Below are 72089 nucleotides of genomic sequence, written 5' to 3' on the forward strand. Positions count from 1 at the left end.
GGCTGAATGTGAGGATGTGGTATGTGTGTGTGTGTGTGTGAGATGAGTATGTGTGAGTGTGTGCGTGTGTGTACGTGTAAGATGGCACTCACTCTGTAACTTGTCCAGGAGTTTAGTGCGGGAGGCAGTGCCTTTTCCCTCCCACTCTGCCTTTGCTCTCAGATCCTCTGCATGGCTGCACATCAGGTACCTTGGAAAGAGATGACATCAGCATTAGGCTGCCCTGCAGTACTCACCCCCAGCACCGCGGAGACAGTCAGACAGGGAACCCCATTATTCTAGCTCACTCAAAATCAGCTAAAATTCAAAGAGGTGCAAAAAATGTGTCATTAACAAATCCATACCATTGACCATACTGAACAAGGATTGGCCATACTCCAACACAAACACTCCTCACTGATTTAATGGTTAGTTGTCACACATTGCAATGGACATGGATCAAGTTTTAAAAGGCACTACAAGTGACAGCGGTTTCAATTTCAAAAGAGGCTTAGCTATATCTCTGTGATCTAGGCCATTTCTTTAGAGTGGGATAGGGCATTATGACTGTTGATCGGAGGTAGCTACCCGCTCAGGATGTGGATGCGCTCTGTGTTGTACTTGAGGGGAGTGAGCTCAGCTCTCAGGACCTGCAGCGCCTCCAGGATCTTGGCATCCTCCAGATACTCCAGGTACTTCTGCTGCAGGAGCAGGAACTTCATCCGCTATGGAGGAGAAAATAAGACAGAAGGGAGGCGAGGAAATATACAAATATGAGTGCATTACGAGTTAAGCACATGGATCTTAAAACATATCAAAATGGTTGTCTATGAGGAAAATGTAGCCTACACATACTACTCTTTTACTCTGACAAGCAATAGTTGTCAATGTCTTGTCCGCATTCTACTGTAGCTAGTGCTGTGCGATTAACCGAAACGTCGGTTATTTTTCGCTTTTTAAACAACTAATTGACCGATGTCAGTTCACTTATTTGAATTCCATGTTATTCAGGTTCTTTCTGTGCACACAATGCACAGTTTCTCTAGAGATAAATCAGATCAAGCCCGAACTGTGCGATGTAGTAGGGAGTTGTAGTTTCCAACAGGCCAATATTCTACATAGGTTTGTGCAGAAAACATGGTAATTAACTACAATGACCATAATAAATTGCGCGCCTACTTGTCCGGTCTGAGACGGAGAGAAGAGACAGAAGAACGCGCGATCAAGAGGGATAGAGAGCAGTTGCTTCGTGAGGTATCGCTACCTGAAAATACATAATCTAAGATTGATAGTTGGTATTCAGCAGTCATAAAAGTATGCCTTATTTACTTTGAAGAACTACTAAAATAGGGATTTTGTCAGACAGCATAGGCAGCAGCTCTATAGAGATGAGATGATGACATGGAATTAAATAATGTAAAACAAATGTAACATACACAACAACTGAAATATTGTAAAGCAATGTGAATAAATTATGGCTAATAAGTGATAAGCAGTAATTGGCAGTCCTTACCATCATGGGACTTTTATTAATTGTTTTATTATGTGTAGTTACAGCATTCAACCCACATAATGCTTAGTGCATTTAATGTTAAAAACAATAATCAGTGATTTTTTTTTATAATCGAACCGAAACCGACCACTAACTGTAGCACTGTTGGGCTTACCACAATAGCACTTGGAGAATGCATCAACGCTTTCAGCTCATTCAGGTCACTTTCAGCCTATATTCAAACAAAGAAATAGACACTGGTTATTTTCTATTTTCAAACTACTGTACATTTAAACTTAATAAGTGACATTTTTGTTTAAAAAGTTTGAGAGAAATTAATAAAATAAGTCAACAAGTAGAATAGATGTGTTGTGTACCTCTAAGGTTAGATTACAAATAAAAACATCTAAAATGATTTCATCACCTTGTCCCACTCTCCTTCCATCACATGGTTGCGGAACTTTGTGGCAGAGGGATGCTCCAGTCTGCAGCCAGACTCCTGCATCAACAGGTCCACTGTCTGACTGTAGATGAGAGGGGGAGGGTGAGCACTTGCAAAGGAGAAATACGAAGTATTTGCAAAAGGAGAGTCAAATAGCATTACTTTATGTACAGGTATTCAAAAATAACATATTTGTTAAATTTCTTATTTTGTCAGAGCCCAGACCAGGTTATAAATAATTAATTTGAATCATGTTTACTAACTTATTACTTGGTCAAGTACAATATCACAATGCCTGATAGGGTGATTCATTGTATCTTTATCAATGACTTGCCAAAGTCATAAACAATTTGACTTGTGCTGTATCAAATCTGTAGACATATTTTTCAAAGTTGGAGGCAAATGTGGTGACTGTTCGATTTTCAAAATTCTTCATGAAAACAGATCGATTTCATGTGATCTTGTGGCTTGATTCACATGCAAATACTATCAAGTAACCAAACATTCTCAAAGCATTCTGTACTAGATTTTCCAGTTTCCATGGTCTTGGCAACTCCCAAGAGTAATGTCATTATAGGCATCTTTTGAATTACACTTAAAAAATATATATATATATAAATAAAAGTCTGCATATGGCTGATGATTAGGGAAGTGTTGTGTCTTTAGGCTACTTAACAAGAAACCTGCATGTTCTTGTTATTTCATGAAGTCCCATTTCTGGACCCCAAAGTAACAGTTAGCTAGCTTCCTACCAAGACTAGCTCAATTGTGCAATAATGGGCCATCTTTCTCCCTTCATACATTTTCTAAAGGACCCATGTTGTATTCAATTTTCCCTCTACAAAACTCCTCTGTTTATCTCACCGAAATAGTCGCTGTCAACATGATGACTTGCTTTATTCGCGGTTATTATGAAGTACATGATTTAGCATCAGCTGACAGCTAGCTAGGAAGCTAACGTTAGCTACTTACTTAAGCCCTAAATCGTGTAAATGTTGCCCTATAAGTCTAATGACATCTTCCTCTGACTGAGAAAGACGTTTCTTCTTTTTCACGGAGTTGGCATCCGAAGACACGGTGTTGTTGGATGCCGCTGGGGCTGTGATACCGTTGTTGTTACTGACAGAGTTCCCATTGTTTGTTGTGGATAGTCCATTAGTGTGAGCTCCCCCCGCGGAGGACGACTCTCCGTTTTGCGCACTGTTGTTTAGGCAGGACAGCTCCGAATCTTGACCCTGTCCTGCCCCGTTGGCCTGCATGTTATTAATGTTGATATGGGCTACACTGTGCGGATTTAATCGAATGACAGGAGCAACGGGTGAATTCGGAAAAGTTAAAAGCCCCACAATAACTGCAGACAGGGCCTCTGACCCAATTGCAGCCCCGAGCTCCCCTGCTCCCTCCGCCACCGAAGCTCGGTATTTCTTCCGCGGTGGCGGCGAAGCTCCGCCGGTTTCCGAGTCGGAGGAAGCGGAGGCCAGAGTTAATTCGCAAAGAGCGTTGGTGACAGAATGATGTCAAGTAGGGGCTAGCAAAGGTGTCAGAGACGAAACAATAACTCGTTTTTATCGCTGAGCTTCTCCTGTTATTGTTGCTCTCCAGACAACTGAAGACCCATTATGGATATTGAGACGCAGTGACGTCACCGGAAATTCCGACACTACCTTGTGTCCGGGTAGTCCATATGTGGCGCCCTTGATGTTCATCCTGAACTTTGTTTGTTTCACAAGTTAATACACCTTTTTATATTTATTTGTTTTATATTTTAATTGATTAATTATCTCTCGGGAAAATGATACAAGTTGTTTACGATAAAAGGGTACATCTGCAGTTCTAACAATAACAGTGACCGTCCCGCTGCTGTATGTAACCACTGTAACCACTCTCAAATTCATAGACGAGCTATGGATGCAAGGATTGACCATCCGTGACGTCAAAGTTATAGAATTAACCAAGTTGAGGCTATACAGCTTTTGTTTCAAATTACATTGTTTACACACATTGGAGTAAAACAGCTTATATTTTCAGTTCTGATGGGGTACGACAGTTGAACTAAGCTCATGAGACAATATGTTGTATTCTTCAAGAATCAATGAGTATATATCATTAATTTAAAGGCTAAAAATGGAAGTTGCAATTGCAGATTGCCCCTTAAAATTTTTTTCAAGCTACAACAAAAAGGGGATCTCTACTCAGCGAGCAAAATTGGTTGAAACGTCTTTTCAACGTCTTGTGCTCATAAGGTTCTGCAACTTCTGCATGAAATGGATCAACGTCACACTATCAACATATGCGACAACTTTATGTTTTTCCAATGAGGACACAACAGACTTACTCAAAACACACTAAATAAAGAAAGTATTGGGGACCATGGTTTAATTTCTTTTTTTAATCAATACACTTGAAAATGACAAATAATTTAAATGAAATACATTAAAGATAAATTAAACTCAAACACAGATAGTTTACAGACCATTCAAAGTGCCATTTTATTCCCAAGCCTGAGGTTCTTTAAAATACAAATCGAGAAACTGCAAAGACCTGCATTTCGGCCACATGTACAGCGACCAAAGCCATTCCTTCAACATTGGCACTTTTACATTGGTTTAAAAAAGGAAATCTGTCCCTGACATCTGCAATAAATTAATTTCATGAACAGTAAACTGTATGTACAACTTATAGACTCATTAGTCCTGTATCCCTTCACTTTAAATAGAATCTCAGCATGAATGAAACTTAGTTATAAAAATATTAATTAAAGGGCTAGGAATGTTTTAATTTGTGTAAGGGGCAAGCGAGGACAGAGGGTTGTAGAAGAATAAACTATTGCACTTTCATCCAATTTCGGAGAAAAGACGCTGATGGGGATACAATATGAGCAAAATAAACTCACCCGCACCTGCAATACTGTCCACATATCCACCTTACATACACACAAACAAACATACAGTGCTATGAAAAAGTATTTGCCCCCTTTCTAATTCTCTACTTTTGCATATTTTTGATAATGAATGTTATCAGATCTTCAACCAAAACCTAATATTAGATAAAGGGAACCCGAGTGAACAAATAACACAACAATTACATACTTATTTCATAAACAAAGTTTTGCAACACCCAATGCCCCTGTGTGAAAAAGTAATTGCCCCCTTACACTCAATAACTGCGTGTGCCACCTTTAGCTGCAATGACTCTAACCAAACGCTTCCTGTAGTTACTGATCAGTCTCTCACGTTGACTAGGCAATTCAAAAAATTCAAATTTGTTGCTTTTTAGCCATTTTCATGTAGACTTGATTGTGTGTTTTGGATTATTGTCTTGCTGCATGACCCAGCTGTGCTTCAGCTTACAGACAGAGAATTCTACAGGAGAATGTCAGGCTGATACAGCAAGCATTTTGCTACACCCACAATAACATCTGCTAAATATGTGTATGTGACCAATATAATTATATTTGATACAGAGCATAATTTATGGTTCCTTCTATTAAGAACAAGTTGTCCAGGTCCTGAGGCAGCAAAGCATCCCCAAACCATCACACTACCACCACCGTGGAATGCAGTGTTTGGTTTTTCACCAGACATAATGGGACCCATGTCGTCCAAAAAGTTATACTATCTGTCCATAGCACATTCTTCCAAGAGCCTTGATGATCATCCAGGTGCTTCCAGGTGGTTTTTGGCAAACTTGATTCAACTTTAATCCAAAACACACAATCAAGTCTACATGAAAATGGCTAAAAAGCAACATATTCGAAGTTTTGGAATGGCCTAGTCAAAGTCCAGACCTAATCCCAATTGAGATGTTGTGGCAGGACTTGAAACAAGCAAATGTCGCTGAGTTAAAGCAGTTCTGCATGCAAGAGTGGGCCAAAAATCTTCCACAGCGATGTGAGAGACTGATCAACAACTAGAGGAAGCATTTGGTTGCATTCATTGCAGCTAAAGGTGGCACAACCAGTTATTGAGTGTAAGGGGGCAATTACTTTTTCACACTGGGGAATAGGGTGTTGCATAACTTTGTTAATTAAATAAATAAAGTAGTTTTCTTGTTGTTGTTATTTGTAAACTCAGGTTCCCTTTATCTAATATTAGGTTTTGGTTGAAGATCTGATAACATTCAGTTTCAAAAACATGTAAAAATAGAGAAAATCAGAAAGGGGGCAAATAATTTCAGGGCACAGCCTTTCTACCCACCGGAATACCCATATGGCCACAGGTGTCAGCTACTCACAAAGACCTGATGACCACAAACTCTAAAATACCATGAATCACTCTTGCTTGACAACATGTATACACCCACACCTGCAACGCCTCCAAAAACCACAAAAACATTCAACCTGTCTCCAATTTTACACCTGAGCACTCACACCTGGGTTCTGTACCCATCATAGCGCTTGATGGTTTTTTGCGACTGCACTTGAAGAACCCACACCCACACACACACTTAACCTTCAAAACACACTACCATCTTATCTCAGGTCATCTTCATCTCCAAGCAGTTTGGAGATACTGTAACAAACACAATGAAATCCATTATTTTCCAAATATAACGTTTTTTGTAAAAGGGGGAAAATATTCCAAATTAGGCATTTAGTCCAACAGCCATGATGCATCTGGCTTGAGTGTGTCGTAAGGATGACATTGTAGTGAATACATGAATATGTGTTTGTCAGACGGTGTGTGTCTGAATAAGAGTGTTTGTCTAAGACTGTGTGTAAATATGTGTGACTATACAGTAGTGTGATATGTGTTCATAAGTCTGTAGTGCAAGTAGCTGAGCACTATTTTGAAAAGCTTTGTAGTTTGCAAAAAAAGTATTTGAACAGGCAAGGTGGGGGGGGGGGGGGGGGGGGGGGGGGGGCATTGCGAAAATCTTCTCTCTTTGCAAGATGTACATATCCTCTTACATACTTTGCAATTCTGAAAGATGGAGTGTTGGTATAAGCGTTAATTCAGATCTCACTTATACATTAGAATGTATATTTCTGATTATGTGTGTGCGTGTGTGTTTCTGTGAGCGTTGACACGCAGGTCAGGAGTTGTCCACCACTTGGTGTGGCAGGGTGACCGAGGAGCCGTTGATGAAGGAGCCCTGTTTTTCTCGACCCTTCAGAAAGTAGGTGAGCAGCTCTCCTTTCCCCTTCACAAAGATGGGTCCCCTCCTCACAAAACGGAATCCGTACTCCTTCAAGATGTGGTAGCAATCTTCCACCACCTGGTGGCAGCAGAATCACATTGAATTTTAGGTGATTAATCTCAGCATGCACACATGTGTTTTCTGCCCAGATTTGGTAATCCACTTAAAGCTATTCCCTGATGTAAAACCCCACAATCTAAATAGTAATCAAACAAAGTAAGATTATTCTTGTGTTATTATAGCCATCTGGGAGAAAATGCCTGCATTCCAGGGTAACTACATTGCAGTCAACCAATGGTTGCATGCCACATCATTGACTGCACGGTCGGGTATCAGTTTGCTATATCTGGTTTTGAGATCTTGCAGGTGACTGCAATGCCACTATCACTCATTGTAGGCTATCAAGTGCTCCTGCTCAGTCCTCACCAGAAATCAGGTACATCAACGATCTTACAGGCCAGCGCTACAGCTATAACGGATTGTCACCTCACTACTTATCACATCCTGCATCTCATCGCACCCTGTATGGAGAGGCCTTACCTGGACGTTACCCATGACCCCTGTGGACTCCATGCGACTGGCCACATTCACAGTGTTGCCCCAGATGTCATAGTGAGGCTTCCGGGCTCCAATAACTCCAGCCAGCACCCCCCCTTTATTCAAACCTGAGGAGAGGAGGAAGTATGGGATATATGATATGCATGCAGTACAAAACTAGGATACGCTCTCCATTCTCCTCTCACCTTAAAATATATGGCTGAAGGTTAGCACTGACCTATGCGTAGCATAAAGTTGTTGAAGGACTGGTAGTTGATGTTCATGAGCGTGACCTTCATGGCCAGAGCAAAGTCAGCCAGATCTGCCAAATGCTGCCAGCGCTCTCTGTCAGTCAGCTCCTCTTTCTGCACAACAGATCACTCTACCTTAACCATCTTCATCAAGTTAAGTGAATTAATTTGATCATCACCACCGCTACGATCATCATCACCCATAAAATTAACATATCCTCTGTAGAAGATCAGTCCTAAAGCTCTTGAATACATTTCTGACCTGCTACCACAAACAGTATAAGATGCTCTAGACTGAGTTCATCAGGAGTTTTGGTAAGGAGTTTACATGGCTTAGTGTTATTCAGGAGTTATCTGCTGTTAACTATAGGAGTTCACATGATTATGTCATATTATAGGAGTTTACAAGTTTATCTGATGCTATTGGAGTTTACATGATTATCTGATGCTATAGGAGTTTACATGGCTAGTTTAAGCCTCCTCTGACCCAGACCCAGTGGCTGATGACCATGGTAATGAGCTAACCTTCAGACAGGCGTAGCCGTTGCTGACGTCGGGAGTGACCCCTGACGCTGCCATGTAGGTGCTGCCAATGGTTTTGATCTTGGTGATGCAGCGGAACTGAGACTCGTCCAGGAGCTGTCAGAGGTTAAAGGTCACGGTTTGAAAGGTCAAGTCTCAAAGTGTTAGGCAGCAACTTTATTTCCTATATAGTGGGAATACATGGGGAATAGGGAGTCATAACATACAGTACTTCCATTGTTATAGCAAGCTAGTTTCAACATTTGCATGACTGTTACAATTCACAAAACGAAATTATGGATTTATGAGCTTCTTACACTGTCAAAATCGGAGATGATTTCGTTGAGGAACCTGAGGCACTCAATCCCCCCATTGTTGATGCTCTCCTCTGTGTAGAAGTCAGAGAAGTTGGGGATGGAGGCGAACATCACCCCAATCTCATCATATGACTGGCTGTACAGCTCCTGGAAGGGGTATATATTTCAGATTAACAGATGTACAGAAATAGATAACTCAAGAGTATAACTCCAGCTGTAACCTGTGCAATAGCTGAACAAACCTTACCACTGTGATAACATGGGGGCTGATCACCGCTGCTGATACCTCTCTCAACTCCAGGAACTATACATGTATTGGTCCCACTTCACAGTGAGTGCCCTAAAACCTATGTATTTACTAGGGCTGGCACAAAACTGTCATAACAGTATACAGTTGAAGTCGGAAGTTTACATACACTTAGGTTGGAGTCATTAAAACTCGTTTTTCAACCACTCCACACATTTCTTGTTAACAAACTATAGTTCTGGCAAGTCGGTTAGGACATCTACTTTGTGCATGACACAACAATTGTTTACAGACAGATTATTTTACTTAATCACAATTCCAGTGGGTCAGAAGTTTACACAATTCCAGTGGGTCAGTATACACTAAATTGACTGTGCCTTTAAACAGCTTGGAAAATTCCAGAAAATGATGTCATGGCTTTAGAAGCTTCTAATAGGCTAATTGACATCATTTGAGTCAATTGGAGGTGTACCTGTGGATGTATTTCAAGGCCTACCTTCAAACTCAGTGCCTCTTTGCTTGACATCATGGGAAAATCAAAAGAAATCAGCCAAGACCTCAGAAAAAGAAAAGTTGTAGACCTCCACAAGTATGGTTCATCCTTGGGAGCAATTTCCAAATGCCTGAAGGTACCACGTTCATCTGTACAAACAATAGTACGCAAGTATAAACACCATGGGACCATGCAGCCGTCATACCGCTCAGGAAGGAGACGCGTTCTGTCTCCTAGAGATGAACGTACTTTGGTGTGAAAAGTGCAAATCAATCCCAGAACAACAGCAAAGGAACTTGTGAAGGTGCTGGAGGAAACAGGTAACAAAAGTATCTATATCCACAGTAAAACGAGTCCTATATCGACATAACCTGAAAGGCCGCTAAGCAAGGAAGAAGCCACTGCTCCAAAACAGCCATAAAAGAGCCACACTATGGTTTGCAACTGCACATGGGGACAAAGATGGTACTTTTTGGAGAAATGTCCTCTGGTCTGATGAAACAAAAATAGAACTGTTTGGCCATAATGACCATCGTTATGTTTGGAGGAAAAACGGGGGACGCTTGCAAGCCGAAGAACACCATCCCAACCGTGAAGCACGGGAGTGGCAGCATCATGCTGTGGGGGTGCTTTGCTGCAGGAGGGACTGGTGCACTTCACAAAATAGATGGCATCATGAGGAAGGAAAATTATGTGGATATATTGAAGCAACATCTCAAGACATCAGTTAGGAAGTTAAAGCTTGGTCGCAAATGGGTCTTCCAAATGGACAATGACCCCAAGCATACTTCCAAAGTTGTGGCAAAATGGCTTAAGGATAACAAAGTCAAGGTATTGGAGTGGCCATCACAAAGCCCTGACCTCAATCCTATAGAACATTTGTGGGCAGAACTGAAAAAGCGTGTGCGAGCAAGGAGGCCTAAAAACCTGATTCAGTTACACCAGATCTGTCAGGAGGAATGGGCAAAAATTCACCCAACTTATTGTGGGAAGCTTGTGGAAGGCTACCCGAATACCTCATTATGACAAAGCAAAAACTGATTTTTATGAATTTTTGCACAAGTATTAAAAATAAACTGAAATAAGTATTCAGACCCTTTACTCAGTACTTTGTTGAAGCACCTTTGGCAGCAATTACAGCCCCAAGTCTTCTTAGGTATGACGCTACAAGCTTGGCACACCGGTATTTGGGGAGATTCTCTCATTCTTCTCTGCAGATCCTCTCAAGCTCTGTCAGGTTGGATGGGGAACATTGCTTCACAGCTATTATTCAGGTATCTCCAGAGATGTTCGATCAGGTTCAAGTCCGGGCTCTGGCTGGGCCACTCAAGGACATTCAGAGACTTGACCTGAAGCCACTCCCGCGTTGTCTTAGCTGTGTGCTTAGGGTCGTTGTCCTGTTGGAAGGTGAACCGTCGCCCCAGTCTGAGGTCCTGAGCGTTCTGGAGCAGGTTTTCATCAAGGATCTCTCTGTACTTTGCTCCGTTCGTCTTTGCCTCAATCCTGACTAGTCTCCCAGTCCCTCCCACTGAAAAATATCCCCACAGCATGATTCTGCCACCACCATGCTTCACCGTAGGGATGGTGCCAGATTTCCTCCAGACGTGACACTTGGCATTCAGGCCAAAGAGTTCGATCTTGGTTTCATCAGACCAGAGAATCTTGTTTCTCATGGTCTGCGAGTCTTTAGGTGCCTTTTGGCAAACTCCAAAAGTTGTCATGTGCCTTTTACTGAGGAGTGGCTTCCATCTGGCCACTTTACCATAAAGGCCTGATTGGTAGAGTGCTGCAGAGATGGTTGTCCTTCTGGAACGTTCTCCCATCTCCACAGAGGAACTCTTGAGCTCTATCAGAGTGACCAAGGCCCTTTTCCCCAGATTGCTTAGTTTGGCCGGGCGGCCAGCTCTAGGAAGAGTCTTGGTGGTTCCAAACTTCTTCCATATAAGAATGATGTAGGCCACTGTGTTCTTGGGGACTTTCAATGCTGCAGATTTTTTTTGGTACCCTTCCCCAGATCTGTGCCTTGACACAATCCTGTCTCAGAGCTCGACGGACAATTCCTTCAACCTCATGGCTTGGTGTTTACTCTGACATGCACTGTCAACTGTGGGACCTTATATAGACAGGTGTGTGCCTTTCCAAATCATGTCCAATCAATTGGATTTACCACAGGTGAAGTCCAATCAAGTTGTAGAAACATCTCAAGGATGATCAATGGAAACAGGATGCACCTGAGTTTAATTTTGAGTCTCATAGTAAAGTTTCTGAATACTTATGTAAATACGTTATTTCTGTTTTAAAAATTTTATAAATTTGCAAACATTTCTAAAAGCCTGTTTTCACTTCGTCATTATAGGGTATTGTGTGTAGATTGCTGAGGATTTGTATTTATTTAATCCATTTTAGAATAAGGCTGTAATGTAACAAAATGTGGATTAAGTCAAGGGGTCTGAATACTTTTCGAAGAATATATATATATATATATATATATATATATATATATATATATATATATATATATACACAGTGAGGGAAAAAAGTATTTGATCCCCTGCTGATTTTGAACGTTTGCCCACTGACAAAGAAATGATCAGTCTATAATTTTAATGGTAGGTTTATTTGAACAGTGAGAGACAGAATAACAATAAAAAAATCCAGAAAAACGCATATCAAAAATGTTATAAATTGATTTGCATTTTAATGAGGGAAATAAGTATTTGACCCCCTCTCAATCAGAAAGATTTCTGGCTCCCAGGTGTCTTTTATATAGGTAACGAGCTGAGATTAGGAGCACACTCTTAAAGGGAGTGCTCCTAATCTCAGTTTTTTACCTGTATAAAAGACACCTGTCCACAGAAGCAATCAATCAATCAGATTCCAAACTCTCCACCATGGCCAAGACCAAAGAGCTCTCCAAGAATGTCAGGGACAAGATTGTAGACCTACACAAGGCTGGGATGGGCTACAAGACCATCGCCAAGCAGCTTGGTGAGAAGGTGACAACAGTTGGTGCGATTATTCGCAAATGAAAGAAACACAAAAGAACTGTCAATCTCCCTTTGCCTGGGGCTCCATGCAAGATCTCACCTCGTGGAGTTGCAATGATCATGAGAACGGTGAGGAATCAGCCCAGAACTACACGGGAGGATCTTGTCAATGATTTCAAGGCAGCTGGGACCATAGTCACCAAGAAAACAATTGGTAACACACTACGCCGTGAAGGACTGAAATCCTGCAGCGCCCGCAAGGTCCCCCTGCTCAAGAAAGCACATATACAGGCCCGTCTGAAGTTTGCCAATGAACATCTGAATGATTCAGAGGAGAACTGGGTGAAAGTGTTGTGGTCAGATGAGACCAAAATCAAGCTCTTTGGCATCAACTCAACTCGCCGTGTTTGGAGGAGGAGGAATGCTGCCTATGACCCCAAGAACACCATCCGCACCGTCAAACATGGAGGTGGAAACATTATGCTTTGGGGGTGTTTTTCTGCTAAGGGGACAGGACAACTTCACCGCATCAAAGGGACGATGGACGGGGCCATGTACCATCAAATCTTGGGTGAGAACCTCCTTCCCTCAGCCAGGGCATTGAAAATGGGTCGTGGATGGGTATTCCAGCATGACAATGACCCAAAACACACGGCCAAGGCAACAAAGGAGTGGCTCAAGAAGAAGCACATTAAGGTCCTGGAGTGGCCTAGCCAGTCTCCAGACCTTAATCCCATAGAAAATCTGTGGAGGGAGCTGAAGGTTCGAGTTGCCAAACGTCAGGCTCGAAACCTTAATGACTTGGAGAAGATCTGCAAAGAGGAGTGGGACAAAATCCCTCCTGAGATGTGTGCAATCCTGGTGGCCAACTACAAGAAACGTCTGACCTCTGTGATTGCCAACAAGGGTTTTGCCACCAAGTACTGTCATGTTTTGCAGAGGGGTCAAATACTTATTTCCCTCATTAAAATGCAAATCAATTTATAACATTTTTGACATGCGTTTTCCTGGATTTTTTTGTTGTTATTCTGTCTCTCACTGTTAAAAAAAACCTACCATTAAAATTATAGACTGATCATGTCTTTGTCAGTGGGCAAACGTACAAAATCAGCAGGGGATCAAATACTTTTTTCCCTCACTGTATATATATATATATATATATATATATATATATATATATATGAACGACCAGCTGACTGAAGACTGAACGGCCGGCCATTCGTGCGGTTGAGTCAGTTTCTGCTGTTACATGGACACTACAACGTGATGAAACGTTGTTGCTCCTTGCTGAAACACGCAAGGTGTTGTAGTAAACAAGTGTTTCGGTTGCCTAGGCAACACCCCGCTCCCTGCAGAAGCAGCACATGCAGTCAGGAGCAGAGGAGAGGACTGACCAGGTGAATCCAGGTGAAAGCTATGATCCCTTATTGATGGCAGCAGTTAAATCCACTTCAAATCAGTGTAGATGAAGGGTAGGAGACAGGTTAAATCATTTTAAAGCCTTGAGACATTTGAGACATGGATTGTGTATGTGTGCCATTCAGAGGGTGAATGGGCAAGACAAAAGATTTAAGTGCCTTTGAACGGGGTAGTAGGTGCCAGGTGCACCGGTTTGAGTATGTCAAGAACTGCAACGCTGCTGGGTTTTTCATGCTCAACCTTTTCAAGAATGGTCCACCACCCAAAGGACATCCAGCCAACTTCACACAACTGTGGGAAGCATTGGAGTCAACATGGGCTAGCATCCCTGTGGAACACTTGACACCTTGTAGAGTCCAGGCTGTTCGGAGGGCAAAAGGGGGTGCAACTCAATATTAGGAAGGGGTTGTACATGTATTATAATTGTTTTGCTATTCAAACGGTTATAATGGTGAGCACGGTCATTTGGCTGACTAATAGTAGTTACATTGTAGCTACATGGTAGGTAAGGTCAGGGCTATAAAGTGTTGGTCTCATATGCTCCTAAATGCATTCACAGGGTTACATATTAGTTTCAAGGACACAACATGTGCTTCAGAAGTAGCTAGAAAACATATAGGCCCAATATACAGTATCTCAATCAATAAAAAAAATATTTTCAGTGCTACCAATAATTCGTTTTAATTTAGAGCCCTGGGTTCGGTGTGTAAAGTGCCATGGAAACGTATTTTCCCCCTTTCTGCTGTTCAATATTTTTGCATATTTTTGTACTGCATCTACATTAGTGACACTGTCTCACCTCGTCCCTTTTCTTGGAGCCCAGGAAGTGCCGTGCTACGTGCTCTGGCAGCATGTTAGTGACCAGCGCCTCATTCCAGCGCCTCATCTCATACACCTTCTCCTTCTGCTCATGGACCTCAATCTTCCACAAGAACAGAGTTCGGGCTAGCTTCTCCACCTACAGTCGGGGACAGGGTGTCAGGAGACAGGAAAGAGGTTCAAATAGAGGTGGAGAGGTTAACAAGGATGGAGGAGAAGCAGAGAAGGCTGATGTGGAAAATAGAGAAGGTGGTGATGACTTAGTGAGGTTGGAAGGTAGATAACTAGTAGACTTCTGCCACAGTAACTTACATGTCGAGAAAAGTAGTAGAAGCTGATCATCATGATGAAGATCATCACGGTCATGGCATATTTAGAGGGAACCAGGTAAGACCTAAAAATAGAGCACAGAGATAATCAGAAATCACAGGCATGCGCACATTGTTAACAGAACAACAATATCACACTAAACAAGACAATCAGAGTTGGGGTCAATTTCATTTCAATTCAGTCAACTGAAATTCCAATTTCAGTTTTACTAATTGAAAATAAATTATGACCACACATCCATAAACTGATGACCACCACCTATAACACCACAACAGCCTATAACACCACAACCACATCTACCTGTAGTCCTGGAAGCGGGCCATATCGTAGCGGTCAAATATGTCCCTCCAGCTGTAGATGTTGACGATGCCCGTTGCTATGGTGATGAGGAGCATGAGTGTGACCTTGACCATGTGGCTGACCTGCACCAGCATGGTGGTCGCCATGAGTGCCAGCACGGCGATGTAGCTGTAGTACTTGGGGTTTTCCAGACAGCCCTCGGCCCCGGATTGGACAACAGAGGAGGGAGGGGCCATTGTGGCATTTCCCGAGGGACGGGGACAGCTTAGCTACAGGGCATGGACAGAGAGGGGATAGAGGCCAAATGTCAACGCAAGATCCGAGCCACCACTCAATCGATTTCTAGTGCTTCCTCCAAACTTACCTGGACCCCTTTTTAAAATCCTTGGTTCACTCCCATCTTGTTGCTTTATTATGAATTTAAAACATTCAACTGCAATGTGTGCTGTTGCATTTGGACAGTGTGCATGCATGTCAATACCAAAAACAGACCCTTAAGTCAAACCCAGGTTTATGGGAAGTCTTGTGTGTTCAACACCAGAAAGCCACTGTTCTTATTGTTGTGATTGATTCTACTGGACTAACGATGAGCGTTTCTCACCATGTCCACAATGTCAGCCATGGTGAGGATGAAGATTGCTGCCATGGCCCATGTGTTCCGTGCCCAGCGGGTGTGGTCGATCCATGTGGAGAAAGACACCAGCCTCTTAGGGAAAACCTAGGAAGAAAAATAACATGTTGGTCATCAACAGTAATATCATTAACCAGTCACCTGAACTACCAGCAATATCTTTATCATCATCATCAACATCTTCACCACCATTGTTGTATTGATGTGGTTTTGAGTAATGTTTTACAACAATCTTTTACGACACCTGTGGTATATGTGGGGCAATGGTGGAACAACATTAAAAACTTGTTAACTCTGATTGATGGTGAGGGTCGTCCTTGCTAGCTGTAACCAACAAAGTAATACAATTGTAATCATCGTAATCATGTTCAGTTTTCAAATGCATCATCAGATGGAAACCATAGTAGGTCAGGGTATTTGTCGTAGTGAGTTTGTATAGATGAAGGATATTAATATGCGCCAGTTTGCTACAGCATGAAAATAATCCTGCAGCAACAGGAAATGTGAATTATTATGTGGATTATAATTAGTGGCCATTTTTGTAGGGGTTGATACATTTCTCATAAGGGAAAATCAAGTCTGAAATTTCAAAGTGGAAATTACAAACTTCAGAAGCCTTTCTGAATCTTAAATACACCAGAAGTTTTACATTTCCTGGTGATCAAATTAAGATTTTCCATACATAAAGAATAGTTACTGGATTGGAACTACTGTCACGTGAGGGGACTCAGATCTCCAATGGTTAAATCTGATCTCATTGGGTATAGTACATTCTCTCAGCAGCTGAACAATAATCTGGTCCATACAGCTTCAAGTAAAAGCATTTCATTATGTAGCACTAAAAGCTCTTGCTTATAGGCTCTGGGTTGAAGTGTATGTGTGAGTGTGTGTGGTTTCTGGTGTTTGTGTGGTTGACATTGTACTGTGACAGGCACAGACAAATATCGACATGGACATGCATTTCGCCCTTGATACAGTAGTTGTTTCGTAACAGTGAATCAGTTAATCTGTTTGTTTATGTGTGTGTGCGCACGCACACACAGTGCACAGATACAGTACATGGGGTTCAAAACCCTTGTGGGCAATGTGGGGATGGGGGAGGAGTGTTGCTGTTAGGGTGACAGTAGCAGTCGATAGTGGTAGCTACATAACTGTCTGTAGCAGTCAATACATTTGACTTTCCATGACCTGGCTCATGAGGTTAGATCAAAAGTGTTGATGCGTGACAAAAGAACGAACGTATGGGGTGCTGATTAGACACATTTTCTACCTCATTCAGCTTACGTAACATTGGGAGTGTACTGTATGTACACATCAAATGCACAGCATCATGAGATGCTTACCACATCTAAGTTACTTAACTACGGTATGCTGATCCACTATCACAACTACGTTATTTTTCCTCAAGAGTACGCCACAACAAATATCTTAATATCTACGGATTTCTTATGTTGTGGAAAATGTTCTATGATAAATTATGATTTGGCTGTGGGTTAACTGTTGCTCGCGCTGAAAGGATAGCTGCTCTCTGGTTGGATGTTGAGCGAGGTGTGATAGTGGAGCGGGGGGAAGGGGCACTCACTCGAGGGAAGATGGCCGCCAGAGAGCAGACGGTGAGGACGAGCAGCAGGACCTCTCCCACAGCTAGGGTCACGTAATTTGCTATCATCCTGTCAACCGCAAGAACACACAGAACATAAGGAACACGAGACTGAGAGAGAGAGAGAGAGAGAGCGAGAGTTTAGGTAAACTCACCGTGGGTCTATCAGGACCTCCATGGCTGCAGTGAACAGGAGCACTACACAGGAGCAGCTGAAGGCAGCCCCGCTCTGCTTCTCCTTTTCTACAGAGTAGCGGGTCTCCAGCTCAGGGTCCACAAAGCGCAGGGACAGACAGTTGGTGCGTTTCCCCTTCAGACTGACAGGGCAGATGGAGACAGGGTAGAGGGAGGGATCACACGGTCTGTCTGCTCACATAACAGAGGATTCATACCTGGCTGCACATGGCTCACTCACACACCCTCTGCTACTGAGGTGTTTCTCTATGACTATCACACACACACATACATACAGTTGAAGTCGGAAGTTTACATACACTTAGGTTGGAGTGATTAAAACTCGTTTTTCAACCACTCCACAAATTTCTTGTTAGCAAACTATAGTTTTGGCAAGTCGGTTAGGACATCTACTTTGTGCATGACACAAGCAATTTTTCCAACAATTGTTTACAAACAGATTATTTCACTTATAATTCAATGTATCACAATTCCAGTGGGTCAGAAGTTTACATACACTAAGTTGACTGTGCCTTTAAACAGCTTGGAAAATTCCAGAAAATGATGTCATGGCTTTAGAAGCTTCTAATAGGCTAATTGACATCATTTGAGTCAATTGGAGGTGTACCTGTGGATGTATTTCAAGGCCTACCTTCAAACTCTGTGCCTCTTTGCTTGACAACATGGGAAAATCAAAAGAAATCAGCCAAGACCTCAGAAAAAGAAAAGTTGTAGACAAGTCTGTTTCATCCTTGGGAGCAATTTCCAAATGCCTGAAGGTACCACGTTCATCTGTACAAACAATAGTACACAAGTATAAACACCATGGGACCACGCAGCCGTCATACCGCTCAGGAAGGAGACGTGTTCTGTCTCCTAGAGATGAACGTACTTTGGTGCGAAAAGTGCAAATCAATCCCAGAACAACAGCAAAGGACCTTGTGAAGATGCTGGAGGAAACAGGTACACAAGTATCTATATCCACAGTAAGACGAGTCCTATATCGACATAACCGGAAAGGCCGCTCAGCAAAGAAGAAGCCACATGGGGACAAAGATCTTACTTTTTGGAGAAATGTCCTCTGGTCTGATGAAACAAAAATAGAACTGTTTGGCCATAATGACCATAGTTTGGAGGAAAAAGGGGGGACGCTTGCAAGCCGAAGAACACCATCCCAACCGTGAAGCAAGGGGGTGGCAGTATCATGCTGCAGGAGGGACTGGTGCACTTCACAAAATAGATGGCATCATGAGGAAGGAAAATGATGTGGATATATTGAAGCAACATCTCAAGACATCAGTCAGGAAGTTAAAGCTTGGTCGCAAATGGGTCTTCCAAATGGACAATGACCCCAAGCATACTTCCAAAGTTGTGGCAAAATGGCTTAAGGACAACAAAGTCAAGGTATTGGAGTGGCCATCACAAAGCCCTGACCTCAATCCTATAGAAAATGTGTGGGCAGAACTGAAAAGGCGTGCACAAGCAAGGAGGCCTACAAACCTGATTCAGTTACACCAGCTCTGTCAGGAGGAATGGGCCAAAATTCACCCAACTTATTGTGGGAAGCTTGTGGAAGGCTACCCGAAACGTTTGACCCAAGTTAAACAATTTAAAGGCAATGCTACCAAATACTAATTGAGTGTATGTAAACTTCTGACCCACTGGGAATGTGATGAAAGAAATAAAAGCTTAAATAAATCATTCTCTCTACAATTATTCTGACATTTCACATTCTTAAAATAAAGTGGTGAACCTAACTGACCTAAAGACTAAAGGATTAAATGTCAGGAATTGTGAAAAACTTAGTTTAAATGTATTTGGCTAAGGTGTATGTAAACTTCCGACTTCAACTGTAGATACACACAGGCTGGCAAAATTCAGGGAAGTTTTAATAAATAAATTCCCTGGTTTCCCCAAAATTCCCAGTTGGAGGTTTCCCCGAATTAGGAGGCAATAAGCATGAAATCCGGAATCCTCCAACCAGGATTTCAGGATAACCAGGGAATTTATTTAAAGTACCTGGAATTTTGCAACCCCACACACACCCTCACTCTCACTCTTTCTCTACTCACGCTTGTACGGTTTCTCTCTCCAGCAGTGCCTCATTGAGCAGTTTGTTGAGCTCCTGTTCGTTCTCTTGGGCATCAATCACCCTCTCAGCCAGGTCCCGCAGTCTTAGCCTCCGCCGAGGGTTGGGGAACGAAGGGTTCACCACCTGGTGTCACAAGAAGGTGGCATTCCTGGTCTGTCATTACACCACACACTGGATGCACCCCGATTCTCCACACTTCTTCTAAAGTGTGCACTTGCACACTCTCTCTCATGGATGTAACAATGGTCGAAACTCTCTCCAGCCAATGCTTACAACAATTCAATGCTTTTAGATCTATGATGGGGAGTGTGCAAGTGCACACTTAATGAGAAGGGGGGAGAATCTGGACGTAGCCACTCTTCATTCAGGTTTGAAGTGGAGAAGGTAGCACCCGTTGGAGCAACTCCTGTCTTGGAGACAGCAAAAGTATTTGGAGGTTTTTGTACTAGCCCAGCGCTAACACCCCTGAATAAACAAATCGAGGTCTAAATATAAGACAATGATTAGTTAATCTTTTGAATAGGTGTGCTAATCCTAAACTGGAACAAAGGCCTGCACACACTGTGCACTTCTAGGACAGAGTTGCAATCCTGTGTGTTAGGGGTTACAGTAAAGGTCATACGTTACCCGTGTGTCCAGCTCCTCTGGCTCGTCTGGTGTGGTGCAGGCTGTGTGGACACTCCCATTACACTCAGTGGTGTTGATCAACAATGGAGAGTTCCCATTGGACGACATCACAGACAACTTCTGATAGGAAATGAAGAGACAGGAAGGAGGAGAGAAGAGAGAATGTGAGGTGTGTTACAGTTACTGTGGTGTGTTGACCGGAGGGATCTGGAGGAAAAAATATTGACATTTTTATAACGCTTTCTTTTACAGCCTGTTGTAAGCTGTTACTTACCTGGTATTTTCACAGTATTAACTAGGAAACTATGCTGGTAATTACCTCAAAATGTAACAAAAGTGGTGACTGGTACCAAAGTTTGTTAAAGACAAAAGTTATTTCTTAGTAACTTCTACCTGGTTGTAGAATAAAGGTTTACCGAGGTTTTATCTCAGTGAGACGAACCTGTAAGAATAAAGGTTGAATAAAACTAGGTATTGAGGCAATACTCACCACCCCGTTGATGCCGTTCTTTCCCAGGGGGCCCTTGGGCACCACCACCAGGTAGGAGTCGATGCCCCTCTCCTTCAGGTACTCACAGCGGTCGCCTCCGTTCCCCGGTTCCATATCAAACTCCCCGTGCAGACACTCCATGGTGGCCTGGGAGATGTGCACACGCCTGCCGCAAAGGTCAGGTGTTATAGATTTGAGGTCAGAGAGCCTGGCCTATCAATGGCAGGCTGGGTGGGAGCTGACCCTATAACCTCCCTATTGCAAACTTTAAATGATTCCTGCTGTCACCCTCTTTTTGATATACAGAACATCAACATTTCCTTACCTACTTCATAATTCATGACTTATTGCTAGCAATAATTAATTTTGTATAGGTATATAGGGTTTGTATTGGGCACAAAAATATATGACAAATATGAGTTCATGAGGCAGGTCAATCTTGCCTGTGCATCATCTAAGGTTGTAGTAAAGATCTATAAACAGGGTTAGGGAAAATGTAATAACTTAAAACTAATGTACAGTGGGGGAAAAAAGTATTTAGTCAGCCAATTGTGCAAGTTCTCCCACTTAAAAAGATGAGAGAGGCCTGTAATTTTCATCATAGGTACACGTCAACTATGACAGACAAAATGAGAAAAAAAAATCCAGAAAATCACATTGTAGGATTTTTAATGAATTTATTTGCAAATTATGGTGGAAAATAAGTATTTGGTCAATAACAAAAGTTTCTCAATACTTTGTTATATACCCTTTGTTGGCAATGACACAGGTCAAACATTTTCTGTAAGTCTTCACAAGGTTTTCACACACTGTTGCTGGTATTTTGGCCCATTCCTCCAAGCAGATCTCCTCTAGAGCAGTGATGTTTTGGGGCTGTCGCTGGGCAACACGGACTTTCAACTCCCTCCAAAGATTTTCTATGGGGTTGAGATCTGGAGACTGGCTAGGCCACTCCAGGACCTTGAAATGCTTCTTACGAAGCCACTCCTTCATTGCCCGGCGGTGTGTTTGGGATCATTGTCATGCTGAAAGACCCAGCCACGTTTCATCTTCAATGCCCTTGCTGATGGAAGGAGGTTTTCACTCAAAATCTCACGATACATGGCCCCATTCATTCTTTCCTTTACACGGATCAGTCGTCCTGGTCCCTTTGCAGAAAAACAGCCCCAAAGCATGATGTTTCCACCCCCATGCTTCACAGTAGGTATGGTGTTCTTTGGATGCTACTCAGCATTCTTTGTCCTCCAAACACGACGAGTTGAGTTTTTACCAAAAAGTTCTATTTTGGTTTCATCTGACCATATGACATTCTCCCAATCCTCTTCTGGATCATCCAAATGCACTCTAGCAAACTTCAGACGGGCCTGGACATGTACTGGCTTAAGCAGGGGGACACGTCTGGCACTGCAGGATTTGAGTCCCTGGCGGCGTAGTGTGTTACTGATGGTAGGCTTTGTTACTTTGGTCCCAGCTCTCTGCAGGTCATTCACTAGGTCCGCCCGTGTGGTTCTGGGATTTTTGCTCACCGTTCTTGTGATCATTTTGACCCCACAGGGTGAGATCTTGCGTGGAGCCCCAGATCGAGGGAGATTATCAGTGGTCTTGTATGTCTTCCATTTCCTAATAATTGCTCCCACAGTTGATTTCTTCAAACCAAGCTGCTTACCTATTGCAGATTCAGTCTTCCCAGCCTGGTGCAGGTCTACAATTTTGTTTCTGGTGTCCTTTGACAGCTCTTTGGTCTTGGCCATAGTGGAGTTTGGAGTGTGACTGTTTGAGGTTGTGGACAGGTGTCTTTTATACTGATAACAAGTTCAAACAGGTGCCATTAATACAGGTAACGAGTGGAGGACAGAGGAGCCTCTTAAAGAAGAAGTTACAGGTCTGTGAGAGCCAGAAATCTTGCTTGTTTGTAGGTGACCAAATACTTATTTTCCACCATAATTTGCAAATAAATTCATTAAAAATCCTACAATGTGATTTTCTGGATTTTTTTTCTCAATTTGTCTGTCATAGTTGACGTGTACCTATGATGAAAATTACAGGCCTCTCTCATATTTTTAAGTGGGAGAACTTGCACAATTGGTGGCTGACTAAATACTTTTTTTCCCCACTGTAATAACTTAGACAGAGGGGTTTAAACCAGTTCCTTCTTACCCTGGTATTCCTCCCGCCTCCATCTTATTGGCCACGGTGACGTCAGTGGACCAGACGTCATACTGCCACCGCTTCTGTCCCAGGACGCCCCCCAGGACAGTGCCAGTGTGCACCCCCACACGCATGTCCACATCTGTCCCGGTCTTCTCACGAACATACCTACAGGACAACACAGTCACCGTGACACAGAGCCAAGAAGAACCACCCTAGCCAGTGTTTCCCCTACCATTCGATTTGCCTCCAGCACACCACATTATTCCTACTCTGTGCAAATCTCAAATGACACCCTATACACCACAAGTACAGAAAGACCTCAGATGTGAACACGTCTGAAAAGGAGGTCATTCGGAATACTGAAAGGTTTGGACTTAAAAGCGCATCAAACCTTGGTAAAACATATTAATTGCGTACAGTTTCTTCAGTCCACATTTCCATTGGGTGCTACTCACGAAATGGCCTCCACCATGGCCAGGCCCATCATGATGGAGCAGGCAGCGTGGTCCTCTCTGTAGTCTGGCAGGCCACAGATACAGTAGTAACAGTCGCCCAGGATCTTTATTCTCAACTGGTGGTATTTCTACACAGAAACAGAAACACACACACAGTGAGGTAGGGGCTGGAACATTCAAATTAGTGATTTAATCTGTATGTGAAATGATGTGACTACTCATGTAAATGAACTTTAATCTATAAATAAATCTATGTTTAAAAGATGAGTATGAATACATGTCAACCAACATACATTTTCAGTCAGTAAGTAATATATTTATGTCTGTGTGTGTGAATGACTCACGGCAGCCAGCTTGTCAAAGCGGGCAAACAGTTCATTGAGGAGCTTGACCAGCTCATGGGCACTGCATGATGATGACAGCTGAGTGAATCCCACAATGTCTGCAAACAAAATACTGCCGGAGAGAGGGGATACATGCTGTCATCACATCATCCTATTGGATATCCTGCCTCTTTGTTATATAACATAGTATACTCTATAAGTTATGTTCTCCTAGCCATAGGTCTATAGACTGTATATATAGTCTGGCTACTGAGTCTTACCTGACATTTTCGTGGCGATACATGTACATGGTGTTGAACTGCTGCATCTCCTTCTGTCCAGTCTGACTTGCTTCTTTCTTCTTCATGTCCTGTAACATCTCATCTGCTATGTGCTTGGGCAGGATGGACAGCAAGAGACGCTCCTGCGGAGGACAGGGAGAGTGGTGAGGTTTCAGTGGATATGAGGAGACTCTAAAGAGCCTCAATAGAAGCACGCACAGCTTACAATAAAGACACTTAATTGTGTGTGATTGGCAGCAGAATCAAATCAATGACTCAATCAGAATCAATAAATATTCAATGACCTAATCAAACCACTTTCTATAGCAAAGGAAACTGTCCATTGCCATCCCAAAGCATCCACTTCCAAATTGTATCTACTTCTATCACCTTTCAACCAATAGATCTTGGAAAAATAAATACCATAATGAAATAAACATGGATGACTGACTAACATGTGCTCAAACAGCACATTTGGAAAGTATTCAGACCCCTAGACTTTTTCCACATTTCGTTACGTTACAGCCTTATTCTAAAATAGATTACATTCTTTTTTCCCCCCCTCATCAATGTACACACAATACCCCATAATGACAAAGTGAAAACAGGTTTTTAGACATTTTTGCAAATGTATTAAAAAACAGAAATACCTTATTTACATAGGTATTCAGACCCTTTGCTATTAGACTCGAAATTGAGCTCAGGTGAATCCTGTTTCCATTGATCATCCTTGAGATGTTTCTACAACTTGACCTGTGGTAAATTCAATTGATTGGGCATGATTTGGAAAGGCACAAACCTGTCTATTTATGGTCCCACAGTTGACAGTGCATGTCAGAGTAAAAACCAAGCCATGAGGTCGAAGGAATTGTCCGTAGAGCTCCGAGACAGGATTGTCTCGAAGCACAGACCTGGGGAAGGGTACCAAAAAGTGTCTGCAGCATTGAAGGTCCCCAAGAACACAGTGGCCTACATCATTCCTAAATGGAAGAAGTTTGGAACCACCAAGACTCTTCCTAGAGCTGGCCGCCCGGCCAAACTGAACAATCAGGGGAGAAGGGCCTTGGTCAGGGAGGTGACCAAGAACCCGATGGTCACTCTGACAGAGCTCCAGAGTTCCTCTGTGGAGATGGGAGAACCTTCCAGAAGGACAACCATCTCTGCAGCACTCCACCAATCAGGCCTTTATGGTAGAGTGGCCAGACAGAAGCCACTCCGCAGTTAAAGGCACATGACAGGCCGCTTGGAGTTTGCCAATAGGCACCTAAAGGACTTTCAGACAATGAGAAACAAGATTCTCTGGTCTGATGAAACCAAGATTGAACTCTTTGGCCTGAATGCCAATCGTCGCGTCTGGAGGAAACCTGGCACCATCCCTACAGTGAAGCATGGTGGTGGCAGCATCATGCTGTGGGGATGTTTAACAGCGGCAGGGACTGGGAGACTAGTCAGGATCAAGGGAAAGATGAACGGAGCAAAGCACAGAGAGATCCTTGATGAAAACCTGCTCCAGAGCACTCAGGACCTCAGACTGGGGGGCGAAGGTTCACCTTCCAACAGGACAACGACCTTAAGCACACAGCCAAGACAACGCAGGAGTGGCTTTGGAACAAGTCTCTGAATGTCCTTGAGTGGCCCTGCCAGAGCACGGACTTGAACCTGATCGAACATCTCTGGAGAGACCTGAAAATAGCTGTGCAGCGACGCTCCCCATCCAACCTGACAGAGCTTGAGAGGATCTGCAGAGAAGAATGGTAGAAACTCCCCAAATACAGGTGTGCCAAGCTTGTAGCGTCATACCTGAGAAGACTTGAGGCTGTAATCGCTGCCAAGTACTGAGTAAAGGGTCTGAATACTTATGTAAATGTGATATTTCCATTTGTATTTTCTATAAATTTGCAAACAAATCTAAAAACCTGTTTTTGATTTGTCATTATGGGGTATTGTGTGTAGATAGATGAGAAAAAAACAACAATTTAATCCATTTTAAAATAAGGCTGTAGCGTAACAAAATGAGGAAAAAGTCAAGGGGTCTGAATACTTTCCAAATGCACTGTACATGTGACAATCACATCCCATGGTATGTATTAGAGATACGAAACCGCAAAATACTAATCCTTGTTGAATTAAGATACATTTGTTTTTTTAAAGTTTCCTCCTCAAGGGTTTTTACATGCTCCTACTCTGATTTAGCCACTGTCTCCTTTATTCCTGACCCAGAGTTGGCTCTAGAAAATGTCTCCTCCATATTTATTCCTCAAACAGATAAACAAGCCCCTTTTAAACAATTCAGAGTCAAAGATAGAAAATCAAGGGTTAGATCTTCAGAGCTATCTGAGCTCATTCAGATGAGAAATCAGGCCAAAGCAAGGAAAACGGACTGGCAATCTCTCAGACAATTGCGAAACAGATGTACTATCTCGATTAAGAAAGCTAAAATCAAGCTACTTTTTAAACTCTATCTCCGACTCTGCTGGTGATCAAAAATTTTGGAAAACAGTAAATGCACTGAAACGTACAAATTCCCCTTCTTCCCTGCCTAAGCAAGTCCTGTCTGACTCTGGCATCATAGTTGAGAAGAATGGGATAAGTGATGCTTTTAATCATAATTTTATCTTGGCAGGCTTATTATTTGCGAGAAATGGTGGTTTAATTGACCCTGGTCAGTCAATCAACTACTCTTCCTCTGCCAGCCTCTAGCTGACTTGATGGCTAACCCATCAACTTCTAGTGAATCTTTGTTTTCATTTCAACAATTTACTATCTGTGATGTGCCCAGATGCCTTGCTTAAGACTGGTTTTTAAAAAAAATCCACTGGGGCTGATATTCTTGATCCATTTTTGCTGCAGCTCTCTGCCCCCGATTACTGAATCATTAACACATATTTTTAACCTGACAATTATATCTGGTACTATCCCCAAGGTTTGGAAGGCGGCCCGTGTACTCCCCCTTCACAAAGGTGGTGACCCTTGTGACCTAAATAATTGATCAACCTATTTCTAAACTTTCTTGCCTAGCTAAAATATTAGAATCCTTGATTAATTCTCAGCTAAGATCTTTCTTATTTTTGAAATGTATTCTAAATGTACATCAGTTGGGTTTTAGACCAGGTCATAGCCCTATCTCTGCAACATCCCTTGTTATAAATTATGTGGTTAACTGTATGGATAAAAGGCAACATTGACCTGTCAAAGGCTTTCGATACTGTTGATCACTCATTGCTAATTCAGAGGCTTTCCTCAATTGACCTAGACCAGATTGCATGTAACTGGTTTAAAAAATACTTGACAGAAAAAACTCAATGTGTATCTACTGATGGTGTTAAATAAGGTTTCCTGGATATTACTAAAGGTGTCCTACTGGGGTCGATTCTGGTCCTGTACTTTTTACATTAACAATACCGACAAAAAAAAAATGTACCTGCATTTGTATGTCGATGATACTGTTGTGTGCTATTGTCCCCACAGTTGACCAGTGTGACACTCTGGCTCCATGGACTTTGATTATTGAGCCAGGGTTGTTCATTTTCATTGTTTGGGTGTATTTCTATGTTGGGTATTCTAGTTGTTCATTTCTATGTTTGGTGATTGTTCTTGATTAGTCATATGACTCCCAATCGGAGGTAACGAGTGTCAGCTGTCGGCTCGTTATCTCTGATTGGGAGCCATATTTAAACTGTGTGGTTTCTCCTTGGTTTGTGGGTTTTTGTTCCTTTTCAGTCAGTGTTACTGTTGGACTTCATTGAGTCGTCTTTTGTTTTGGTTACGTTATTTAAATAAAGTCATGTTTCTTGGACACGCTGCGCTTTGGTCCGCTTCCTCTATTAACGACGACCGTGACAGAAAAACCCACCTTAAAAGGACCAAGCGGCGTGTCAAGCGGCAACAGGATCCACCTACACAGGATTTATATCCACCCATAAAGGATTCATGGACATGGGAGGAGATTCTGGATGGTAAGGGGCCTTGGGCACAACCGGGAGAATATCGCCGTCCTCGTGAAGAGCTGGAGGCAGCTAAAGCCGAGAGGCGGCGATATGAGGAGGCAGCACGGAGGCAAGACTGGAAGCCTGTGGGTACTACCCAAGAATTTCTTGGGGGGGGGCTAAGAGGGAGTATGGCGAAGTCAGGTAGGAGACCTGCGCCTACTCCCTGGACTGACCGTGGAGAGCGAGAGTACGGGCAGACACCGTGTTACGCAGTTGAGCGCATGGTGTCTCCTGTACGCAGGCATAGCCCGGTTCGGTACAGTCCAGCTCCACGTATCGGCCGGGCTAGATTGAGTGTTGAGCCGGATGTCATGAAGCCGGTCCCACGCAGCTGGTCACCAGTGCGTCTCCTCGGGCCGGCGTACATGGCACCAGCCTTGCGCATGGTGTTCCCGGTTCGCCCACATAGGCCGGTGCGGGTTATTACACCTCCCCGTACTGGTCGGGCGACGGGGAGCATCAACCCAGGGAAGGTTGGGCAGGCTCAGTGCTCAAGGGAGCCAGTACGCCTGCACGGTCCGGTATTTCCGGTACCACCTCCTCGCTCCAGCCCAGTACCACCAGTACCTACACCACGCACCAGGTTTCCAGTGCGTCTTCAGAGCCCTGTGTCTCCTCCACGCACTGGCTCTATGGTGCGTGTCTCCAGCCTTTTACCACCAGTGCAGACACCACGCACCAAGCCTCCTGTGTGTCCCCAGAGTCCTGTGCGTCCTGTTGTTGCTCTCCGCACTAGCCCTGAGATGCGTGTCCTCAGCCCGGTACCTCCAGTTCCGGCACCACGCATCAGGCCTACGGTGCGTCCCCAGGGCCAAGCATGCCCTGTTGCTGCTTCCCGCACTAGCCCTGAGATGCGTGTCCTCAGCCCGGTACCTCCAGTTCCGGCACCACGCATCAGGCCTACGGTGCGTCCCCAGGGTCCAGCATGCCCTGTTGCTTCTCCCCGCACTAGCCCTGAGATGCGTGTCCTCAGCCCGGTACCTCCTGTTCCGGCACCACGCACCAGGCCTACGATGCGCCTCAGACGGCCAGAGTCTGCCGTCTGCCCAACGGGGCCTGAACTGTCCGTCTGCCCAACGCCGTCTGAACTGCCCGTCTGCCCAACGCCGTCTGAACTGTCCGTCTGCCAAGCGCCGCAGGAACTGCCCGTCTGTACTGAGCCTGCAAAGCCGCCCGTCTGCCATGAGCCTTCAGAGCCGTCCGCCAGACCGGAGCCGCTAGAGCTCTCCGCCAGACAGGAGCAGCCAGAGCCTTCCGCCAGACAGGATCAGCCAGAGCCTTCCGCCAGACAGGATCAGCCAGAGCCTTCCGCCAGACAGGATCAGCCAGAGCCTTCCGCCAGACAGGATCAGCCAGAGCCTTCCGCCAGACAGGATCAGCCAGAGCCTTCCGCCAGACAGGATCAGCCAGAGCCTTCCGCCAGCCAGGATCCGCCAGAGCCGTCCAGCCAGGATCCGCCAGAGCCGTCCAGCCAGGATCCGCCAAAGCCAGCCAGCCAGGATCCGCCATTCAGTCCGGTGCTGCCCCTTAGTCAGGTACTGTCCCTTAGTCCGGTGCTGCCCCTTAGTCCGGTGCTGCCCCTTAGTCCGGTGCCGCCCCTTAATCCAGTGGGGTTTAATTGGGGGGTGGTCAGGTGGAGGGGGCTACGGAAGCGGATAGTGACTAAGGTGGGGTGGGGACCACGACCTGGGCCAGAGCCGCCACCATGGACAGACGCCCACCCAGACCCTCCCCTAGACTGTATGCTGGTGCGCCCGGAGTTCGCACCTTTAGGGGGGGGTACTGTGACACTCTGGCTCCATGGACTTTGATTATTGAGCCAGGGTTGTTCATTTTCATTGTTTGGGTGTATTTCTATGTTGGGTATTCTAGTTGTTCATTTCTATGTTTGGTGATTGTTCTTGATTAGTCATATGACTCCCAATCGGAGGTAACGAGTGTCAGCTGTCGGCTCGTTATCTCTGATTGGGAGCCATATTTAAACTGTGTGGTTTCTCCTTGGTTTGTGGGTTTTTGTTCCTTTTCAGTCAGTGTTACTGTTGGACTTCATTGAGTCGTCTTTTGTTTTGGTTACGTTATTTAAATAAAGTCATGTTTCTTGGACACGCTGCGCTTTGGTCCGCTTCCTCTATTAACGACGACCGTGACAACCAGGCTCGATTTGAACTACAGTCTGCCTTCATTGTATTACGGAAAAACCTTGACCTGGAATTAGTACAGAGTGCAGGTAAAACTAAGTATATGTTGTTCTCTAGAGCACATAAAAATAACTCTGATGATTTAAGCGTGTAATTTGGATGGTGTCCATATTGATTGTGACCCTGCTTACAAATATCTGGTTATCTGGATAGATTTAAAGCTGTCTTGATAGCATATTGATGAGTTAAGAAGCTAAGAATAAAAGTTGGCTTCTTCAATAGAAATAGGTCCTGCCTCTCACTAAATAGTAGAAAGCAGATTATTCAGTCAACGTTCCTATCGGTCCTAGACTATGGCGACATCATTTACAGTGGGAAAAAAAGTATTTAGTCAGCCACCAATTGTGCAAGTTCTCCCACTTAAAAAGATGAGAGAGGCCTGTAATTTTCATCATAGGTACACGTCAACTATGACAGACAAATTGAGAAAAAAAATCCAGAAAATCACATTGTAGGATTCTTAATGAATTTATTTGCAAATTATGGTGGAAAATAAGTATTTGGTCACCTGCAAACAAGCAAGATTTCTGGCTCTCACAGACCTGTAACTTCTTCTTTAAGAGGCTCCTCTGTCCTCCACTCGTTACCTGTATTAATGGCACCTGTTTGAACTTGTTATCAGTATAAAAGACACCTGTCCACAACCTCAAACAGTCACACTCCAAACTCCACTATGGCCAAGACCAAAGAGCTGTCAAAGGACACCAGAAACAAAATTGTAGACCTGCACCAGGCTGGGAAGACTGAATCTGCAATAGGTAAGCAGCTTGGTTTGAAGAAATCAACTGTGGGAGCAATTATTAGGAAATGGAAGACATACAAGACCACTGATAATCTCCCTCGATCTGGGGCTCCACGCAAGATCTCACCCCGTGGGGTCAAAATGATCACAAGAACGGTGAGCAAAAATCCCAGAACCACACGCGGGGACCTAGTGAATGACCTGCAGAGAGCTGGGACCAAAGTAACAAAGCCTACCATCAGTAACACACTACGCCGCCAGGGACTCAAATCCTGCAGTGCAGACGTGTCCCCCTGCTTAAGCCAGTACATGTCCAGGCCCGTCTGAAGTTTGCTAGAGTGCATTTGGATGATCCAGAAGAGGATTGGGAGAATGTCATATGGTCAGATGAAACCAAAATAGAACTTTTTGGTAAAAACTCAACTCGTCGTGTTTGGAGGACAAAGAATGCTGAGTAGCATCCAAAGAACACCATACCTACTGTGAAGCATGGGGGTGGAAACATCATGCTTTGGGGCTGTTTTTCTGCAAAGGGACCAGGACGACTGATCCGTGTAAAGAAAAGAATGAATGGGGCCATGTATCGTGAGATTTTGAGTGAAAACCTCCTTCATCAGCAAGGGCATTGAAGATGAAACGTGGCTGGGTCTTTCAGCATGACAATGATCCCAAACACACCGCCCGGGCAACGAAGGAGTGGCTTCGTAAGAAGCATTTCAAGGTCCTGGAGTGGCCTAGCCAGTCTCCAGATCTCAACCCCATAGAAAATCTTTGGAGGGAGTTGAAAGTCCGTGTTGCCCAGCGACAGCCCCAAAACATCACTGCTCTAGAGGAGATCTGCATGGAGGAATGGGCCAAAATACCAGCAACAGTGTGTGAATACCTTGTGAAGACTTACAGAAAATGTTTGACCTGTGTCATTGCCAATAAAGGGTATATAACAAAGTATTGAGAAACTTTTGTTATTGACCAAAAACGTATTTTCCACCATAATTTGCAAATAAATTCATAAAAAATCCTACAATGTGATTTTCTGGATTTCTTTTTCTCATTTTGTCTGTCATAATTGACGTGTACCTATGATGAAAATTACAGGCCTCTCATCTTTTTAAGTGGGAGAACTTGCACAATTGGTGGCTGACTAAATACTTTTCCCCCCCACTGTATATGAAGTCAGCTGCCACTTCATTAAAGCTGTTAGATGCAGTTTATCATAGCACACTGTGCTTTATTACGGGCGACAATTTTTGTACTCATTATTGCATTTTTTTTTTTCATTTATTTGGATCCCCATTAGCAACAGGTAGTCTTACTGGGGTCCGACAGAAAGTTGGTTGGACCTCTTTGATGTCATGTAGGTTGATACATTGCTATGTTTTTATTTAGAAAGCCCTTTTACAACAAGTCCCACTGTACCTAACTTCTTTACTAAACTTTAGACATATGAGTTACCACACCCGGTCTCAGGGATGGCTAACTCTGGAAATTCCTTTGGTTGCTACTGAGTTAGGTAAATCAGCTTTTAGTTTCCTTGCACCTTATTTGTAGAACAATCTTCAAAATGTTCTTAAATTTGATATTTTGGTGCCTCTAGGGAAATTCAGAAAGCTGATTGAGAACCATATTACTGATGAATGTGTTTGTTTTTTCTGACCGTGTTTTTCTTTCTGCTTACATTTTGATGTGTATTTTCTGTAATTTATGTAATTCAGGGCTCATCTGTAAAAGAGTCATTGGTCTCAGTATGACTCCCTGATAAAATAAAGGTTAAATAAAAAATAAAATCATCCAACGTACAAACATGATATATAATCACATATTACACAGTTCATAGACATGGTATAATGGTCAGCCAAAATATCGGCCTATAACTTTTCTCCCTGTTAAAAGCTGTCCCTATTCACAAGTCTGATTGGCCTAAAACTATCACTCATCGCTACGTAAGGCTATCTGAACAGATTCCACCCTTGATGACCCAAGACCAGAAACATAAACATCGGAAAATACAAACACATCAGGCAAACAAAAGCCTTGAGTACACACACACACGTGGAGGGAGGAAAACAAATAACGTGGCAGGGTTTTCTACGTTCTTATCAAAACCTGAAGGAGAGAGATAAAAAAAAATGGGCAAGCGAGTCAGCAGAGTGATTACTGCGGACATCGTCTCAGGAGGCTGGTCGCCATGGTAACCTGCAGCGACCGGATGCTCCTTGATTGGCTGGCGGCCCTTGTCTCCCAGCAGCCCATGCTTCTCCATTAGTATTCTGGGAGTTTCTCCTCTCATGGTCTTATCAGCCCTTCTCTCTCTCTTTCTCTCTCTCTTTCCTCGCTCTCACACACACACACACACACACACACACACCTTTGCTCCCTCCTTCCCTTCCTCCATAATCACCCCTTTCCTCTAAGCCCTCTCCCTCTTTCTCAGCTCTCTATAGCAGTAACCGTCTGTTCCATAAATAGTAGCAATCAAGAATGCCCAATGGCCACAGCTGTGAGACAGGGGGAGGAAGGGGAAATGACTGCTGACACAGTCCTAACTCAAACAGACATACAAAATATGCACAAGCACACACACACACGCACGCACGCACACACACTTAACTAGCTTAGTGTAAGTGTACAGTAACAGTAGATCAAATGGAGCTGTAGATACTGAGAATTGTGTTTAAATTCCCTTGGGCTTTAACATAAACAAAACAGGTCTGAATCACAATCACATACACTACCGTTCAAACGTTTTGGGTCACTTAGGCCAGTTTTATTGCTTCTTTAATCAGCACAACAGTTTTCAGCTGTGCTAACATAATTGCAAAAAGGTTTTCTAATGATCAATTAGCCTTTTAAAATGATAAACTTGGATTAGCAAACACAACGTGCCATTGGAACACAGGACTGATGGTTGCTGATAATGGGCCTCTGTACGCCTATGTAGATATTCCATTAAAAATCAGCCGTTTCCAGCTTCAACAGCCATTTATAACATTAACAATGTCTACACTGTATTTCTGATCAATTTGATGTTATTTTAATGGCCAAAAAAAAATAATGTTATTTCGAAAACAAGGAGATTTCTAAGTGACCCCAAACTTTTGAACGGTAGTGTACATTCAAACCAGGGCACTACTCTGGCACTGCAACCCACTCTCTAACCTATCACCCTCTGTCACTTTTCTCTCTCTGCACATGTTGTCTCCTGCCCTATATTGTGTATTCCCCTCTGTCCTCCCGCCATATGTTTTTACCAACACCCCCTCCCTCCCTCTCTCAGTCTGTCAGTCCCACCTGTTGCTGGCTCTGTTCCTCCAGATTGAGTTTGACCTCCAGGGACTGCCGTGCTTCCAGGAAGGCCTTGCGGTGTTTCCGGTCTGCCATGTAGTAGGACATGACACCCACAGTGATGGCACACACATAGATCACTATGTTGGCCAGCAGCTGGAGAACACCACAGAGTCATTAGACACACACACAAAAATTTACACAACACCTGCACTATAACAAACACACAAACAGGCACGCACAGTAAGCCTTTCACTGTTAGTCTACACCTGTTGTTTACGAAGCATGTGACAAATACACATTTGATTTGACACACCGATGCACGCACACACACTTTGAAACCTGTGGTGAGGACCCTTGTGTAGACTTATCATGACCTAGGCTAGTGGTATCTTACTGACTTTCTGCAGCCATGAATGTGGCAGACGGGCAAAAAGAAACCGGCACTATAAACCATTACCAAACTCTTATAGGTTGCAGTAAGGTGGCTGCTGATTAGTTAAATTTTAAACAAAGTTTGGATACTGCACTGTTCCCTAAAATGTTTTGTCATTGAATAACATTTAGATTTGCTCAGATTGATGCTCCGATAGGGTGGCTGGCCTTATAGTGGGCTGCCTGCCTCTCATTGGATTAATGTGACTTTATGATAAAGAAGACATGAGCATACTGAGAACCAAAAACTGTGGACCATTTGAACAGTATTGATGTCAAACAAGAGAACGGCCTCTAAAATATCAAATATAGACAAATGACGAAACCACAGAGGCTTTTTAGTTGGTAGGAGACACTGAAACCTCAGTCTATTCTCAGCCTCTGCTCTGTCACCAAAACATTTGATACATTCAGCCTGTTTGCGGACTCATCAGTAATGCCTATTCATTGTAGATACTGTAAGACAATTACAGGACATAATGTGACATAAATAGTACATAGACTGGAGGCTAATCTTCTGAGCTTCTGCATGATGAAATTATTTCAACACACCATTTGATGTGATCAGGAAAGCTAGCATGACTTACCTGCACTGTCATTCTAACAATATCTAGCCTCTTATTAAATGTGCTGTATATACCCTAGTAATTGCTCATCATTCCTTGAGTTGCAAGTATGGCATGTGGCACTGTTCCTAGTTATTTTCTTTTATGAGCTACTTTACAAGATCTGTTCACCTCTCTATACCTGCCACCCTACCATCTACCTTACTCATCATCCCCCCACCCCACCCCACTCCACCCCCCACACACCTGCCTGTCTCCAACTCCACCTGCAACTTCATCCAACTCCTATGTGTCCACCCACCCCAGCTGTTCCTGAACCACTCTCGCCCGTCTCCCTCTCCACCTGCAACTTCCTTCCCCTCCTGAAAGTGTCCTCAGCCTCAGCCCCCACTCTTACCCGTCTTCCACTCTACCTGCAGCTTCAATCCCCCTCACCCACTCTCACTCCCCCTGCAACTCAACTCCCACCCAAGGTGTGTCCTCATCCCCACTCTCACCTGTCTCCCGAGGGCAGCCGCCTGGATGTCCTCCTGCTGCTGCTGAGCGATGGTGACCCCCAGCACCAGGGTGTGGACCCCGCATGACACAGATGTGATCAGCACGATGGGCGTGAGCCGCAGGGGCAGTGTCAGGAAGAAGGAGAAGCTAAAGAAGGCCTGCCAGCCCACCGTGTCGCTGGCCTGGTGGAAGCGGGCATAGTTCAGGCCCAGGTAGCAGAAGATCTGGGCCGCTATGAGCACCCACAGAGCGTAGGGCACCACACGTCGCGAGATGCGGTCGGGTAGGAGGCCGTAACGGCACAACACATAGAGTAGGATGTCTGATGCCAGGCCCACTGATGCCACCACCACAGAGGCCAGCTTTTCGCCTGTGTAGACCACGGCGCACATGACGATGATGTAGCTGTCAAACAGGGCAGCAAACACAACCAGAACCAGCAGGGTTTCGTGTCGCTGCCGCCGGAAATAGGTCTGATAGAGGTTCTCCAATGACTCGGGTGCAAAGGTGAGGCGCATGAAGCGTGGGAGGCAGAGGCAGCACCCTTGGCTGCGAACCGTTACCTCGTGCGTGCGCCCCACGGCCTGGCCCGGGTCCGACGGTAGGGTCACAGAGCAATCTGCCGAATACTCTGCCGAGTACTCCGGCTCTGAGAAGGCCCGGTTGCGAGGCATAGTGAATGCTGACTAAGTTTTGTATTCTTCCTGTGACCTTGTTGTAAAAAATGTGGAAATCTGTTTGTAGTTCTGCAGGAGGTGTAAAATTCCTCAAGGTACTGTTGTAATGTTCAAAAGTAGGCCTACATCGTGCTTGCTCATCAGGTTCCCTTTTATTCTCCTGTGTGTAAACGGAACCCTTTGCCCTAAGGTGTCATGAACGTCCTTTAAATCACAGGTAGTGTCTTGATTGTTAGGCCCTGCACTTTGGAATAGCTTTGCTCACGTTTGCTTTGCCCACAGATCCAATGTTCTCCAAATGTAGGCATAAGGCAAAAGGAGATTTAAAGGGTCTCCTGGACCATGTTAATTTTCCTCAAGTGAGCCCATGGAAAACTCACTAAGAATAAAGTGGAGGCTATAATGTAGCTTTGTTTCTTTTCTAATACAAAACTTTGTTTACGTCGCCACCCTTCTGTCCATATTCATTGTATCAAGGTTGTCACCATTGTTCACATGGGGTTTACATGGTGAAAACTCAAAGAAGTGAAGAATATGGGATGCTGTTTGATCATGAATTGTGGCCCCTCCACCTGAGATAACACCTGACCAGCAATCCACGTTGGGGAAAAAAACGCCTACAATTTCAATTTGGCCCCAGGGATTTTTAAGAACATTACTGGGAAATATGGACAGCCTGTGCAAGTTGTGCAAAAGAGGCCTAGATTCGTTTCTTCTTTGCAGTTGACAGACTGATACTGAGAGCAATGTCTGTCGGTCCCTAACAATATTTATCTTGAGAAAACTGCGCCTCTGTCCTCAGTTGATAATATCCCCGGAGCACTATGCAGGACTTCTGAATTTTACAGCGCGCACAGGAAATAGGCTACATGTTGCGCTCTATGAAAAAGAGAAAAAAGATAGAACTTGTAAAATGGATGTCCAAAATGACACCATCGTGACTATCCATTTAAAATACTTAACACAGTCTTTTTTGCTGTATTATTAAGCAACCCAGTTTTCCAGCCTACAGTATAGGGACATGATATTTCTTGCCCTCATTTACACATATTGATGAGTTTGTTGCCTGCGATTTCATGGTTAAATCGTTTGGCTACATTTCTATTTTGAAAAGGTGCTAGAGGACTGCTATTGCCATACCCATTTAAATGATAGAATGACTGAAAATAATAAGCGTCATTATTTACCCATTCTGTATCCATTTAACATGTGGTAATGGCCAAAGATGAACGTGATCTTTCAATTTACGTTTTCATTCTCCAATGACTCGACGTTTTGGATCTCCTGTCTATCCTTTTTAAGATGCCGCCTGTGAACAGAGATTTTGTACCAGATGCTGTAAAAACCATCCGCATATTGTTGCATCCGCTTACCGAGCAATGGAAAAGCCACTTTCGATATCCTATAGGTGGTGATCGCTCTTGTAAGGATTAGATGTCACTTGTAATCAAAACAGTGCATTTTTGGTGTTTGTTATAATAATAACCTGAACATGTCCCCTCGACGAGTAATAGACTACAATGGATTCGTGATCTTTCTCGGTGACTCTCGCCTTCTGCAGAAAACACCGAACAGCTCTGCTTTTTCTCCCTCGATCTTCACTATCTAGCCCGGATAAGCCCGTCCCCCTCTTTAGACCCCCCCCCCCCCTTGCTTCCCATGTACAAAGTCAGAAATAGGGACAGACAATTCCAAATAGGATAACTAAATGTAAATAGCCTATGGTTATTCATTATGAGTGGATGAACATGCTCAAATATGACACTTGATTTCATTTTATTGATTAATTGCCACTATAGTTCGCATGTTGTTTTTCTGCCTCCTGGCCATACCACCAGAATGTATGAATGCACTAATTTACTCTGATCATTATCACATCAAATGATCTACTTCTATATCTCTTTATTTTGTCAATAAATGTTGGAAGCCTGGGCCTACCCCTGGATCCAACAAACACCCTAAAAGAAATATGCATGTCGCTTGAACCAGTCTTTGGGGAGGGAACAATTGTACAGTACTTATCGACAGCTGTTCCCCCATCGGGTTGAATAATCCAAAAAAGAGCAGCAGCCCACTACACAACATCAGTTTTATTTTGTTCACACACAACGCCCACCCTGTTTCAAATAAAATCAAAGGTCGCTTACACAGTTTAGCAAATCTTATAGCGGGTGCAGCGAAATTCTTGTTACTAGCTCCGAACAATGCAGTAAAATGCCAAACAGTGTGTGTGAGGAGCAGGGAATGAGTATAGTCTAGGTGCTCCAGGGCTGTTCATACACCATATGGCATCATTGTTTATTATTATTTTTGGACTATGAGATGTGTTCAGGTTGTTGTGTCTGGTCATTTGTTTGTGTCCTAGAAACCCTACTGGCCGTGCAGAAACCGCCTGAGACTGGCTTCTTTCGTTGACACCGCCATGAGGCCTGTATTGACTATTCCACTGAAACCCTGTATTGAACTTGTGATCAATACCCAGACCATTGACCTTTTTTACTGGAAACAAACTCATCAACTACATCTCCCTGCCTCTCAGGCCCAAATTGAACAATCATACTTCCCCCTGTATCCATGCCTCTATAGCTTGGGGTGTGTGATACCCGATATCACAGGGTCCTCTGTCCTCTCCCTTGTTACTATGCTCCACCCCCCTTGATCTTTCGTTTGCCTCTTTTTTTAAAATTACACGATGTATCAATTTGGATTTTGTCAAGGAACCAGAGGTTAGAGGCCACGAGAACCCATGTGAACATATTTTTGAAGCTATGCTAATCATGGATAATTAACCTACTACTAACCTAGGCTACCAATATGTGCCTAGAGTGATGCAGCCCATCGAGAATAGATCAGGCTTGTAGGTAACACTCTGTAACAGTGATTCATTAATTGCTGGATTCCAAGACTGATGTTACCATGGAGAGACATAATTCCCCAGAGAACAGCCAACACTAATTATTAAATGAGTTCTCTTTACCACCAGCAAAGGCTGAGGTAGGACAGATGACGATGGTGTGGCAGGTAGCTTAGTGGTTAAGTGCGTTGTGCCAGTGCCGACTAGGTGAAAAATCTGTCGATGTGCCCTTGGGCAAGGCACTTAACTCTAATTGCTCCTGTAAATCGCTCTGGATAAGAGCGTCTGCTAAATGACTAAAATGTAAAAAAAAATGTGCGCAAAATTAGACACAGATTATGGGAGGCAATGGATTAGGGTACATCCTTTGACATGATTATGTAATGTCATGATTTTATTCGAAGGCATAACAATTGATTGCTTTGCTAAAGCGGATTATACAAGTCCGGTTTTCAGAATGATCTCTTCCAAGTAACAAATGGGCAAGGGAAGGGAGTGCCAAATTAAGCCTGTTTATTGTGTCTAACCATGTCTCTCATCATGTGAGGGTTTTCTCTAGATAAATAAATAAATAAATATTGTCCTATAACAATATCACAATCATGCTCTCAGTATCACTATGAATGCATTATTGTTTTAGAGAGACCATTTCTTTCATCATCCCTCTCATGTGATTAAGCTAATACACTGTAACTATTTGAATGACCCTGTTGGGCAGAATCAGAATAGAACATCAGATGTGCATATTGTTTCCCATGGCATTGGCCACAGAGGGCAACGAAGAAACTGATTATTTGCACAAGGACAGTGTTTTTATCAATACATTGTTTGGCCAATACAAGCCTGTGCAAATCTTTTCTGCTGTCCATGATCTACAGAAGGTTTTAGATCTATGTAGAATAGAATACATCTATATAAAACAGTTGTTTGCAAATATGTGTCTGTTGTTTTGCAATGCTATTAAAATGTTTATTGTGTTCTGAAAAAACAACAACAATACAGTTCAATCAATACAGTGTCACAGAACAATGAGACAATGAGTCCCCTGTAGCTCAGTTGGTAGAGCATGGTGCTTGCAACGCCAGGGTTGTGGGTTCGCTTCCCACGGGGGGCCAGTATGAAAATGTATGCACTCACTAATTGTAAGTCGCTCTGGATAAGAGCGTCTGCTAAATGACTAAAATGTAAATGTTTCACCAGATCTATAAATCTGAAGCATCCGGTTGGCATTTCCACTCACAACCAAATATGGTTATGAGGGGAAGCCCAGTGGCTGGCAGTGGGCGAAGATGGAGTGAGATGGATTTTGGCCGACATTCTGCCAATTTTCTCATCGATGAAACATTTGATCTTAATACAGTTTTCAGTTCCCCAAACTAGAATCTGTTACAAACAGAGTGGACCAAGTTTTGTAGACAATACCCTTTACCAAAGTTAAAAATAAATGTATAAAAATGCGTTGTTTAGTAGCGCAATGGCGAATTGAGCTATTGCACAAGCGCACTTCACAGAGTAGGCGTTCCCTAACGGAAATATGAAAATACACGTTCTAGCATGAAAATACATGCTAGAACGCACCAATAGGATCTCGCTAGCTCGTGCTTGGCTCTGCCCACCTTGCTTGTTTTGCCCACTGTGATTAATTTTCTCCCGTTGGAAACGACTGGCTGTGGTCTATCTTGGGATAGTTATAAAAAATCTTTGCTAATGTCCATACAGGGGCGTCTTTAATGACGTGATCACTCAGATTGCACGCTGCTGACGTGTATGTAGGGAAGTAGAAAGCTGGCTACCTAGCTAGCTAACAACTTTAGCGTTATTTTTATTAGATATGTGGAGCCAGTAACAGCTCATAATGGGAATAATAGGCAACTAATTCAAATAATTGGCATCAGAAGAGAAATCGGAGGAGATTACACAGGTAGAGTTTGCTACACATGGGTTTGCAAGACCTCAAATACACTAGCATCCACTACCCAGTGTACTATTCATGCTCAAGTAGCTAATGCTAATGGTTGGCTGGCATGCTAACAGCTTAGATGACGAGCTAGTTAGCTAGATAAACTGTCTTTTTCAGATTTATTGTGCAGTGATAATTGCTAAGATTTCAAGTTATGTAGCTAGCAAGCTAACAAGACTTCGCGATGGGATGTTTAGCGAGCTAACATTAAAAGAACAAAACCTGTTCTAGTTAGTTAGCAAACGATGTAGCAAGCTTGCCAGGCAGAATATACCATCCCTACCTTTACTCTTGTTCACACTGAGGTCGTAACGCAATCATGGTTACATTAAGCCACCTTGGAGTCTGCGCAAGATATGGGTCGGAAAACGTACCTCATTGCAGGGATGGGATATGCCACTGTACTCCAAATATTACCTTTATCCACACTGCTCCATCGAGAAGATTGAAATATTGCCAGTTTTCCCAGAAAACTGCACCTTTCGTCCTCATGCTAGCTAGCAGTAGCCACCGCAGCCATTTTGGAATAGCAGTGTCAGTGTCAATCAGCTCCTTTGTTGGCTACTGCTAGCTAGCATGAGGATGAAAAGGGCAGTTTCCCAGGCAAACTAGCAGTATTTCAATCTTCTCAATGGATCAGTGTGGATAAAGGTACAATTTGGAGTACAGTGGCATATCCCATCCCTGCATTGAGGTATGTTTTCTGACCCATACCTTGCGCCGGCTCCATAGTGTCTTAATGTAACCATGATTGTGTTCCGGCCTTAGTGCAGCTCAGTGTAAACAAGCGTAATGGCAGGGTCAGTATCTTCTGGCAAGCATTAGGATAGCTTTCAGTAGAATTCAAACTGACTTTCTGTCCAGTGTGCATTAGCCTAGGCAGCTGATAGTGGCTGCTAGATCTGCACCATCGCTAGGATTGATGTGCATTCCCAGTAAAATACTTGTGTCCCCCGTACATAAAGCATCCTCCATTCAGGCTGCAAAGGCATCATTTTCCTTTTCAACTAGCTTTAATCGCGAGGCGCCGGAAAAAAACGGGAAAAATATGTGTACTGTTTAATACACAATTTCCCGCCACCATTTTCGGACAACTTAGGATGTTGCACACCGAGTTCAGCCAAGTGTGTGCAACATCCTAAATTGTCCGACATTTTTAATTAACTTCTGGCTTCCCACGGATTGTTTTGTGCAACCCAATACAATTGAAAGCAACGCTTGTGTATGTAAATACACCCGCATTGCTAAAAACAAGGATCTAGCTACTGTTGTGTAATTATTGTTTTTTGTCTTGTATTTTGAGTTGTTTTCTCATGCATCTGTTTCTACAGAGAAGGAATTTGCCGTGAAGTGGATTGATTCCTGCAAGAGCCATGGGCAAACGGAGGATGCCAGACCTGTATAGGGCCCCCTTCCCCCTCTACACAATCAAAGTGGACCCCAAAACAGGATGGGTGATCACTGCAGGAGGGGGAGGCTCTTCCAAGACGGGCATAAAGAATGCAGTGGTAAGCTACTGAATGTTTAGGTGATCATGTAATGGTTCTGCTCTATGGGCACAATCTCTACATTTCTAATCTTTTCTCTGTCTTCACACCCTTTTACATTGCGTGTATTCTGGAAGTGTGAAAATGCGGAAACATTATAGACATTGTGTGATTCAGCATTTATTTTCATTTAATTCAATCTGAGTAATGTTGTACAGTATTTGCTAAGTTAAGTTGGGACTGTCTTTTTCAGCACTTCCTGGGTTTGGAGTTGGTAGGAGACCAGCACTGTGCCACCCTGGTGCATTCTCATGACACAGACACGCGTGCCACCATGAACCTGGCATTAGGCGGGGACGTGATCGCAGCAGGGCAGGATGGCAGCTGCAGCCTCATGCGCTTCAGACAATGCCAGCCCAGGGGCAAGGCCGCAGCCAAAGATGGTAAGGAAGGAACACCCCCAAAAACCTGCCATTCACTTTTATAAACCTCTTTATACACGAAGTTCAAATTATCTTTACAGATACATTTACTGTAACATCATTCCTATCTTACATTTCATCTCTTACATCTGTGTTTCTCAATCCTGGTCCTGGTGACCCAAAGGGCTGCACATTAGCACTAACACACTTGATTCATCTAATCAATTCATCATCAAACCTTTGATTATTTCAATCACGTCTGTTTGTGGTAGGGAAAAAACAAAAATGTTTGGGCAACACTGCCTTACATTAACACATCACTATTCCCCTTATTCTCCAGCAGGGGGTGGCAGTGAGCAGGGCGCAGCTAGGAGACGAGCTGGGAAAGGGGGAAAGGGTAGTGAGGGAACTGCTGGGGTTGATGTGTCCGAGATGAAGGATAACACCACCCAGATCTTTGTTGACACATTTGGGGAGGTGCAGTCGGACCTCAACCCCCAGGACCCCCTCCAGAAGTGTGTGAGGTTCAGTCCCGACCTCAGCCTCCTACTGACTGGCGGGACAGACGGACACATCAGAGTGTGGGAGGTGAGTTGAAGTTATGCCAAAATGGCCGCCATGTTGAGACTTCTCCCCAATTGTTACTTTCCAGGTTTTGAGCTTGACTGTAATGCCTCTGCTCTCTCACCAGTACCCCTCCTTAAAAGAGAAGTTGGACTTCAAAGCCCATGAGGGAGAAATTGAAGACTTGGACATCAGTCCGAATAACAAGGTACTAAACAGCTAATAAGTATAACCTCTGTCTGTCTGTGTTGGAATCAGAGTAATACAGAGGTTATAAACATAATGTACACGCTAAACTGGTGAGTGTTTTCTGACCTGTGTGTGTTATTTTGTGTTTCTGTGTAGCACCTTGTGACAGTGGGCCGAGACTTTGCCTGCAGTATATGGAGTGGCAACCAGCTGGCCATGAGCCTCTGTTGGCATGAGAAGATGCCTCAGATAGCAGCAAAGTCATACCGCTATATGTCTTGCAGGCAAGCACATACCCCTTTCTCCTACGAATTGTCACATACCCTGTTACATTACCGACATATGGCTATGGTCCAATAGCCACACTATCATACCACCTATGTTTTTTCTCTCTCCTGTTTAGGTTTGGAAAAGTCGAGGACCAGAAAGACGCCCTGAGGCTCTACACCGTCCAGATCCCCCACAAACGAGACAGAAAACCTCCACAATGCTACCTCTCTAAATGGGACGGCAAGAACTTCCTCCCCATGCTGACGAACCCCTGCGGCACTGAGGTCATCTCCACCCTGGCTGTCAGGTGAGGAAGGATGGAGAGGATACCTAGGATTCAATTAATCTTTCTTTGATTACCTGCATCCTATTTCTTCGCCCCCTTCTGAACCGTATTGGAGAAGGAGAAGGTCCCTCCCCTCAGACCTTCTTTTCCAGTGTATTTTGAGAAGGTGAGGAGGACAATCTGAAAGGATGTGAGGAATTGAGCAAAGATGAATTGAGAAAGAGCCTTATTTGTTAATCTCAGATAAGGTCGCTTAACTGCTCATTGCAGTTATTGCTCTGTGACGTTACTGTGTAATAAATGTGTAATAAATGTAGGGCTGGGCGATATGGCCAAAATGTCATATCACAATATTCTTCACCTTTATGATGGTATTTTTGAATAATAAAAGTTATACATTTGCTTTATGAGTTGAGCATGACCCTAGGGTGGCTACACATACATTCGAAATGATTTCAATGGGGCTTTCTCTATTCTGATTGTTTTGTACTGTTCAATCAAACTTCAACCAAAAGTTGATCTCATTTGAGATTATTTCCACACTGCCACATAGGGCTGCATGATATGTGCATATTAACCAAATATTGCAATTGTGATTTGACTTGCGATTTAGATCAAAACACTTGGGTGAACTGTTGGAATCATGGAAATAGAATGATTATTTGAATTCTACACTCACCGTAGAGTTTATTAGGTACATCACCCCGTTCAGGAAAATGGATCGCTCCTACAGACAGTGAGTCACATGGCCGTGGCTTGCTATATAAAGCAGGCAGACCGGCATCGAGGCATTCAGTTACTGTTCGATTGAACGTTAGAATGGGCAAAACGAGTGACCTAAGTGACTTTTAGCGTGGTATGATTGTCGGTGCCAGGCACGCCGGATCCAGTATCTCAGAAACGGCCGCCCTCCTGGACTTTTTTGCACGACAGTGTCTAAGGTTTACCGAGAATGGTGCGACAAACAAAAAACATCCAGTCACCAGCAGTTTTGTGAAACAGCTCGTTGATGAGAGAGGTCGAAGGAAAATGGCAAGAATCGTGCACGCAAACAAACAAATAACAGCGCAGTACAACAGTGGTGTGCAAAACGGGATCTCGGAACGCACAACCCGTCGATCCTTGTCACGGATGGGCTATTGCACCAGACGACCACACCGGGTTCCACTCCTAGCAGCTAAAAATAAGAATAAGCGGCTCCAGTGGCCACGCGATCACCTACATTGGTCAATTGAGGAGTGCAAAAACATGGCCTGGTCCGACGAATGCTGTTGCGTCATGTTGATGGCAGAGTCAGGATTTGATGTAAGCAGAATCCATGGAGCCATCCTGCCTGGTGTCAACGGTACAAGCTGGTGGTGTACTGGTGTGGGGAAATTTTTCCTTGCACACATTAGGTCCCTTAATACCAATTGAGCAACAAACGTTTCCGACACCTTGTAAAATCCATGCCAGACGATTTCCGGCTGTTCTGGAGGCAAAGGGGGTCCAACCCGGTACTAGTTGGGTGTACCTAATAAACTGTCCAGTGAGCGTATAGTTAGAATGTAATAGTGGGCACTTTGAATACAGTGTTTGACATGACAACGAATGAAAAGGCCAGGGAGGCGTTCATAGAATTTAAGAATTCGAATACTAATAGGAGGCGTTATTGTGAGGGGGTAGGAACCAAAGTGTTGGTCAGTGTTTCCCAGGGGAGTGGAACCCTATAATCTTTGGCTGTATTACATGTTTCTCTTACTTCATGTAGCTAGCTAACATATTCATGCTCTCTGATTTAATAGACACTGTTGCACAAACAACCTGCTGATTTTAAGCCTACACCAGCACTGGTATCAGGCTGTATTAGCTAGCTACATTTGATCTAACTCAGTACAGTTATTAGCTAGCCAGCTAACGAGCGATTAGCATTAGTGTTTAACACGATTATTTTAGCTACAACTTGCTAAGAAAAGACAAACTAGCTGTTTGCTGACAGTAAGATACACTATTAGTTTGTGTAATTATAGAACGCTTATATTAAGAAGCAAAGTGGAAAGCAGCATCGCTGTCATCAACATATTGTTGCATCTGCTGCATTGACCATGCAGACTGAAGAGTGAACTGTCGGCAAATGATCTCGTGGTCTAACAACAACTGCGCGTATCACATTTAACAAACCAAACAGTGAAATACCATTCTAGAAGTTAAAGTAAAAAACCAAACCGGTCTGTGCATCAATACCAGTATATAGTAAAATACGGTATACCGCCTAGCCCTAAGTTAATGTAATTGTAGTAGATATTTGTTCTTCCCTGTTAACCAGGAGTCAATGGCTCTTTTTTTTAAAATTCTCGCTGTGTTCCACAGTGACTCTGGAACCTTTCTCGGCCTTGGGACAGTGACGGGATCAGTAGCAATCTATATCGCCTTTTCACTACAGGTAGACACACACACACACACACACACACACACAAAATAATTAGCTGCCTTAGCTTATCCCCATGTAACTCCCTATTTATCTTGTCTCATTGTCTCTGTAGAAGTTGTACTATGTGCAGGAGTCACACGGCATTGTGGTGACTGATCTGGCCTTCCTGCCTGACACTCCCAAAGGCCAGAGCCTCAAAGGGAACAACGAGGCAGCCATGTTGAGTGTGGCTGTGGACAGCCGCTGTCAGATGCACACTGTACGCAACCGAAGTAAGTGGTGGTTGTCTTCAACAGAACCAACCTGATTTGGTAGCATTGATTTAGCATTGTGAGTAGCATTGTCTTCTCCCTCACCCTCCTTCGTTATCTCTCTCCCTGTATCTCCACCATCCCAGGATCCTTCCCTATCTGGATGGTGCTGTTCTTCTGTGGCCTCATGGTGGTGGGAGCCGTCCTGCTCCTGCAGCACCTCTTCCCAGGATTAATTTAGACATTGACGGGGACGGAGAATGAAAGAATCCCAGACAGCCCTACAACCACTACCAGCCCTACGATCATCTTCAACAACAACAACCTCTGAGGAACTCCCCTGACGCAACTCAACCCTGGAACACGCATCCATCTCCTACCTATAGTCATCTTACCACACTTACCCAACCGTGGAACATTTTAACCACACTTGCCCAACCCTGGACTGCATCTACTAGAGCCATTTACCCACTCTTAACCCAACCGTCCTAACCCAACAACATTCCCTGCATCAATATCTATACCCTTAACCAATATTTGTATCCCCCATCTTGCCCTGTCACCCCTGGCCTTGATTCAGGACTGCCACCCCCTCAGTGAACCATCTGTGCTCCTTCGACCCCCAATTCCGCCAGACACACACCATTTTCTTGATCTGTATCAATCAGTCTTAATCTTCTTTTTGCTTTTAAACCATGGTGGGGAGTTAAGGCCTCAGCTTCAGATCTATATCATCATGAATGTGCAAGGGGTGGGGCCTTTTTATCATAGATATTTAAGAAATAATGTAACATTATAAATATAATACTTAAAAATGATTGCTCTTCTGTCAGTCTCCATCTGTCCTGTGCATACATAGACACACACTTGTAATTTTAGCAAGTTGTTTGGATAACATTTCTGCTTATGGAGTTTCTGTTACAGTTTGCAGTGAGGCCTGTTTTTCCTGCTTTGTCCACTAGTGGGCATCATAGACCAAATCTCTAATCTAATATTGTTAATCCCAGACTGGAAAGCAGGGCAGGCAACAGGGCATCATGACCTTCAGAAAAACTAAATCAATTGCGTTTGTGGACTCCCCTTTAGCTCCATTTCCAATGTTGAAAGACCTGGCAATTTGAGTTCTGCACTGAAGGCTCCTGTATAGTATCTCTAACCGTCTCCTTTCAGGCCTATTCAGGCATTAAACCAGATTGACAGATGGAAGGGTGGTCTTTGTCTGCGCCACACAGCTCAGTAGATGTACAACCATTCAGTCTGGGCCCAGGGCTTGCTCTGATTCGTCAGAGCTGGACCGACTGATTCATAGTAATGTGGTGGTCCTGAGTGCTCTAGCCACTCTCGTGTCATTTAACACTACTTAGCTAAGATAGAAGAAAGAGCTAATGATCCAGTGTATGTGATGGTTTTCTGTATCTTGCAGAGTCTACATACTGTACAGTGTCTTCGGAAAGTATTCAGACCTCGACTTTTTCCACATTTTGTTACGTTACAGCCTTATTCTAAAATTGATTGAATCGTTTTTTTCCCTTAATCTACACACAATCCCCCATAATAACAAAGCAAAAACAGGTTTTTATGAATTTGTGCTAATTTATAAAAAATAAACTGAAATCACATTTACATAAGTATTCAGACCCTTTACGCAGTACTTTGTGGAAGCACCTTTGGCAGCAATTACAGCATTGAGTCTTCTTGGGTATGACGCTATAAGCTTGGCACACCTGTATTTGGGGAGTTTCTCCCATTCATCTATGCAGATCGTCTCAAGCTCTGTCAGGTTGGATGGGGAGCGTCGCTGCACAGCTATTTTCAGGTCTCTCCAGAGATGTTCGATCGGGTTCAAGTCCGGCCTCTGGCTGGGCCATTCAAGGACATTCAGAGACTTGTCCCAAAGCCACTCCTGCGTTGTCTTGGATCTCTCTGTACTTTGCTCCGTTCATCTTTGCCTCGATCCTGACTAGTCTCCGAGGCCCTGCCGCTGAAAAACATCCCCAGAGCAGGATGCTGCCACCACCATGCTTCACCGTAGGGATGGTGCCAGGTTAACTCTAGACGTGACGCTTGGCATTCAGGCCAAAGAGTTCAATCTTGGTTTCATCAGACCAGAGAATCTTGTTTCTCATGGTCTGAGTCTTTAGGTGCTTTTTGGCAAACTCCAAGCGTGCTGTCATGTGCCTTTTACTGAGGAGTGGCTTGTGTCTGGCCACTCTACCATAAAGGCCTGATTGGTGGAGTGCTGCAGAGATGGTTGTCCTTCTGGAAGGTTCTCCCGCCTCCACAGAGGAACTCTGGAGCTCTGTCAGAGTGACCATCGGGTTCTTGGTCACCTCCCTGACCAAGGCCCTTCTCCCCCGATTGCTCAGTTTGGCCGGGCGGCAAGCTCTAGGAAGAGTCTTGGTGGTTCCAAACTTTTTCCATTTGATGATGGAGGCCACTGTGTTCTTGGGGACCTTCAATGCTGCAGAAATGTTTTGGTACCCTTCCCCAGATCTGTGCCTCGACACAATCCTGTCTCGGAGCTCTAAGGACAGTTCCTTGGACCTCATGGCTTGTTTTTTGCTCTGACATGCACTGTCAACTGTGGGACCTTTTATATAGACAGGTGTGTGCTTTTCCAAATCATTCCCAATCCATTGAATTTACCACAGGTGGACTCCAATCAAGTTATAGAAACAGCTCAAGGATGATCAATGGAAACAGGATGCACCTGAGCTCAATTTCGAGTCTCATAGCAAAGGGTCTGAATACTTATTTACATAAGGTATTTCTGTTTTTTATTTTTAATACATTTGCAGACATTTCTAAAAACCTGTTTTCGCTTTGTCATTATGGGGTATTGTGTGTAGATTCCTGAGATTATTGTTATATTTAATCTATTTTAGAATAAGTCCAACATAACGAAATGTAGAAAAAGTCAAGGGGCTGAATACTTTCTGATGGCACTGTATATCAGCATTGTATGGTCTTTTGTAGCATGGCATTCAAGATTCTACACGTTCTAGTCCAAAGCACCATGGAGAGTGCTTGGTTTGTTTCAATTGGCCGACTAACACTATCATCAGGCTATATAGTTCATCTGTGTTTGTTTCAACCAATTAAACACTATTGGAATCTCTTTTGTCGAGGCTTAATGGCCTTCAACTAAAGAGCTTTAATGACTTTCTCTTCCACTTTCTTCACACTCCTTAAAATAATGCCACCAGCCCGTCTGGGTACCTGACTATGTAACAGCTTGGTTCTGGCCCCTAGTCTCACCACCATCCCTCTACATGCCTGGCCTAAGCACTTGCGTTGTTGCAGAGATGGAAAGGTTGCTGTGATACACTGCGACGTGTTCATTAAGCACCAAATGGAAGACAACGGACTAAAACAGGGAGGGACTACCTGGATTTATCCAAAAAGAAAGGCACATTTTAGTTTCCCATTGCAAAACGTTTTTTAAACGATTTCCGATGTATGCCCTTATTGAACACGACCCAGGAGCATAATAGCAGGAGATACAAATTAGAGGTATAGAATGGACATTCTCTACCGTGCGCAATAGAGAATTTTGTAATCTGGGACATTTTAAATTTTTGGTCCAACCGATTCACATCATAATCATTATAGGTGCTTTGCCAGTGACAACAAAGACACTTCTTTAGGAAGCAAGAAACCTTGAGAGGCTTGCATTGCTGGCATGTTGGCTGCAATATTGTTTGGCTTTGGCATACAGAACACACTGGATGGGGTTTTGGCCTTAAACCAGCCAGCAGTTGGATTACAATTTGTTTGATCAGAATTGACTTGCCAATTTTCCTCCCTTTGAAAAACATAAATGCCTTTGATCACTGATTGGTAGAAGGTCAAGGAGTGTGTGCTTTCTACCTCTGTTCATTTTCTGTTACAGCAGCAGTGTGTCATTTGTACACTCTCTGAAATACAAACAAACAGGCAGAATATACATTTTAAAGGTCCAATGCAGCCATTTCTATTTCAATATCAAATAATTTCTGGGTAACAATTAAGTACCGTGATTGTTTCCAATTCAAATGATCAAAAATAAACAAAAAGAGCTTCTTAGCAAAGAGCAACTTCTCAAGCAAGAATTTTGTTAGGACTGTCTGGGAGTGATCTGAGTGGGGAGAGGAAAACTGAAAACTAGCTGTTCTTGGCAGAGAGGTTTGGAACTCTTTCTTATTAGTCTATTAACCAATTGACTACCTGGTGATGTCACCAGGCAGGCCAAAACTCCATCCCACCAAAACAGTCAGAAATTTCAGGCTGTCTTTTCAAACCGCTAAAAGGGCATTATCATAATTTTCATAATTTCACAATATTATTCCAACCTCATAGTGAGGAAGTATATACAGTATAAAACACATGAAAATCACATATTTGACTGCACTGGGCCTTTAAAGAGATTCTCCAGTACTTTTGTATACTTTTTAGCCAGTAGATCTGAAAGCAGTCCCCGAAAATTGCGTACTAGGTCACATATGTGCAGATATGTGCACCACGTCATTGCTCTCGCTCTCTCTCTGCTGTCCACTGAGTTGTTGGGCCCGCCCTGCAACCTCATTGGATAATGCTGGGCAGGCCTTTTGCTAGCTGTCACTCAAATACGAGGGGCTAAAGCTCATTGGCTAGAACTCGAATTGCTAGGGGGCTGTCCCACATGAGGGAAATGTAGGGAAAATGTCATGACACAACTTCAAGAAAACAGTCGCTTTCAAACTATGGATCTTGTGGCTAATTGAGGAAAGACAGTAATTCTGCTAATTGATTATGCATGTGTAACAGGGTTGTTTCCAGAAATATGTATTTGATATTTATGTATTCATATTGGTTGGTTGAATTTACATATCAGTGTGGTGTTATGCCATTGGTCATGCTTGCAGATAGAGGGAGATCGCGAATTTAAATTCTTCCCAGTCTGATATTGACATTCAAGTGGTAGGTCACTTTCTGAAATACTGTATTCTATTTTCATATTTATAATGTGTACGAGTTCACTATGCACATGTCCTGATGTGTATATATACAGTATATACACTACCGGTGAAAGGTTTTAGAACACCTACTCATTCAATGTTTTTTCTTTATTTTTACTATTTTCTACATTATAGAATAATAGTGAAGACATCAAAACTATGAAATAACACATATGGAATCATGTAGTAACCAAAAAAGTGTTAAACAAATCAAAATATATTTGAGATAGCCACCCTTTGCCTTGATGACAGCTTTGCAGACTTGGCATTCTCTCAACCAGCTTCACCATGCTTTCCACCTGGCTACCCCTACCCCGGCCACCAGCTCTGCACCCTCCGCTGCAACTTGCCCATGCCCCCACCCCGCTTCTCCTTCACCCAAATTTAGATAGTTGATGTTCTGAAAGAGCTGCAAAATCTGGACCCCTACAAATCAGCTGGGCTAGACAATCTGGACCATTTCTTTCTAATATTTGCCGCCGAAATTGTCGCAACCCCTATTACTAGCCTGTTCAACCTCTCTTTCGTATCGTCTGAGATCCCCAGAGATTGGAAAGCTGCCGCGGTCATCCCCCTCTTAAAAGGGGGTGACACTCTAGATCCAAACTGTTACAGACCTATATCCATCCTGCCCTGCCTTTTGAAAGTATTTGAAAGGCAAGTTAACAAACAGATCACCGACCATTTAGAATCCCACCGTACCTTCTCCGCTATGCAATCTGGTTTCCGAGTTTGTCATGGGTGCACCTCAGCCATGCTCAAGGTCCTAAACGATATTATAACCGCAATCGATAAAAGACAGTACTGTGCAGCCGTCTTCATCGACCTGGCCAAGGCTTTTGACTCTGTCAATCACCGCATTCTTATTGGCAGACTAAATAGCCTTGGTTTCTCAAATGACTGCCTCGCCTGGTTCACCAACTACTTCTCAGATAGAGTTCAATGTGTCAAATCGGAGGGCCTGTTGTCTGGACCTCTGGCAGTCTCTATGGGGGTGCAACAGGGTTCAATTCTCGGGCCCTCTATTCTCTGTGTATATCAATGATGTCACTCTTGCTGCTGGTGACTCTCAGATCCACCTCTATGCAGACGACACCATTTTGTATGCATCTGGCCCTTCATTGGACACTGTGTTAACAAACCTCCAAACGAGCTTCAATGCCATACAACGCTCCTTCCGTAGCCTCCAATTGCTCTTAAACGCTAGTAAAACTAAATGCATGCTCTTCAATCGAACGCTGCTTGCACCCCCCCGCCCGACTAGAATCACTACTCTCGGCGGGTCTGACTTAGAATATGTGGACAACTACAAATACCTAGGTGTCTGGTTAGACTGTAAACTCTCCTTCCAGACTCACATTAAGCATCTCCAATCCAAAGTTAAATCTAGAATCGGTTTCTTATTTTGCAACAAAGCCTCCTTCACTCATGCTGCCAAACATGCCCTCTTAAAACTGACTATCCTACCGATCCTTGACTTCGGCGATGTCATTTACAAAATAGCCTCCAACACTCTACTCAGCAAATTGGATGTAGTCTATCACAGTGCCATCCGTTTTGTCACCAAAGCCCCATATACTACCCACCATTGTGACCTGTACGCTCTCATTGGCTGGCCCTCACTACATATTCGTCGCCAAACCCACTGGCTCCAGGTCATCTATAAATCACTGCTTGGCAAATCCCTGCCTTATCTTAGCTCATTGGTCACCATAGCAACACCCACCCGTAGTCTGCGCTCCAGCAGGTATATCTCACTGGTCATCCCCAAAGCCAACACCTCCTTTGGCCACCATTCCTTCCAGTTCTCTGCTGCCAATGACTGGAACGAACTGCAAAAATCTCTGAAGCTGGAGACTCTTATCTCCCTCACTAACTTTAAGCATCAGTTGTCAGAGCAGCTTACCGATAATAATATAATAATATGCCATTTAGCAGACGCTTTTATCCAAAGCGACTTACAGTCATGCGTGCATAAATTTTTGTGTATGGGTGGTCCCGGGGATCGAACCTACTACCTTGGCGTTACAAGCGCCGTGCTCTACCAGCTGAGCTACAGAGGACCACACCGATCACTGCACCTGTACACAGCCCATCTGTAATTAGCCAACCCAACTACCTCATCCCCATATTGTTATTTATTTTGCTAATTTGCACCCCAGTATCTCTATTTGCACATCATCTTCTGCACATCTATCACTCCATTGTTAATACTAAATTGTAATTATTTTGCACTATGGCCTATTTATTGCCTTACCTCCATAACTTACTACATTTGCACACACTGTATATATATTTTCTATTTTTCTATTGTGTTATTGACTGTACGTTTTTGTTTATCCCATATATAACTCTGTGTTGTTGTTGTTTTTATCGCACTGCTTTGCTTTATCTTGGCCAGGTCACAGTTGTAAATGAGAACTTGTTCTCAACTGGCCTACCTGGTTAAATAAAGGTGTAATAAAATAGATTCACCTGGAATGCTTTTCCAACAGTCTTGAAGGAGTTCCCACATATGCTGAGCACTTGTTGGCTGCTTTTCCTTCACTCTGCAGTCCGACACATCCCAAACCATCTCAATTTGGTTGAGGTCGGGGGATTGTGGAGGCCAGGTCATCTGATGCAGCACTTCATCACTCTCCTTCTTGGTAAAATAGCCCTTACACAGCATGGAGGTGTGTTGGGTCATTGTCCTGTTGAAAAATAAATGATAGTCCCACTAAGCCCAAACCAAATTGGATGGCGTATAGCTGCAGAATGCTGTGGTAGCCATGCTGGTTAAGTGTGCCTTGAATTCTAAATAAATCACAGACAGTGTCACCAGAAAAGCACCCCCACACCATAACACCTCCTCCTCCATGTTTTACGGTGGGAAATACACATGCGGACATCATCCGTTCACCCACAACGTGTCTCACAAAGACACGGCGGTTGTAACCAAAAATCTCAAATTTGGACTCCAGACCAAAGGACACATTTCCACTGGCCTAATGTCCATTGCTCATGTTTCTTGGACCAAGCAAGTCTCTTCTTCTTATTGGTGTCCTTTAGTAGTGGTTTCTTTGCAGCAATTCGACCATGAAGGCCTGATTCACACAGTCTCCTCTGAACAGTTGATGTTGAGATGTGTCTGTTACTTGAACTATGTGAAGCATTTATTTGGGCTGCAATTTCTGAGGCTGGTAACTCTAATGAACTTATCCTCTGCAGCAGAGGTAACTCTGGGTCTTCCATTCCTGTGGCGGTCCTCATGAGAACCAGTTTCATCATAGCGCTTGATGGTTTTTGAGACTGCACTTGAAATGTTCCGTATTGACTGACCTTCATGACTTAAAGTAATGATGGACTGTCGTTTCTCTTTGCTTATTTGAGCTGTTCTTGCCATAATATGGACTTGGTCTTTTACCAAATAGGGCTATCTTCTGTATACCTAGTCACAACACAACTGATTGGCTCAATTGCATTAAGAAGGAAAGAAATTCCACAAATTAACTTTTAAGAAGGCCCACCTGTTAGTTGAAATGCATTCCAGGTGACTACCTCATGAAACTGGTTGAGAGAATGCCAAGAGTGTGCAAAGCTGTCATCAAGGCAAAGGGTGGTTATTTGACGAATCTCAAATCTCAAATATATTTTGATTTGTTTAACACTTTTTTGGTTACTACATGATTCCATATGTATTATTTCATAGTTTTGATGTCTTCACCATTATTCTAAAATGTAGAAAATAGTAAAAATTAAGAAAAACCCTTGAATGAGTAGGTGTTCTAAAACATTTGACCGGTAGTGTATGTGTACAGTACATGTTAGATATTGGGGGCATCCTGTAATGTGCTTTTGTATGTTATTACTGTAAGAGCGAGTTAGCTAGCATGCTCTAATTGTAATTGTCACATTAACTCCCTGCTAATTCACAGTTACTTCCATGCTAACAGACTTATCACAAATCTACAGCCATCATCATAATGTTGTCCTGCACATCTTATAACACATCTAATTACTCACCTTGTATTGGACCCAAACATTTTATTCAATGAGTCGGACGCGAAGGATATTCTACAGACACCCGGCAAGGCCCAAATCCCCATCATTCGCATGAGAAAGAGACGGAGATATCGTGGACGTAGGTCGGGGTGCCTTGTAAGGATCCGACGGCGAGCGAGTAATCTGCCTCTACCATCAGTCCTATTAGCCAATGTACAATCATTGGAAAACAAAATAGACGACCTACGATCCCGGATATCCTACCAACGGGACATTAAAAACGGTAAAATCTTATGTTTCACCGAGTCGCGGCTGAACGACGACATGAATAACATACAGCTTGCGGGATATACGCTACATCGGCAGGATAGAAAGTCTGACTCCGGTAAGACAAGGGGTCTGTGTATATTTGTAAACAACAGCTGGTGCACGAAATCTAATATTAAGGAAGTCTCTAGGTTTTGCTCACCTGAGGTAGAGTATCTCATGATAAGCTGTAGACCACACTATTTACCAAGAGAGTTTTCATCTATTTTTTTTTGTAGCTGTCTATTTACCACCACAAACCGATGGCATTAAGATTGCACTCAATGAGCTGTATAAGGCCATAAGCAAAAAGGAAAACGCTCATCCAGAGGCAGCGCTCCTAGTGGCCGGGGACTTTAATGCAGGGAAACTTAAATCCGGTCTACCTCATTTCTACCAGCATGTTAAATGTGCAACCAGAGGGGAAAAAACTCTGTACCACCTTTACTCCACACACAGAGACGCGTACAAAGCTCTCCCTCACCTTCCATTTGGCAAATCTGACCATAATTATATCCTCCTGATTCCTGCTTATAAGCAAAAACTAAAGCAGGAAGCACCAGTGACTCGGTTAATAAGGAAGTGGTCAGATGACGCAGATGCTAAGCTACAGGACTGTTTTTCTAGCACAGACTGGAATATGTTCCGGGATTCTTCTGATGGCATTGAGGAATACACCACATCAGTCACTGACTTCATCAATAAGTGCATCGATGATGTCGTCCCCACAGTGACCGTACGTCCATACCCCAACCAGAAGCCATGGATTACAGGCAACATCTGCACTGAGCTAAAGGGTAGAGCTGCCGCTTTCAAGGAGCGGGACTCTAACCTGGACGCTTATAAGAAATCCTGCTATGCCCTCCGACGAACCATGAAACAGGCAAAGAGTTAATACAGGACTAAGATGGAATCGTACTACACTGGCTCCGACGCTTGTTGGATGTGGCAGGGCTTGCAAACTACAGTATTACAGACTACAAAGGGAAACACAGCCGCGAGCTGCCCAGTGACACGAGCCTACCAGACAAACTAAATCACTTCTATGCTCGCTTCGAGGCAAGCAACAGTGAAGCATGCATGAGAGCATCAGCTCTTCCGGATGACTATGTGATCACGCTCTCCGTAGCCGATGTGAGTAAGACTTTTAAGCAGGTCAACATTCACAAGGCCGCAGAGCCAGACAGATTACCAGGACGCGTACTCCGAGCATGCGCAGACCAACTGGCAAGTGTCTTCACTGACATTTTCAACATGTCCCTGACTGAGTCTGTAATACCAACATGTTTCAAGCAGACCACCATAGTCCCTGTGCCCAAGAACACTAAGATAACCTGCCTAAATGACTTCCGACCCATAGCACTCACGTCTGTAGCCATGAAGTGCTTTGAAAGGCTGGTCATGGCTCACATCAACACCATTATCCCAGAAACCCTAGGCCCACGCCAGTTTGCATACCGCCCCAACAGATCAACAAATGATGCAATCTCTATTGCACTCCACACTGCCCTTTCCCACCTGGACAAGAGGAACACCTACATGAGAATAATATTCATTGACTACAGCTCAGCATTCAACACCATAGTGCCCTCAAAGCTCATCACTAAGCTAAGGACCCTGGGACTAAACACCTCCTTCTGCAACTGGATCCTTGACTTCCTGACGGGCTGCCCCCAGGTGGTAAGGGTAGGTAATAACACATCTGCCACGCTGATCCTCAACACAGGGGCCCCTCAGGTGCGTGCTTAGTCCCCTCCGGTACTCCCTGTTCACCCATGACTGCATGGCCAGGCACGACTCCAACACCATCATTAAGTTTGCCGATGACACAACTCTGGTAGGCCTGATCACCGACAACGATGAGACAGCCTATAGGGAGGAGGTCAAATACCTGGCTGTGGGGTTGCCAGGATAACAACCTCTCCCTCAACGGGATCAAGACAAGGAGATGAGTGTGGACTACAGGAAAAAAATGCCATCATTCTCATCGACGGGGCTGTAGTGGAACAGGTTGAGAGCTTCAAGTTCCTTGTTGTCCACATCACCAACAAACTATCATGGTCCAAACACATCAAGACAGTCATGAAGAGGCCACGAAAAAGCCTATTCCCCCTCAGGAGACTGAAAAGATTTGGCATGGGTCCTCAGATCCTCAAAAGGTTCTACAGCTGCACCATCGAGAGCACCCTGACTTGTTGGATCGTTGCCTGGTATGGCAACTGCTCGGCCTCCGACTGCAAGGCACTACAGAAAATCACATACGGCCCAGTAAATCACTGGGGCCAAGCTTCCTGCCATCCAGGACCTCTATACCAGGCGGTGTCAGAGGAAGGCCCTAACAATTGTCAAAGACTCCAGCCACCCTAGTCATAGACTGTTCTCTCTGCTACCACATGGCAAGCGGTACCGGAGAACGAAGTCTAGTTCCAAAAGGCTTCTTAACAGCTTCTACCCCCAAGCCATAAGACTCCTGAACAGCTAATCATGGCTACCCGGACTATTTGCATTGTCCCCCCACCCCACCCCCCACCCCTTTTACGTGCTGCTACTCTCTGTTTATTATCTATGCATAGTCACTTTAACTCTACCCACATGTACATATTACCTCAATTACCTTGACTAACCTGTGCCCCCGCACAATGACTCTGTACTGGTACCCCCTGTACATAGCCTCCCTACTGTTATTTTATTTTACTGCTGATCTTTAATTATTTATTTATTAAATGTTTTACTTATCTATTTTTCACTCAACACTTATTTTTCTTAAAACTGCATTGTTGGTTAAGGGCTTGTAAGTAAGCATTATTTCACTGTAAGGTCTACACCTGTTGTATGCGGCGCATGTGGCAAATCAAATGTGATTTGATTTGATCTAATGTGCTTCCTTGTGTCTATTGTCAGAATAAACACAAATCAACTGGCATCGCTGGCTGGACAGTCCTTTCTTTAAAAACACAATGCAAGAGAGTGACGAAGTATGATTACATCTGTTACACTACTGGTGCCGAGACCAGTCTTCATGTCTTCACTGGACAGCTATTACACATGTATGAACTACACCAAATCAAATCGAATCAAATTTTATTGGTCGAATACACATATTTAGCAGATGTTATTGTGGGTGTAGTGACATTCTTGTGTTCCTAGCTCCAGCAGTATGAACTAGACATTGACACATCCAGCCCAAAGCGGGAGGTTTACAAATGACTTTCTTAGTCGCTAAAGTACGGAGCATGTCTTTAAGGCTTTCACTGAAACTGTGTGCATGCATGCACTCACGCACATGTATGTTTGGCCAACAGGTGGCACTGTGTGTCTGGAAAATTATTGCTGTATAGTGGTGGAAGTCCCCATGTTGTTGATCTAACCTACATTCTGTTTCAGTTGAAGCAGCACAACCTTCCCACACATCCAAGCCACTCATCACAGATAGGGGGGAAAGACTCAGACCTCTCAGACTCAGAGGTCTATGGTTTCTCCAATTAAGTCCAAGGCCACCTCACAATGGCAGTGTGTGTTTCATTCAGTGATGCTCTCTAAATGCTGACTGTCCAGCCAGCCATCCCTGGTTTATTTGTGTATATGAGAGAGCGAAGGGGCAAGTATCAGTCATCATTGTGCTGAAAATCGTGAGCTCCATCAGTGAGACATAATGACTTCGTAAAAGGTCAGCAGCCATGTTTGCGCAACCCCTTCGCCCCTTCGAAGCGTCATTCTTCTCACCAAATTGTGAAGCCGATTCAGACGTTCCCCATATACACCCCCACCCTCCAGCCAGCCTCCTCCACCACACTGCCCGCCCCTACATCAGCACAAGGCAGGAAACCCAACGCCCACCTCTCACCTACATCGCAGCCCAGCAGGAAATGAATTCCCCAGACAGGCCAGTGTCTCAAACTCCATGAAGAGGAACAAACACCATCTCTTTCTCTTTTTTTCACCTCCTGTCTTCCCGACAACGCACATACCCCGTGGGCCCGCTGGCTTAAACCTGCCAGACCAGTAAAATGGTTTCAATTTGTCTGAGGAATTGACTGGTGGCATGGGGCAAAATGGCTAGACAGAGAGGGGGAAGTTTGTCTTTCTCCATAGTAGTGACTAAGCCAGTGACCTTGATTATCTGTCCCATCATGGTGATTGTTTTTGCGTACCTCTGATGTGTGATAATACAGTAATAATGCAGACCAGGGTCATGTGTCTCGGTGGACGAGTTGTTTTGTTGGCTGGCCAGTCACCCTGGTGTGCACAGAGCATTGGGGACTCCTATTCAAATGAGACTACTAAAACATTATTGTTTTCTTGAATGGATATGTTCATGGATCGAACCTTGTTGGACAACATGGACTCAGGGGTAGACGTAGCATAGTAAATGTAAATCCGGGACACTCCAATTAGTATGATATGTTACGTTTGGTATGGTATGTATTAATTTGTGGATGTCCAGCATCCATTTCATGTGATGTTAAGAATTACAATTTGTATGAAATGTTACGAATTGCAATTAGTACAATATATTACGAATTGCAATTCATACAATATTTTACGAATTAGCAAAATGTATGATATGTTACGAATTCCAATTTGGTGTGGCTAACATTAGTTAGGTGGCTAATGCTAATGTTAGCTAGGTGGCTAACGTTAGCTAGGCTAAGGGTTAGGGTTTAAGATTAGGGTTAGGAGTTAGGTTAAAGGGGAAGGGTTAGCTAACATGCTAAGTAGTTGCAAAGTAGCTAAAAAGTAGTAAGTAGTTGCAAATTTGAAAATTAGCTAAAATGCTAAAGTTGTCCGTGATGAGATTTGAATGTTCGCGTTATACGCCTACCAATCCACCCCGACCAACCATCCTACTTTTTTTTTTTTTTATGTAACCATACCAAACGTAACATATCATACTAATTTGAGTGTCCCGGATTTACATTTACTATGTTACGTCTAGTCTATGAGACCAGGCTGTGTGGGACCACTGGTTCAGATACTGTCATGTTGAATTACAGGGAGACATTGATCTTCTTTGCACTTCTCTTCACTTCTAGTGTAAAAAACGCTTCAAACTCACCCAGTTGGATACAGATATGGTATCAGAGAGCAGCCCTTTAAATGCATTTCAAAGGTGTGAGATAGAAATCATAAAACATGCATGTTTCCACTATAAAGGCAGGCCTCTCCCATCGCTGCTTCAGGTGTGTTGAAGATGAAGCATTTCAAATTAGGGAGGGAAAAAAATGCATTCTCCCAGATGAAAAGGTTTCCCGGGGTCAAAAGCACATAAAATACCATCTTAAATGTAGTACAGTTAAGCAACCATGAAGGGTAATGTGAAACAGACAAGTGGGGCAAACATTATACCTGCCTTTGCCTCTATCAGCACGGCAAACAACTGAGACATAACAGAGACCCCCTCCCCCACACACACACACACGCTAAACCCCATACAGTGCCTTCAGAAAGTATCCATATCCCATTTACTTATTTTACATTTTGTTGTGTTACAGCCTGAATTCAAAATGGATTAAATAGTTTTTTTTGTGGCTAACATTAGCCACCTAGGTAACGTTAGCCACAACAAATTGGGATTCATAACATATCATTTGTTTTGAAAATTCGTAAAATATTGTACGAATTGCTACAACAACCCTTACATCCTTGTTCTCCATCGATCATTGTCCATTTGCATCAAAGGCATATCAGAACATTGGTATCCCACGTGTCTGTTTATTGAGTATTACATAAGAAGGCTACACTGGAGCTTTTTTCTCTGACTGTGGCTATCAGAACAGTGTTTCAACTAGAGCCCTGCACGGGCATGAATTTTAAGCCCATGCCCGCGACGTTCAGGCTCTACCCTACTCAACCCAGGCCGGATTGCTTCGGACAAATTGAAGGCCCTGCCCTGCCCGAGACCCGAAATAACTTCCTCCATTAGTAAATCCATTAGCTGCTCCTCTCTGTCTGTCACTCGCTCCCTGTGCGCAGCTCACTCTGTATGCGCTCTGCTCATGGCGGCTCCGAGTCTGTGAGTCTCCGTAGCAACTGCTCCGCTTGGGCTGCTCTGCTCAATGAAGAGACATGAGAGAGCAGTTAGCTGTTAGCTACTTTTTGTCTCTCTAAACTCAGACAAAACTCAAGGAACATTATTATTTTCTGTGAAATAATCTCTCCTGTCTTATATTTTACATGGTTGAAGCACTTCTGACACCATGTTATGATCTTAGTCAGATATGACTGTACTGCACAGCAGAGCACAAGCAAATGGCTCAGCTTCAAAATGTTAGTGATCAATTTAGTGATACCCGAGCCCTGCCTGTACCCTAGTTATTGATGAAAAAACAGGCCCTACCTGGCCCTAACCCGATGTATAATGTCGGGGCCCGTCGGGCTCGGGTTGGGTAGCAGAGCTCTAGTTTGAACCCAGACGTCGCCCCCTCCTGGTAGCCTCTGCAGGCAAGAAGCCTAACCTTTCACAGCCACATCACAGCAGCACACCGCACAGCAGTGGACAGGCCAGGCCAGCTGCCTTTGACTCAAACCTCCTGTCTACTCATCTCTATCTCCTCAGCCCTATCTCGGATGGGAGAGGGGGAATTCCTCATTATCGTATGGTCCTCTCTATAGATATAAAATGTTTTATATGAATGATATACGACCGCTCTTAAGGTCTTTTAATCCATTATTGGTAACCGACAAAGAGCGCAGAACCACTTTGAACAAAATGTGTAACATAACTTTGTACAGTACCATAAGTGGTACAATAAATAGGCTGTGTCTGCATGCATGTGTGTGTAGGCTATTTCATGTTTGACTTTGATTATGTGTGTTTGTTAGAGTGAGTGTAATTGTGTGACATAGAATTGTGCTTATGTCTCTTTCTGTGTGTGTTTGCAGTGTGGTGAGTGAATATGTCTTTGAGTGTACTGTATGTGTGGCTGTGTATTTGAGGTGAGTACAGCATATGGGGGATTGAGTGACTATGTGCTTGGGATTTGAGTGACTGTGTGTGTGTGTGTGTGTGTGTGTGTGTGTGTGTGTGTGTGTGTGTGTGTGTGTGTGTGTGTGTGTGTGTATATGGGAGAGTCTAGCAGTGTGATTGTATGAGGTGGAAGGGTAGCCAGAGTGGCACCAGGTACAGTGCTTTATCGGAGATGGAACACATTAGAGAGTATTATTGCTTGAGCATGTTTCGGCCCACACTTTATTTCACTCCCACTCACTCCTATCACAACCAGTTTGAATTGGAAGGGTTAGGGGTTAGCTTTAAATTCCACAGATAAAATATACATTTATTTTAATTTGCACTCAACCCTGTCTCTTTGTGAGTGTCTCTGTGTGTGTGTGTGTATACTGTATTTGTGTGTGTGTGTGTGTGTGTACTGTGTGCTGTGTGTGTGTGTGTATACTGTATCTGTGTGTGTGTACTGTGTGCTTTGTGTATACTGTATCTGTGTGTGTGTGTACACTGTATCTGTGTGTGTGTGTTCATGTGGCTACAACCCCGTGCACATGGCAACATAAGACGAACAGAAAAATACTGCTTGAGATTGTTGGTGGTGAATGTATAGTAAAACGTGATCTGCGCTGAGTTTAATGTTGTGGTGGGCAGACCCCAAGGAGTCTTGAGAAGAAAGAAAAAGAGAGTTTATTTTTGACGAGAAGCTGTTGGGATGGGCTGGAAAGAAAATAGCAAAAATGTGTGTCAGGGACTTTAATTGTAGGGCCCCTTAATCTGGAATGATTCACCCCCATGTCTGGGAGGCAGAAAGTGAGTCAGTTTTTAAATGTGGACTAGAACCTCATCTCTACCTCCCTCCCATACCGTCCCGTGGCCATGCTCTGTTTATTCTCATCCAGCCATTGTTTAAACACCGCTGACCCGTCTCACCAACTCAGGGTGGTATGCTCGACCAGGCAGTCTTGTTGGCATGGACTAAACAAACACACACACACATATATACATATAGCCACATGCGCACAGACAGACAGACATAGGCTGTGGACTTGATAGCGGGGTGTGCCTCTGTAGACACCAAGTCCTACCCAAAACCTGGCAAGCCTATGTCTTTCTAAACATCGGTGTTCTAATGGTATCTGTCAATGCCATTTCAAAACGTCATAACTCTCCCACAGGAGAGGTCAAATATAATCCGATTACATGGGATGGAATGACACCTGCTGAGATAACTAAAGCCCATGTGTCTTAGTCTAGTCTAGCGTCAAAGCTCTTACCCTAGCAGCAAACCCAGGCCAGTGGTGACCTAGCCACAATGAGCCAGGCAGTGAGTAAGCCGGGAGTTGCAGTGAGAAAATCCTGTCTCCCATCCCACACACTCACACACAGACACACACAGACACACCACAAGCGTCTGCGCCGGGGCCCCTCTGCACTGACGTCAGGCATGGAGTCAGCCGGCCCACGGCTGGAGTGGAAATCTGTCGCACACAGCTAAAAGTGGCCCTGTCTGTGGATGTGTGTGTAAATACGCCAGAGCCCAAAAAGAAGGCCACATAAACAAGAGGAAAAAAACAACAACGAACTAGAAATGAGGGATGTAAAAGTGTCTATTTTTCCTTTTCATGAACAAATACTGAATGATGATTCAAAATATAGCCCTCAAAATCTCCCAGGATAAACAAAACAAATCTCTTTAACTCTTTCGAAGCATAACCCTTCAATGCCTCACACAAGCATGTCCTATACATATAAAATAGTAGGCTAAATATAAACAATTATATTGGCACACCACCACACACACAACCAATAGCTACAGTATGTTGAATTTGCTGGCAGAACACAGTTGAAGTTATGAACCTCCTGGCTCGTGCCCACAGGACAGTAGACAGTAGACATAGAGCGGAACTGGACCCTGGCAGCCAAGCTGTAGGGAAAGCCACAGACATGTTATTGAAGCTGTGACGCAAAGCCCTGCATGTCATCCAAACTATATAGAACCAGCAGTAGGATGTTTGTTTGTGTGTCACACGTCATTGTTTCTAATCATACTGTGCATTGTGCCATGTGCGTAGAGTCTGGCCTACAGGAAAGCCTTGGTGGCGAACCTAAACTACGGTTCTGCCCACCTATTTAGCCACAGTCTGTCTGGGCCATAGACGGGTTAGCTGACAACTTCACGAAAACGATGCACACGCTTCAATGGGGCAGAAGTCTGTGTGTTTATTTATGTTTTCAATAAACATTGGAGACTAAATATAGTTTACATGTTGTCAACAATCTAAGCCAACCCCATCTGTTTTGCCCCATAGTTGTGCACGTGTCGGTTTTGTTGCTAAACAACCAACCCATCTATTGGCTTGGACACTTTCACCCAGCCTGCTATATCCCACTTTGGTGAGAACAGGGGCGATGCCACGGGAGAGTGGGGGCGTTTTGGGGGCGTTCTTTCCCTTCCGCTTCTATTTCGGTAAACCAGACAGAATCATTTTGACTCTTTATATTTTTTTGTCACCGTGGTGGGTATGGTGCGCGAGCGAGTGACAGGGTACTAAATTACACATGCCCTGGCCCTGCTGCTGCTGCCATTTTGGGTCTAATATAAGCAGTTCTGAACACAAACATGGAAAAGACAACATGGTCGCATTAAGAGAAGGGCTTTGGTTTCTGACAAAAGGGTAATGAGACAAAGAAAATGACAGGGTGAGTGGAACAACTATGTCCCTCTGTCCGACTGTCTGTCTGACTCCCTCCTTGCCTTTCCCTCTGTCTGGCTGTGGGTGACTTGAACAGTCTTGGCCCATTGAGCAGCATGGTGCTTGCCTGCTGAGGCGAGACAGTGGGAAAACTGATGCTGCGACAGGACAGGGATAACACAATCATTATGTTCCACAGACAAGTCTGAGGTCTTCTAAAACGACTCACATCTTCACTTGTCAGCATTTAGAAATGATCTATTACTGCATCATGGGTTATTTCTGGTATCTCTCACAGACCCACAGTCTGGCCTGGTAAACTCACAGTGATGACAGAGATATGGGTAAACTTGCTCAGCCAGCCCGTGGAGCTAAAGCCATGTGTGGTGCGTCACAGACACACGTTGTGGGGCTTGTGGTGGGGGGCTCCCTGCTGGTGACGGCATCACTCTCTCTACCGCCCGCTCTTTAAGACACAATGAAATTATACGTCTAGCCCTCAGGGCAAACATTGTGTGATTCAACGTGATGCAGTTTGATCCCCAGTAGTAGCGTATGGTTTGTGTGTGGTGGTGGTGCTATGAGGGAGGTAGCATGTATGTTTGTGTGTGTGTTTGCCGCAGGGCTGATGTGTTAGATCAGCGATTAAGCTTTGGTTTGCCGTGATGAGACATCCTCCTCTCACAGGCGGGCCTCTGTCTCTCGCAGCATTGTATAGTTGGCTGAGAAAACACGAGCAGGGGCCATTTTGACTCCTGTGAGGTGAAATAAATCAGAGGGTCTCTCCAGCTGTTCCCCGATCAGACCAGTCCAGATGGAGACAGGCTGAGGCAGCAGTGCTGCGGGGAGGTGGGGCTCTCAAATGTGGGCAGTCAGGCTCATTACCTGGAGGTGAGTTACCGGTCTGCAAACCGCCTGTGATGGTGATGATCACACATGTGGCTAACGGCTAGCTAGAGGTCCATTTCTCCATGCTGGGATGAGAGGGACCAGTGGATTTAAAAAGAGTACAGTCCCATTCTCCCTGGATAGTGTGCCTATAGAGGTAGTTGGGGTGGTGATCCCAAATATATCTGGTCTGAATCCCAATCATCTCCCCTTCAACCCTGCTATGAATGAGACAACCACCACACCACTACTGGCAGTCTGGCACTCACAGTCTCAGCATCAGAGAGGAACGTAGGTAGCTCACTGGCAATTTTCACCTGGACTATACCTCCTGACAGATGCGTCTGACTGGCGACTGCATACATACTCACTAACACAACACAAACACACATACACACACACACACAGCCATTTTATTTGCATGAGGAGAAGTGTACATGTAGGAAAAGTCACACCAATCCTACACCGCATTAAAGAAGATGTTGGTAATTATCTTTAACATATGAAATACATTAAATTGATTTTCTGTTCTTTAAAATGAAATGGGTGAGGCAACTGCACAGGTTTTGACTATTCCTCTATAAATAAAATAAAACTATAAAAAATAATCTTCTGGTAAAACAATCAGCGGTCTTGTAAACAACACGCCCCTGTGAATCTGGCACCAAATGTCACAGTGCACTGAATCTGGCAAGTGACAGCCATCCGAAAAACCCATGACAAATACAGGAACAATCTGTCTGAAACACAATGTTGCGTGTCAATGACTGGACAGTCTCAGACTGCAGGAGTGCATTCTAGAATGTCTACTGCTATTGGCATCGCCTGCCATTACACCATTACACCACACGATTGGTCAGAAAATGTAAGTGTATGTTTTAGTCCTCAAATCTTTTTTTCTCAAGTCTCAAGCCAAACAGACTGGTTGTTTCATTAATTTAAATTATGGAGCCTTGCATAATCGTAAAAAAACAAAAACACGTGCGTCAATTAATTAACGTAATACAAAAATCCCCATAAAAATCTGTCTGTTTAAGCTAAAGATATCTGTTTTTTTGCATGGGTCTCAATCCACCGCATCCGCCGATGTCGGCCTTCCGCATCCCCCCCCCCCCCAGTTCCATGTGGTTGTAGACACGTTTTAAATAACATGACATTTCTGTACAGTACTGTAATGACTGCAAAATGTTTCAAGATGAAAGGGCACGGTGTTTGTTTGCACATTACATTAACCTAAGTATTTCCTGGGCAAACAGCATGCTGAAAAGGAACGTGTAAATGAAAATATAAATGTACAAGTGTGCTCCTGAGTGGCCTAGCTTGAAAAGTGCATGATGCCACATCACAACGTAAGACACGGGATGTGTTTGAACTGCAAATCAGTGTGTGTGCTCCACTGGCGGCGTTGTGATTGAACTGGTTCGGTAGAGTAGCGTGGAGCAGAGCGTAGCGGATGGGGAGGGCCATCTATGGGCTCTATGTGCACAGAGCAGGCACTGTCTCATGGCAGTAAGAAAGTTAGAATAATATATACGTTGGACGAGGGCCCACTATTAAAGATGGAGCCTACTCGAGGCAGTTGTATAAACTTCAGAGGACTTTCAGTGTCTCTCTCTCTGATGTCAGAGGCCTTTTGAAACACTTAAATCAAATCACTGTAATGGACAACGAGGGGGGAAATTGCGAACAAAAAGCGACATTAAATTAGATTTCCTCCTCCTATTGGGTTCCGAGGTTTCACTTTCAAACAAGGTGTACCCATTTTGCACAAGAACTTGAGGTATTTCATTATTTGATCACGCTTTGAAATGTTAATAGGGCAGAATTTGAATGTGATCGCTCTTCAAAATAAGCAGTGGCAGGGAGGGGCGTATTGTGATTGGAGGGTTTAGTGTTTATCATGCATTTGGGCCCCACTCTCCGCTTCAGGAAGGTTTTCTCTGGCAGGGATGACCCAAACCAGCTCAATTTTTTTGGGGTGAGTTTCTGTCACCCCGGGTGCTCCAGCTGCCCATCCCCCTAAACAGCGAAAGAAAACATGGCGGCCCCCGCGGGGCCCTGAGTCAACACTGGCGGACGCCTGCAGCTGCTTTTCTAATCACAGGAAAGCCTATCAGCGGCAGCATAGTGTGGACACAGACCAGCAGACTACATACTCCACTCTATCTCTAGTCTCTCTGTCATACACACACACTCAGGCACACACACAAAAACCTGGATGACTAATGCCTTCATTATGAGTTCCCCTCTGAGTGTCATCATCATTGTAAGACCAGAGTCTGATCTGTTGCAAGGTATTCACATCTTAATTTTTCTATTTAATAACATGCCGTGTGTATCAAACAAAGATTCAAGCCTTCTTGGACAAAGAGCATACAAATTGAGTAATTGATGGGTGACACCACCAACATTATATATTGCTACTTTCAAAGAATTGTCTGGTAGGGAAGCATAGCTTTGAATGGGAGTCAAACACTATAAGGGAACGGTCTGCTGATAAGTAAAAATTATCTCACTTATTCTGTTGTTATTGCTACCATTTTTACAAACTTTGCATGTGCTTTGTACAGATATAGCTGATTCAAAGGAATCACATAATATTTCAGTAGTGCAATACAGAAAAAACATTTAACCGATCATTCAATCACATATAACATCATATTATTGTACAAAATACATGAATGGACGACAAGAGTGCAAACGCCAGGGTTCTATGGTAAAAATTCTGCGATTTTGGGAGTATTTTGCTGTTGCTGGAACTGCATGTCAATGTTGCCAAACAGTAATGTTAGCTTGTTTATGTGGTTAGAGCTTTATGCATAATGTATTGAGTTGGTTTTTAAGGGCTTGTTAATGTTGTGTTAAGGGTAATAAAACCCCTTCTTTAGCAACAGGAACAGACAAATTGAATTAAAACAATTCTGATGAGCTAAGCTAAAACAAGCCTCTTACTAATCTCTTGTTGGAAAAGTGCCCCGGAGATAGAGAGGGGCAGGGGGGTGGGGGTAGGGGTGTAATGTTGGGGGGCATACCCATGGAGAAGTGCCAGGATGGAGGCTCCATGCCAGTGGTTGTGTACTGCCTCTGGGGTAAAGGAGGTATAATGTTTTCATGTCCTCTCACTAAACTCTGCCATTTGGAAGGCATTAAAAATAATAAAAATGGAAATAAGTAAACACTGGATACTTTGAACTTCACGGTGGTCTGCCAGTCACACTAGCTATTATTATCACTGACTACACGGCATTCTGTTGCCATCTGATTATGAACAATTTCTTGGGCATCCTACTGCTTCACTTCATTAGCAGGTTATAAGAGTTAGTGGGTGAATGGAGCAAAATGAGAGGAGAGGGAGATAGAGTGTGTGCGTGAGGAGAGATGGGGGAGAGAGAACAGTGTAATTGAGAGTGTGTAATTGAGTGTGTTGTCCACAAAACTGAGAATAAAGTATCTTCTCTATATGCAAAGGCATGTGATTAGATACACTGAGTACACAAAACATTAAGAACACCTGCACTTTCCATGACAGACTGACCAGGTGAATCCAGGTGAAAGCTATGATCCCTTATTGATGTCACTTGTTAAATCCACTTCAATCAGTGTAGCTGAAGGGGAGGAGACAAAATCCTTAATTAAGGATTTTTAAGCCTCGAGACAATTGAGACATGGATTTTGTATGTGTGCCATTCAGAGGGTGAATGGGCAAGACAAAACATTTAAGTGCCTTTGAATGGGGTATGGTATTAGGTGCCAGGTGCACCGGTTTGTGTCAAGAACTGCAACGCTTCTGGGTTTTTCACGCTCAATAGTTTTGCGTGTTTATCAAGAATGGTCCACCACCCAAAGGAGCATTGGAGTCAACATGGGCCAGCATGTGTTCCTAATGTTTGGTATACTCAGTGTAAATCACCTGCACTTACCTCTAACTTTCTTCAGAGTGGGGAGATCACAATCACCATTGGCCCTAGCTGCAGCCCCAGTGACATCTCTGTCCAGAGCCCAGCTCCAGCCTCTTGTAAAAGCCAGAACCAGTTCTTCTGGGGGAGAACAGACACAGCATAATGCCTCTCCTCCTGGAAGCCCAGAGGTTGCAGCTCTGCTCTGTCTTTTGGGTCCTCAGGTCAAAGACAGGAGAGCTAAAGCTGTGAACACTTTTTACATGGGACCTGCCTCACGGCACAGAGGATGTATTCAAAGCACAGAAAGAGGAAAAGTTAAAGGTTAAAGGGAGAGGTCAGGGCAGGACATCAGGTAGCCAGAGTGTGTGTAGTTAAAGACATGATAAAGGCTAATAAAAAGACAACTCTGGTTTGAAACTAAAAACCTCAGTGGGACTAGCTCTGGGATAAAGAGAGCCTATAAACAGGGGTTGGAACTGGTTCAGGGAACAGAACCAAAAACCAGAAAAGAACAAATTTTTTCAAGGAACAGAAATGGAACCGGGAACGAAAGTGATCCATACTGTTCCAGAAACAGAACCGTTATTTTAAAAGCATGGGAACCGGTTAATAACATTATTTTACGTTCCAGGAATTTTTTCTAGCCACACAAAAGAACGTAACAAAGACCCTATGCAAAGCCCTCACTCTGTCACTCAGAAACTTATTCCAGTGTCTGCCTGCAAGCTGAAAATCTTTACCAGTGTGTGCGTGTTTAGGCTACCTGCCCTTTCCCCCTCCGAAGCATAGGCTACTGTACTGACGTTACAAGCATGATTCAGAAGATATGGAGAGAAATTGTTTATTAGCTAGAGAAGAATGGATTAACTTTTCAATGCTAGTTAAGGATACTATAGGTCTATTTATCACGTTTCAAGTTGGATTTATTAACTACAAAAAGGTAAGACGTGTTTTTAATTCTGGTGCCGCTCTGCACACACAAGCTTGTTAGCTAGCTAGCTCAAAGGACATTCAGTTTCTCCATAGAAACCGCTCCTCCTATGTACAGTATAATTCTGTGGACCTAATTCAGATAATGCATGTCCTAACAAGATGCCCAACGCTTCAAGCCTCCTCCTCAACCCTCTCTCGCTCCTCAAAATTTCAGTCGCATCTTGCGCCATAGGCTACACTTGTCAGTCCATCATGCATGTAAACAACTAGCTTGCCTGGTCTATCC

At 43.8% G+C, this 72089-nt stretch overlaps 3 protein-coding genes across 7 annotated transcripts in view; 1 reads left to right on the forward strand and 2 right to left on the reverse strand.

Moving 5' to 3' along the window:
- The window catches only part of LOC311139813 (WD repeat-containing protein 26-like), a 12344-nt gene extending 8805 nt beyond the window's left edge, over positions 1–3539 (reverse strand). For both annotated transcript variants that reach the window (XM_084174773.1, XM_084174774.1), the window contains exons 1-5: positions 2886–3539; positions 1896–1995; positions 1647–1703; positions 568–704; positions 93–190 (exon numbers count right to left, since the gene is read on the reverse strand). In XM_084174773.1, coding sequence (XP_084030899.1) covers positions 93–190; positions 568–704; positions 1647–1703; positions 1896–1995; positions 2886–3172 — 679 coding nt within the window. In that variant the 5' untranslated portion in view covers positions 3173–3539. The remainder of the gene's footprint in view (positions 1–92; positions 191–567; positions 705–1646; positions 1704–1895; positions 1996–2885) is intronic.
- Positions 3540–4263: 724 nt separating this feature from the next.
- LOC311140654 (adenylate cyclase type 3-like) lies at positions 4264–38065 on the reverse strand. 3 transcript variants are annotated; one of them, XM_084175802.1, is made up of 21 exons: positions 37859–38065; positions 35808–37364; positions 34316–34465; positions 24099–24241; positions 23839–23950; positions 23495–23622; positions 23046–23204; positions 20889–21054; positions 20399–20518; positions 19752–19894; positions 17661–17822; positions 17488–17575; positions 15876–15992; positions 15275–15543; positions 14957–15038; positions 14625–14783; positions 8680–8826; positions 8366–8479; positions 7828–7954; positions 7593–7717; positions 4264–7130 (listed from the first exon to the last, which is right to left on the reverse strand). In XM_084175802.1, the coding sequence occupies exons 2-21, from the start codon at positions 36480–36482 to the stop codon at positions 6948–6950; spliced, it is 3369 nt and encodes a 1122-aa protein (XP_084031928.1). In that variant the 5' UTR covers positions 36483–37364; positions 37859–38065; the 3' UTR covers positions 4264–6947. The 3 variants fall into 3 exon arrangements, with proteins under 3 accessions (XP_084031928.1, XP_084031927.1, XP_084031929.1); XM_084175801.1 differs by having other exon boundaries at positions 37673–38065; XM_084175803.1 differs by having other exon boundaries at positions 20399–20515; positions 35808–38065.
- Positions 38066–41093: 3028 nt separating this feature from the next.
- Positions 41094–47996, forward strand: LOC311139918 (guanine nucleotide-exchange factor SEC12-like). 2 transcript variants are annotated; one of them, XM_084174918.1, is made up of 10 exons: positions 41094–41260; positions 42631–42807; positions 43040–43229; positions 43549–43796; positions 43900–43980; positions 44118–44245; positions 44365–44538; positions 46867–46939; positions 47040–47199; positions 47325–47996. In XM_084174918.1, exons 2-10 carry the CDS (start codon positions 42673–42675, stop codon positions 47417–47419), a joined length of 1284 nt encoding a protein of 427 aa, XP_084031044.1. In that variant the 5' UTR covers positions 41094–41260; positions 42631–42672; the 3' UTR covers positions 47420–47996. The 2 variants fall into 2 exon arrangements, with proteins under 2 accessions (XP_084031044.1, XP_084031045.1); XM_084174919.1 differs by having other exon boundaries at positions 41172–41260; positions 43552–43796.
- The last annotated feature ends 24093 nt before the right edge of the window (positions 47997–72089 follow it).

Source organism: Coregonus lavaretus (assembly GCF_964263955.1).
Source record: "Coregonus lavaretus genome assembly, chromosome: 13".
Taxonomy (NCBI): domain Eukaryota; kingdom Metazoa; phylum Chordata; class Actinopteri; order Salmoniformes; family Salmonidae; genus Coregonus; species Coregonus lavaretus.

Bases quoted from the DNA above. Each gene is read 5' to 3' on its own strand.
- LOC311139918 (XM_084174918.1), top strand. From the start codon at position 42,673: ATGGGCAAACGGAGGATGCCAGACCTGTATAGGGCCCCCTTCCCCCTC. The intron at 43,230-43,548 runs GTAAGGAAGGAA...CTTATTCTCCAG, and splicing joins CAAGGCCGCAGCCAAAGATG to CAGGGGGTGGCAGTGAGCAG. The intron at 44,539-46,866 runs GTGAGGAAGGAT...TGTGTTCCACAG, and splicing joins ATCTCCACCCTGGCTGTCAG to TGACTCTGGAACCTTTCTCG.
- LOC311140654 (XM_084175802.1), bottom strand. From the start codon at position 36,482: ATGCCTCGCAACCGGGCCTTCTCAGAGCCGGAGTACTCGGCAGAGTAT. The intron at 34,466-35,807 runs GTGAGAGTGGGG...GGTGTTCTCCAG, and splicing joins CGGCTGCCCTCGGGAGACAG to CTGCTGGCCAACATAGTGAT. The intron at 21,055-23,045 runs GTAAGAAGGAAC...CCTTTGCGGCAG, and splicing joins GAGGCGGGAGGAATACCAGG to GCGTGTGCACATCTCCCAGG.